Source organism: Pleurodeles waltl, chromosome 2_2, assembly GCF_031143425.1.
Source record: "Pleurodeles waltl isolate 20211129_DDA chromosome 2_2, aPleWal1.hap1.20221129, whole genome shotgun sequence".
In the NCBI taxonomy this organism is placed as follows: Eukaryota; Metazoa; Chordata; class Amphibia; order Caudata; family Salamandridae; genus Pleurodeles; species Pleurodeles waltl.
Genome location: NC_090439.1, coordinates 39,465,527 through 39,537,615, shown reverse-complemented (window position 1 = coordinate 39,537,615; position 72,089 = coordinate 39,465,527).

The window sequence follows — 72,089 nt, the reverse complement described above, 5'->3', positions numbered from 1 at the left end:
GGTGGCTATTGCTGAAACTGAAAACACGCTCACTTTGTTTTCATCTGGTTTAAGGAACTACATCAAGAGAAAACGAAAGGCTTATTTCTAACATTCATTTACCTTTTCATGTTTTTTCCGCTTCGGCATACCAGAAAATTGAAATTTCTCAACAGCAGTCCAGTGGCTATTAGACTACTTTATCTTAATGAAGAAAGCATAATGTTCACAGGTTCTTGACTTTCATTTTCTGAGTTTCACTAATTCATTTACAAAGCAGATGCTGCATGTAAATACTATTTGTGTGAATATAGCAAATATTTGCATTTGAAACAGGAGTACATGTGAAGTGGAACATGCTTAATAAAGATGTGTTTCAAAACTCACTGACAGCATCAATCAAAAGATTTTTTTTGACCATCACAACTTTGTATGTAATGGTTCCAAATCTCTATACATTTTAAAATAAAATCTAGATATTAGGAATGTGAAGTTTAATTAGTTTTAATACAGGTTAGATCTTTTCTTTAGTCAGTAGAAATATCAAATTGAAATCAAAGACACTCAACTGATTTTCTTTTAGGTATTTTTTTCAGGCAGTTGAGTAATAGATAAAACAAACAGACCAGGAAAAATAGGGGCAGATTTGTGGAAAGTGGCAGTGCAGCACCACTTTCCCTGTGCCCCTTAGCACCCCTCTACCGCCACCATGTGTGTGCCGTATTTAACATTTTTCATGACGCTATTGACGTACTCTGTAAAATGTTGGTGCTACTCCTGCAGAGTACATAGGGGCTCATTCTAAAGAATGCAAACCCTCTTTTATTGCCTGCTCTTGAGCAGTAAAAAATGGTGCAAGGAAAACTCACAGATTTCCTTGCGCTATTTTTCTGGCTCACCTAACGGGGGAACGCCCCCTTTGCATACATTACGCCTGGTGCTAGGAACAAAAGTTACAGAGTGGTACAATGCAGACATAGCGCCACTCTGTAAATACGGCGCAGGGATTTCGGTCTCGTTGGGCCACATTAATGTCAAAAATAATTACGTTAATGTGGTGCAAGGTGGCACTAGGGCATTATAAATATGCCCCTTAGTGTCTACTGTGTTTGCATTTTTTCCAGTGATAAAATGTGCCCAGCACTTTAACATGCATTAGGCACATGGTACATAATTTCACATTATGTATAGTAGAATCTGCTGCACACAGATTACTGCTCTATATACCCCACTATGCACTGCAGGAGCAAATATCTCGGCTGTTGCTTTTGTTTTATGGGGCAGAAGAACTGTCCCTTCATTTTCAAGGAGCACACGTTGTCAACAATATGATGGTATAGCAAAAAGAAGCGCTTTTACATCCAAAGTTGTAAAATAAACTGGACATAGCAGAGCCAATAGGTTTGACCCCTACTGTCTTCATTCATGACAATACTGAATGGAATATAAATATTAATCTATAAAAAGGATGTGAATGTTTGTAATATTTGTGGAATTATGGTCAAAGCTATTTTGTTCTCTAAATTGGAGCCTTTGTGACCACAGTGTAGCTTTAGATTATGTAAAAAACCCAAATTGCAATTCAGTAACAGAATTGAAAAACAGTTTTGTGACTACGTACTGAATCACAAATTGAAAGGGGCTTGTTTAGGTTGTCTGTTTCAATTTGTGATTTGTAATAGTTTGTGCCAATGATTTGGGACTGCAATTGCAATGATAGGTTATCAACAACTCAAAGAAAATGGTAACCCACTCGCAAAACAGTAAGGGGCCCCTTTGAAACTCTTATCCTTTGTCAATGTTGGAAAAAAAACATTATTAGTAGTAGGCAGTGGTCCATGGGACCACTGTTTACTGGTAAAAACTTTTTTTTTAAACTTTTATTTTTTTTAAACTCACCCCATTTTGCTTTAAGGAAATCTGGCTGCATTAAAATAAAGATTGCTTTATTTAGAAGCAATCAGTGACGAGGTGGTTTGCTGACCTCAGCAGGCCACCATCCCTCTGTGGTCAGTGATTCATATTGTGTCCCAATTTAAAATATACCTCATGCATATTGACGTGGTTGGTCAAATTGCAATCCCCCTATGATTAGGACTTTTGCAAACCAATATATTTGAACATATTTTGTTTCCCAAGAAAACAATGCATCTGGCAAAACAGTGCACACATTGTGACTACTTTTACTGAATGCTTTGTACAAAATTCTTTAGCTAATTAATGGATTGTATGCACAATTACATGTTTTGTTTTGCACTGCAGCGGGTATTTTTAATTTGCTTTAGTCATTGGCAGACTAGGTGACATGGATACTCTGCACAACCTTAACATGTCAAAAGCCAGTCCTCCCTTTACCTGGAGCACAATGAGGTTGCTACTGGCAAACAAGCTAGTACCAGGAAAACTGCAGTTTTACTATACAGCTAACAGATGTCCTGGAGAGAGAATACAATTGCATGATAGCTGACTTTGCATTATGTAACCAAAAGATGTCCCTTAGAGATTAATACAATGAAGATGGAAGCCTGCAATTGCACTATACTACTGACAGATTTTCTCACAGAAGATGTAGAACTGCAGTTGTTCTAAAGGGAAGACAGGTATGCCTGAATAAATATGTAACGTAGGAGGAAGAGAGAACTGGAGCTGTACTAAACAGTGTTTTGTAAAGATTAATGCTGAAAGAAGGCAGGAGGAGAATACAATTCAGATGATGGAAGCACTTTTTGAGAGTCACAGCTCTTTAAGGATGAGCACTTAATGGTTCATCCAGTTCAATTGTTTTTCAACATTCTGTTATTTCCAATCCCTTACTAATAACTATACAGAGGAATAGAAGCACTAGACCAAAAAGAAAATAAACATGGACTTTTTGCACTATTTATACACTGGCTTCAGAAGAGGGAATTATGCAACCTCTGTATTTATTCAATTTAAATTATATTTTTATTGTCTTTTTTTTGGTGTATGAACATACGCATTTTTACATATGGGAGTTCCAAACTAGTATGCATAAAGCATTTTTAAGATACAATTTGCAGCTCTTATTATGTACTCACTTTCCTACAGACAGCAAAATCAATGTATTCTGCAAAATAGAATTCAACATGTTCCAGCTTGCCCATCAAGCAAACCAAGGAGTCATTATGAGAAGTACTACAACCCACCTGCCCCCTAACATGTCACCACTGAAAGGAAAAAAAACAGGAAAAGCTTGCTACTCGTCATCGATCATTCAATAACATGTGATGTTTCAAAATAGAACCTTATAGTTTGGGTTAGGATGTCATTGTTGGGACATTGAAGTTTGGACCGCAATATACATAATTGATCACCTTCGTAGGTAAAAGAATTAGGATATCACAGTAGTCTGTTGTTAATTTTAGAATGTTCTCTGAAGTCATTGAGGATTGTGTCCCAATCATTTGTTAGGGGTTGCTTGCACATTACACTCTTTTTCTCACTGCAGGGAAGTACTTTACTCCTGTGCCTGTGCAAAGAGCTGATTACTTCACTTCAGAAGCAAAGACTGAAGCAGGACTTCTACCTCATTGTTTTGCTCTTTTGTCCAGCAAGAGACACAGGTCTATGAATCTTGCTCTAGGTCCTCTTATGTTTGTGTCTGAGGAAATGACTCAAACAGACATTGTTTAACAGATGTAACATCAGTTATTCCGTGTAAACATGAAACCATAATATCATTGTGGAAAACAAAGGCATGAATGCATAATGAAAAAGTTGACATCTTGAGAAAATACATACAACACTTCCCTTGAGCTAGGTCTACATTTTCCACAGCCTCAGACAAGAGTTGCAAAGCTGAAGTATCACCAGAGAGTCTAAAGAAGTCCTAATAAGTGAGTACAATAGAGATTGAAAGCTTGTTGCACTGTACTGCACACAGGAGGATACAAACACTCCTAAAAGCTGATGTTGCACCATACTACCAACAGAGGTCCTCACAGAAGAGTGCAATGTAGAGGGAAAGCTGCAGGTGCGCTATCCTACTGACATAGTCCTTCAAAAAGAGTAAAATGTACATGGAGAACTTGTTGTACTCTAAGTCCAACAGAGGTTCTCATTGAAAAGTACAATGGAAATGAAAATGCAAAGTTTCAGTTGCACAGTAGTGTCAACCGTGGTCCTCACAGAGGAGTGCAATGGAGATGGAAAGGTGCAGTTGTGGTTTTGTTATACTATCAACAGAGGCCTTCACACAATAGTGCATTGGAGATAGAAAGCTGCAGTTGCACTATACTACCAACAGCGGTCCCAATAGAAGAGTACAACTAATGGAGAGAAAACATGCTGCACTCTAATATCAAAAGTGATCCTAACAGAGGAGTACACATGGGATGGATATGGGAATTTGCAGCTTCACTACCCTACCAACAGAAGTTCTCACAGAATAGTCCATTTGAGATGGAAATCTGCAGCTATACTGTAATATCAACAGAGGTCCATTATATATGAACAAAATGTAGTGTTGGACTATAAACAGAATTTCTCAAAAGGGGTGCAAAGAGATGTAAAGATGCAGTTGTGATATACTGCCCACAGAGGCCCTCACAGGAGAGTGCAATGGAGATGGAAAAATAAAGTTGTGCCTTAACACTAGCAGATGTCCTCGCAGAAGAGTGTAACAGAGATGAAAGCTGTAGTTGCACTATACAATTGGCAGTAGTCCTCACAATAGAGTGCAAGGAAGATGAAAAACTTTGCAGTATAGTACCAACAGTGGTCCTCACAGAAGAGCAGAATGAGGTCTTAGCTCCTCCTGCGTGTATACTTACAGGAAGAGCAAGTTATTCAAAAGATACACAACATTGATATTTTGAGAAAATGTATACAGCACAGGTTTGCACTTAGGCCCACGTTTTTCTCCAGCAAGTGCACAAACTTGTCAACATCTTTATTATTACATTTGCCATGGACTTACTTACACCATTAAACATTCCCATTCCTTTTAGTAATTAGGACATGCACCACAATAGATGAAGGCAACTGCACTAGTTTTCAGGGATGACTATCACTCTGGAATTTTTGCACACAATAAATACATGTACCTGCAAAAGCATGGCAGATCGAAATGGTATATATGGAATGCAAAGCTGTCATAATTTCTCAGGTTGTTACTACAGGTCCCTCTCAAGTCAGGTACAAATGCATGAAAGTTGAGGGGGGTGTCTTCAACCAAGAAATTTGTATATGCACTCATGCTATTTTAATAGTGTGAAAAAGAAATATACCAAAGCTGGTTGATAGTGATGAGTCAATATTGCAACTTACAATAAATTAATTAAGTGTAATGAAAATATATGAAGGCACTCTATTATATATACGACTGGCAGTCACCTGGTAGTTCAAGTACTTAAAAAGTTAATTTTGGGGGGAATCACTTTTTTATGTGTGCATATGGGTGTGAAAAACAAACTATAGTTACTCAATGTGATTACATAGAATTACTGAATTTGATTGGTCTATTGAGCTAAATTGAGCTATACTTTGCAATGTGATGAGAGGGAGCATTGCTTGTGTGGGATATTTAAACAGATCAATGGTGAAAGAGTGTTCATTAAGAGTCTCTATGAATGTATGTATTTTATTTATGTTTTTTGGGGAAACAGGAAGCTGGCAAAACAGTGGAACCTGTCATTAGGCCAGACTTAAAAAAGTTATGAAACAACAAAATTAATAAACATACATTTGTAAATATAGTATGAAGTATAAAAAAAAGTTTGAAAAAGAATTGAAAAAGTTAAGTCCAAAGGTTTTCGGGTAAGGTTCCAAATAATATTATGTTAGGGACATAGGGGGTCATTACAACTTTGGCGGTAAAAGGCGCTTACCGCCGTGCAGAAGACCACCAATACACCGCCGCGGCATTCCGCCACAACTATTATGACCCACATCTTGGAATCCGCCGAAATTCAGACATCCACGCAACACTGCCACACCAAAGGTCAGTGATAAATTGGCGGAAACAAATCCTCCACCTCCACGCCAACAGAAACACGCCCATGCTATTACGACCCACGAATCCACACGGCGGTCTTTCAACTGCGGTATTCCATTGGCGGTACACACTGCCGCGCTCAAAATACACACACATCTACAAAACACTGCCACATTGGACAATTACTAATACACACACCTGATACACATACAAACAACACTCCAACACACCCAATACAATATAAAACACACACCCACATCACCCACAAACCCCTACGACCAAAAAGTAGACACAAAGGTGACAGAGAGAGAGCACAGAATAGACAACCCCACTACACAGAGGCACACAACACCATCACCCACACAACATCCAAGCACAAAACACCACACACCACTACACTCACCACAACCATCACCACATACACCACCCCACACATCACACACACCACCCCATGTCACGTCAAAGACACCCCCGCTTCTCCGAGGAGGAGCTCAGGGTTATGGTGGAGGAAATCCTACGGGTAGAGCCACAGCTATTTGGCTCACAGGTACAGCACACATCAATAGCCAGGAAGATGGAGTTATGGCGCAGAATAGTGGACAGGGTCAACGCCGTGGGACAACACCCAAGAAATAGGGAGGACATCAGGAAGAGGTGGAAAGACCTACGGGGGAAGGTGCGTTCAACGGTCTCCAGGCACAACATTGCGATACAGCGGACTGGCGGCGGACCCCCACCTCCTCCCCCACAACTAACAACATGGGAGGAGCAAGCCTTGACCATCTTGCATCCTGAGGGCCTCGCAGGAGTCGGTGGAGGATGGGACACTGGTAAGTCAATTCTTAACTATCATATCCCCCACCCTACCTGCATGCTATCACACACCCCCTCCCGCACCCCCGACCCTATCACTACAACTCCTCACTAATGTACCCATGACACAAACCACCCATCCCAACACCAAGCCCTGCATGACACAATTAAGCATGGACACCCCTCACTAAAGCATGCCCACTGCACATACCCAGTACACCCCCCCAACCATCACCACACAAACCCACACACCGGAATGCTTGCACTGGGGTACACAAACACCCACCCATTGCACACCATTACACACACACATGCAATAATCATGCTCTTATGCCCCTGCAGGAACCCGAAGGACCGTCACCACACCAGAGGGTCCAGACAACACCACTCCACCCCCAGAAGAGGCCCACAGTGACAAGAGCAGCTCTGCCCTACTGGATCCTGATGACCAGCCCGGACCATCGTGGGCCTCGGGACAGTCGGTTCCCGTTGCACAGGCACAGACCAACACCAACCTTCCACCCTCTGGTAACACCAGCACAGCACCCACCCAGCGGGCCCAAACCTCCCTACCCAGGACAGGTCAATCAGCGGTGTGTCCACCACTACAGGGCACCCAGGGTAACCCACCACCCCAACAACAACAGGGATCTGGGGGCAGTGGTAGTGGGCACACGGTCCAGGGGACGGAGGCACAGGAACACAGGGGAACTTGGAGGGCTGCTGTGCGACCGGAGGCGGACAGGCCAAGGGAACCCACTCTCCACGAGGCCCTACCCTCCATCATGGGAGCATACCACCACTCCCAGGAGACGATGGCGACGGTCCTGGACAAGTTGAAGGAGACCCTGCGCCTGCAGGACGAACTGTATTTGGGGTTCAGGGAGGAGCTCAGGACCATCTAGGGGTGCTGAAGGACATACAGACGACCTTCAGGGACACCGTGGCACTCCAAGGGGCCCCTCACACTAGCCAGGGCGATGAAATGCCCACCACCTCCGCCGGCGCTAGTGAACAGGACGCCCCACCACAGGACCAACACACCAGCACCCCACCCCCTGCAGACGGACAACCACCACGCAAGCGGTCCCTGAGATCCAGGAACAGGACAGAGCAAGATGGCAAGACCCCGCCAGGAAATGAGACCACCCTGATTGTCCTCCCACTGTCCCACTTTGTTACCCTGTCCATACTTTAACTGCCCAGCTCCACTTCCTATGCCCAGATGGGCAGTGCACCTGTGAGACTAATAGACTGGACTCTGCCATGGACATTCCTCCACCATCACCCATCCTCATTTTACAACCCCCTCCCATTTCTGAGCACTTCAATAAACACCCTTGAAACACAAAACAATCTGGAGTCAGTCTGTGATTTAGTAAAAATGTATTATCAATGACAGTGTCATAATGGGTGTACCATTCTAAAGCTAACATACCTATGTCACACATCACAAGCCCTTGAAGGATGCAAGCAGTTAACACGTAGGTAACCACACCTGTGAAACCGTAATGGAAGGGTACAACTCAGTTACCAAATGTTGACTCAAATCGAAAAACAGGATAGAGGTAGATGTGTGAAAGTTAATGTAATGCTAAAAATGAAAATGTTCTCACCTGTGTCTCATTGGAAATATTGCTGTATGACTGACTCCCTGTTGTCGTTGTCTTCTTCATCAGCTTCATCCTCATCACTGTCCACAGGCTCCACAGGCTCCACAGCTGCTACAACACCGGCATCTGGATCATCCTCCTGCAGAAAAGGCACCTGGCGTCGCAAAGCCAAATTATGGAGCATGGAGCAGGCGATGATGATGTCGCACACCTTCTTAATGAGTAGAATAGGGATCCACCTGTCATATGGAGGCACCTGAACCTGGCCTTCAGGAGGCCGAAGGTGCGTTCAATCACCCTCCTAGTCCGCCCATGGGCCTCATTGTACCTTTCCTCTGCCCTGGTCCTGGGATTCCTCACTGGGGTCAATAGCCAGGAAAGGTTGGGGTAACCAGAGTCCCCCAATAGCCATACACGGTGCCTCTGGAGTTGACCCATCGCATCAGGGATGCTGCTATTCCGCAGGATGTAGGCGTCGTGCACTGAGCCAGGGAACATAGCATTTACCTGCGAGATGTACTTGTCTGCCAAACAGACCATCTGGACATTCATGGAATGATAACTCTTCCTGTTCCTGTACACCTGTTCACTCCTGTGGGGGGGGACCAGAGATACATGGGTACCATCAATAGCACCTATGACGTTGGGGATATGTCCAAGGGCATAGAAGTTACCTTTCACTGTAGGCAAATCCTCCACCTCAGGGAAAATGATGTATCTCCTTACGTGTTTCAGCAGGGCAGACAACACTCTGGACAACACGTTGGAAAACAGAGACTGGGACATCCCTGATGCCATGGCCACAGTTGTCTGAAACGACCCACTTGCAAGGAAATGGAGCACTGACAGCACCTGCACGTCAGGGGGGTTTCCAGTCGGATGGCGGATTGGTGACATCAGGTCTGGCTCCAACTGGGTACATAGTTTCTGGATTGTGGCACGGTCAAACCAGTAGGTTACGATGACATGTCGCTCTTCCATTGTCAACAGGTCCACAACCACCAGCGGTCGGTACACCAGAGGATTCCGCCATCTTCTCATATGTCCCAGCAGACGGTGCCTACGAAGGACAACAGCAAAGAAACAATCATTATTTATCCAGGTATGTACCCACAGTCACACACAAGACTACACCACTCACAAAACCCTTCCTGTATGTGTGTTGAGTGTAGGCCTAGCTATGTGTGACGCAGTAGTAAATGAAGCCATGTGGGCCCCTGAAATGGCGGCTGCCTGACCTCTAAAGTGGGACAACGGGATTGTGGGGTAACAGCGCTGGCGTCACACACCGTTGCGGTAGGCGGTCGTAGACCACAGCGCAATGCTGCATTGGTTAACATTGGACCCTATGGGTCCCAGGAGCCAATGAACAGGTGAGCTGGTGGTGATGATGTGCACCGCCGCGGACGTCACCGCCGCGGACGTCACTGCCATTTTCTATCTGTTCAATCACTAGATACCTGGCCTTCGACAGGAGAGGACCTACACTGCAAGTGCTGCTGTGACCTCGGTCTGGAAGCGACGATGGCTGCTGCGTCTGGGGAAAGGGCCCCTGCCTTCACTGCACAGGAGTTGGAGAAACTGGTAGACGGGGTCCTCCCCCAGTACACGCTACTCTACAGTCCTCCAGACCAACAGGTTAGTACACAGGGAGCACGTTGGATGGGCTAGGCCTGGGTGGAGAGGGCTGGTTGGAAGAGGGAAGGGGGCAGAGTCCATAGAACATTAATGCATGGGAATGAATGGGCCACATGGCCAGAGTAGGGAGGGGGCCACTCACAACAACGGAGCAGTTGGTAATGACTGTTCCTCTTTCCTTGTGCATGTCATGTAGGTCAGCGCCCACCAGAAGAGGGACATTTGGCGTGCCATCGCCAAGGAGGTCCAGACCCTGGGGGCCCACCAGAGACGGGGCACCCACTGCCGTAAGAGATGGGAGGACATTTGCCGCTGCAGCAAGAAGACGGCAGAGGCTCAGCTGGGGATGGCCTCCCAACGTGGGAGGGGTGCCCGTCGCACCATGAGCCCCCTGATGTTTCGGATCCTGGCGGTGGCCTACCTGGAGTTGGATGGGCGCTTGAGGGCATCACAGCAGACACAAGGGGGTGAGTACAACCTCATTCTGTGGACTTCGCGTGCAGTGGAGGTGTCTGGGTGGTGGAGGTAGGCTGTGGGTGTCCCTAGGCCAGGGCGAGTTCGGTAGGCAAGGCCCCTCCGTAATGTAGGCCATGTGGCACTCTACGTCACCTCAGCAGAGTGCCAAGTTGAGGTATAGTTGCCCCTGTGGCATCCATGTGCGCAGATGTCCACCATTGCCATATAGGCCATATCCCAGAAATTGCATGTGCAGAGGGCAGGAGCACGGCGTAATGCAGGGGGCATCTGCGTTTGTCTTGTCCGCCAACGGTAGCGGTATGCCATGCACTAAAACCCTCTTTCTTCTGTCTCCCCCCCTTTGTCTGCTCTCCCTGTCCTTTTGTACATCAGCATCAACAGGCAGAGGTAGAGTGGCACCGGAGCACGAGGGAGCTGCATCCCACATGGCCATGGAGGGCCACACCACGGACTCTGAATGCACCAGTGGGACGGAGGGTGAGGGGAGCTTCACGTCAGCCACCGGATCACCAAGCAGCGACACGGACTCGTTCGACGATGTGGGCTCCCTTGTGGTGGAGGCACCATCTGTGCCCCCCACCTCTACAGGTACAGCCGCCACCGCCACCTCCCCTACCAGCACCGCCCTCCCAGCAGCCCCTCAGCGTTCGCCCCGTGCCCGCTCAGCCAGGAGGGTGGGCATCACCTTCTCCTCAGGCCCTGCTCCAGTCACCCCTGCTGCCCTCAGTGAGGAGGCCATTGACCTCCTCAGGTCACTCACTGTTGGGCAGTCTACCATTGTGAATGCGATCCAGGGTGTAGAACGAGAGTTGCAACACGGTAATGCATTCCTGGAAGGCATTCATTCTGGTCAGGCTGTCCTTCAGCGAACCCTGCAATCTTTGGCCTCAGCACTGATGGCAGCAATTGTCCCTGTGTCTAGCCTCCCCCTCCAACTTCCTCCACCCAGACCCAATCTCCTGTACCCCAGCCCATCCCAACCACACCTACAGACCAGCATGCACACAAGTCAACACACACAAGTAGCTCAAGCAAACATAGGCACCACACACACCACAAGCACTGACGCAAGCCTCATCCTCAGCCACATACAGACACAACAACATCCGCTGCCTTCACTGTGTCCCCCTCCTCCTCTTCTCCCTTCTCCCTCCCAGTGTTGTCTACACACACACCTGCATGCACCCCATCTACTGGCACCATGAATTGCACAAGGACACCCAGCACCCCAAGCCGCTCACCTGCACTCACCACCTCCACTGCCATTTACACGTCCCCTGTGTCCTCTCCCAGTGTGTCTGTGACGCCCCCTCCCAAAGTACACAAACGCCGCCAATCACTCACCCAACATCCATCCACCTCACAACAGCCTCCAGTACCTGCACCCAAAACACCTAAAGTTACACCTCCTACAACCACCTCCTCTTCCTCCACTCCCAGACCCCCTCCAGCTACCCATCCCAGTGTTCGTCAGAAACTGTCCCTCTGTAAAGTTGACCTTTTTGCCCCCACACCCCCCCTCCAATTCATCAGTCCCGTTGTAGCGCCTCAGCCAAAAAGCCTCCAATACCAGTGGTGCCTGTTCAAGGTTTTTGGAGTGCACCGGCCACCAGGGCAGGCAGTAGGACCTGGAGCCAAGGCACTGGCAGCCCACACCCTGTAAAGGCTCCAAAATTGGAGAGTGGACGACGGGACCGTATTAAGACTCCTGGTGGGAAAACAACTGACATGGGTTCCAAGGGGATTGGAGAGTCAGCTGTGACTCCACCAAAGGTGGGGAAGGGCCAGAGGAAGTCTGCCCAGCCTGTTGTGAGTGTCACGGCGGAGAAGTGTGCCATAATTTCCAGGCGGTCGAGACACAACCGCCAGCACCGTTGTTACTGGTCCAGAGACCACCGCCATCGTCACAGCCCAGGAGGGACCCACTATCGTCACTGGTCAGGAGACCACCGCCAGAGTCATTGCCCAGGAGGGCCCAAGTATCATCACTGGTCAGGAGACCACCGCCAGAGTCACAGCCCAGGAGGGCCCCACTATCGTCACTCGTCAGGAGACCACCGCCACCGCGGGAGTCATTGCCCAGGAGGGCCCAAGTATCATCACTGGTCAGGAGACCACCGCCAGAGTCACAGCGCAGTAGGGCCCCACTATCGTCACTGGTCTGGAGACCACGGCCACCGCCGGAGTCAGTGCCCAGGAGGGCCCCACTATCGTCACTGGTCAGGAGACCACCGCCAGAGTCATTGCCCAGGAGGGCCCAAGTATCGTCACTGGTCAGGAGACCACCACCATAGTCACAGCCCAGGAGGGCCCCACTATTGTCACTGGTCAGGAGACCACCGCCGGAGTCATTGCCCAGGAGGGCCCCACTATCGTCACTGGTCAGGAGACCACTGCCAGAATCACAGCCCAGGAGGGCCCGAGTATCGTCACTGGTCAGGAGACCACCACCACCGCCGGAGTCAGTACCCAGGAGGGCCCCACTATCGTCACTGGTCAGGAGACCACCGCCAGAGTCACAGCCCAGGAGGGCCCCACTATCGTCACTGGTCAGGAGATCAACGCCACCGCCGGACTCAGTGCCCAGGAGGGCCCCACTATTGTCACTGGTCAGGAGACCACCACCAGAGTCACAGCCCAGGAGGGCCCGAGTATCGTCACTGGTCAGGAGACCACCGCCACCGGCGGAGTCAGTGCCCAGGAGGGCCCCACTATCGTCACTGGTGAGGAGACCACCGCCAGAGTCACAGCCCAGGAGGCCCCCACTATCGTCACTGGTCAGGAGACCACCGCCGGAGTCAGTGCCCTGGAGGGCCCCAGCTGCCACAGCCCCGCTGGGCAGTGATGAAACGTCATGCCACACACCAATGTCCAGTGTAGAAGACGTCATACCACACACCAATGTCCAGTGTATAGAATGTCATGCCACACACCAATGTCCAGTGTATAGAACGTCATGCCACACACCAATGTCCAGTGTATAGAACGTCATGCCACACACCAATGTCCTTATCAGAACCACCATGGCAAAGCACAGCTGAACAGTCCTGAACCGCCATGTCAAAGCACCGCTGAACAGGGCAAAGACCGCCATGGCAAAGCACCGCTGAACAGTCCTGAACCGCCATGTCAAAGCACCGTTGAACAGGGCAAAGACCGCCATGGCAAAGCACCGCTGAACAGTCCTGAACCGCCATGTCAAAGTACCGATGAACAGGGCAAAGACCGCCATGGCAAAGCACCGCTGAACAGTCCAGAGACCACCATGGCAAAGCACCGCTGAACAGTCCAGAGACCGCCATGGCAAAGCACCGCTGAACAGTCCTGAACCGCCATGTCAAAGCACTGCTGAACAGGGCAAAGACCGCCATGGCAAAGCACCGCTGAACAGGGCAATGCACTGGGTAGGAATGAATGGCCCGCCACATCAGGCATCCTTATCCCATGTGCAGCTGGGACAGTGACAGGACACGATCTTTCACGGGGAGACTCATCCAGTCTGGGCACCAGTACCCCCCAGTACCAGTAGAGACCTGCATCAACTTGAGAGACTGTGGCTTTGCACTCCCCAGTATGGCACAGTGGGCAAACCACCCACTGTAGAGACTTGAGAGACTGTGGTTTTGCACTCCCCAGGATGGCACAGTGGGCAACCCACCCACTGTAGAGACTTGAGAGACTGTGGCTTTGCACTCCCCAGGAGGGCATAAATGGGCATGGAGCCCCGTCGTGGATCTGGCTTTGCAGTCATCCGGCTGAGGTGCCCCCCCTTCCCTTCCCCTGAAGTGCCTGTAGTATTTCTATCTGATGCCCCGGCAGTGTTCTCTCCGATTGTGGTCAGGTATCGTTTGTGGGCCTCGCCCATGTATTTTTGGACTGATGGTGTACGGACATTGTTATGTACATAAATGCACTACTTCTCGTATTGTATATAATTATGACTGATTTTCAAATATATATCTGTATATTTTTGTATGACATGTATATTGGCACATTACATTGTTTGACCAATTGTCGCTTTGTGTATTCATTCTTCCGGGGGGATTGTGGGTTGTTACTGTGATTTTTGTGAATGCATTGGTGTGTGTGTTGTAATATGTGAGGGTGGGGGTGTTTGGTGGGTGTCCCCCTAACTTTTGCCTCCCCCCTCCCCCATGTCGTAGGTGCAGTACTCACTGTTGTCTGCAGCGCCTACGTAGCTGTTGGTCGTAGAAGAGCAGAAACACAAGGGCAGGGAGTATTTGGAGTTCCGGCTCCATGGATTCCTCGTTCCTCGTGGGATATGTTCAGGTGAGCGTTTTCCCATAGCAAAAGCTGTTTCCGCCGTGTTTTTATCCTCGGTGAATCCGCCCCGGAAAAGGTGGCGGATTGGCGGGTTGTAATACTGTGGGCAGTACATTGTCTTCCGCCTGTCTGTTGGCGCTGACCGCCGCGCTGCTTGTCTGTACCGCCGTGGCGGGCGAAGTGTTAAAGTGGCTGTCTTTGTTGGCGGTTTCCGCCAGGGTCATGATTCCTTTTTTTTGTCCGCCGGCCTGTTTGCGGTATTTCCGCTGCTTTAACACCGTCCGCCAGGGATGTAATGACCCCCATAGTTAGTGTAAGATGCCACATTGTGTTATTATATTAGGACCTGAGGTTGAGCGCCCACAAAGTCAAAGAATTTATCAGCTAAACATAAAAAACAGATTTCTGTGAGGAATGTCAAGATTATCCTAGTTAGCTTGGTCCAAGCAGCAAGGCCTACCTTGAAGTAAAGTACATGTTGTACAGCAAAAACCAATTCAACATTTCCAATAAAAATTCCCAAGCCAGGATTAGGTTAAAAGTATAACATGCAATGATAATAAAGTCCCAAAGAGGCAAATTAGCATGCTGAAATAAATAACTCTGAAAATATTAACAAATATTAATAAATCTGTAGATTCTAAACCTTTATGTAAATCTTTGGGGTTGTGTTGACTGGGATACAGGCAAACTCCACAGCCAGCTGACAACTTGAGGGAGACTGAGCAAGGGCAAGCAATTCCTTCAGGAATGAGTGTTTCATAGAACTTAGGTCTTTATTTTTGCGTTTGGGAGACAAGTTACTGGTACTCTGTTACGAACATGATGAACTACTTTTGTGATACGTTTCTTATTGAAAGTAGGACTGCATATTAGGACACCAGAACTTCAGGACATATGGACTGACTCCATCTACACCAACAGGAAATGTTGTCCTAATTCACAGCTAGTTAACAGTGCCTCACCTGAACACTTAACCTTCCCAGGATACCAGATGATTTTGGCAACTTCGAACATGACCACTCTGACTCCCAAGAATGTTGTGGATACAGATCTCACCCTTTTGTTGTTTACTTATGCATTCCCAGGGTAAACACAAGGTAGATGTGAATAAAGTTTTTCAAACATTTATAAAAATAATGGTATTCTTGCAGAGCGAGAATGAGCTGTGATTACTAGGCAGATGAAACAAAGCATTGTAAGCAATATTAATAACATGGTGAATAAGATAAACATCTCAACTGTGGCAACCTGATTTATATAGAGTCCTACTTATCAATAACTACACTCAGAGCATAGTGGGTGTACCCTCTGCCAGATCTTGAAGAGTAGCCTAAGCTCCCCATGCCTGAATGACTGAGCCAGGGGACAGGTCTAGGGTCAGGTTGTCAATCCTTCTCTGCCAGATGAAGTGTCAGCAGCAGCAGAGATGCATATCGAAAACAGGATCAATTCCATGACAATCAAGGTTGAAGAACTCCTCTGAACCCTCTAGAGCAGTACATTGTTTATGTGACCAAAGCACACTGTGTCAGAGGCACAGCTCTGCTTTGATGATATGTCTAGGTTTTAGGAGCTTTCTCCAATAGGCAACACAAGTACTGAGATATCGTGTTCTATGCTCCTCGTCTTGAACAGAGTGTACAGATTACATGACAAGAAAGGCTTATTAAAAACAAGCAGCATGTACAGCATATTCTCAGAATGATGTTGAACAAACTTAAAGTGTGCAAAATATCATTGCTTAAAATGAAGTCAAACTAAAAATGTGTAAAATGTAAAAATAAAGTAGAGAGCCAAAGTAGGCCTACGAAGGCCTCACAACACCCTCCCCTTAGTTGTGGATGGCAAAGTTCAATGATAAATTAGGCTAAAAAGTGACAAACCCTATAATAAAATGTTCACCTTAACAACCAAATCCAATATATACCAATTCAAATATATCATTAAAAGAGAGAAAACTATTTAATAAAAACAAGGGCAAAATTAAAAATCAAAGGAGGTTTCCAAGATGTCAACCATGGTGTAAGTAGGAACCTGAATAGACCCTGCATCCGCAAACAACAGAACCATTATGTCCTTTGTGAGCAAGTTGAAGGAAGAGATGTGGTCATTAACCTCAGCTGACACTGAAGGTGTGGCATCCTGTATTGGGCACACATTAGAAGAGCCAGTATATAAGGATCAGGAACTGTATCATCCATTTCCAATTGAAGAATGACTCACAGAAGGCATTCTGTGGCAATGGAAGTCTCAAGGGACAGCACCGTAAATGAACCCTCAATGGGCACATCTGTAGATTCATGTCCATAGATTGCACCAATTGTGTTGCAAAACAGATGTCGAGGGCACACCCGAAAGGGCATAAAAGACAGTGGGACACAGGCTACACACAGTGTAACCCCACTGGTAGAGAAGACAAGAACCAGTTTTCGCTCAGTTCTTCAATCAATGACAGTCTAAAGTACTGTGTCATGCATTCACAACACAAGTGAACGTGCAGTAGTTTCATCACCATTTGTCCACAAGGTGGGACATCCATGGCAAAGCAGTAAAAATAGGACAATAGAACAGTGGTCAGGAATACAATGAGTGGTATGCCTCCAAATACATTTGAAAACAAAGAGTGTAAAAAGGAACATATCACTTCAAAAACAGGCTGGAACACGCTAACAAAGCCAGATGCAATCGCTTTAAAAAGTATACCAAACCCAGTGTGCTGGAAGTATTAAATATGTGATGCACAAGTTCACCAAAATGGTGAGGAAAGTTAGTGCTTAGTAGCAATTATATTTCAGAGGACAGGCTTGAAACTTATATTTCAAATTATTCAAGGGCAGATGTAAGTGCCACATCTTTCTGAAACAATAAGGCCTTCCATCTCCTCAGTTTGTTAAAGCTAACATTGAAAGTTAGAATTGAAGGCCACAAGCTAACTACTCTAATCATGTGTGCAGGAGGGAAGAGCATGTTATTACAACATATCAGTATTTGAGAGACCAAAACCACATAAGGGACACCTGCTCTCATTCCACAACAGCCTTGATTGTTCAACATCAAATAACTTCCATTTGAAAGTAATCAAAACACTGGATGAATAAAGGAAACTGAAACTCCCTTCAAGTAACATGCCATATTAGCCATGGAGGCATTACACGCCCTGTGCAATGTCAGCTAGTTATTGAGTGGCTGAGTGAAATTTCATAACCATTTCTGCTGAGAAAAACCTCTTTTTTCCCACTCACACATTTATAATCAAAGGGCAAATTCCACAATTTGTGGATGAAAATCTCCCCAAACCTTCATATCTGCCTATTGAAAAATGGTTCTAGTATGATGTGAATTGAGTTATTGAAATAGTCACGGAGATCACCCTAATGTATCAACCACACTGCTGATGGTGGCTCAACTACTGTAAAAGGCAATGTTTCTAATTTTTCAATATTTATCATTGCAGAAGTGGAGTCTTTATTTGCCATTAACTGTTGCCTACAGTTTAAATTAAAAGGTAAACATGCTTCTAGGGCATGCAGTTTGATATTGCAACCTGTAGTGTCCAACTCAACTGCAAAATTGATGTCATCTGACTTTGCGCGTTTTGTAAAAAAGATGTAATTTTGCATAATGTCAATTGCAGATGAAACAATGTAATTCAAAGTGTAAATATGAGTTGACAACATAGCCATTTCATTATTGTCAACAGCCAATGCTTTTTCCAAATTAGCCTGATCCATTTGCCTTAAACAAGCAGCTGCTTTGATCTGTGTAAACTTAATATTTTCATTATAAATTGCATAAAGAAATCTTTTTGAACATGGCAACCTTGGATCCAATAAGAAATCTTTCAAATCCATGTCCAGGAGAGAAAGATGTTCTTTTACTGCAGACAATGTGGAATGTTGTAACCATTGCTGGCATTACCTTCCTACGCTATGGGTAGTAACCCTTGGGTGTTGGTACTTCATGTAGTGAGGATCCAGTCTGCTTGCTTTAAACCCTGTTCGGAGTTTAAAAAAAATGTGCATTACAACCCATTTGTGTGCACTGGCCACAATAACCACTCATATGGACCTGGAAATTTATAGTTGTGTGTACTATTCTGCACACTACTGTTGAGTTATTTTTCTGTGTAATTTACGTGTTGCCAATTATCAAAACATGTAATAGAGGGAATGATACACAAATTTATATCTTTCATTTTAACTAGACCCATGCAAGTAGTTTACTACATTAGTAGTAGAGCTCATATATAAGTCCTTACTATCAAATACAGTATAATATTCAAGGTCAGAGAGAAGATGCTACTATTTTTTAATCCCATTCATCAGAAATGAAGACACAAATCCATGGCGACCTTAAACACATAAGGAATCTGCAGAGTTTCCATAGGGCTAAAAATATCATATTGGACCTTATGCCAGACAATTCCATCAGGGACTGGAAAAGCAGAAATGTTCACAAGGAACAGGTCTCTTTGCACTATATGTGAAGGTGAATGAAAGTTAAACACCTCAGCTACTAATTCTAGAGCAGAGCATTCAGGAAGATAGTGTCCAGTTATGAGCAAGAAGAAAACAGTCACAAATGCAATCTGAACATATAAGAAAAGGATTCATGGCAATCCAAATGTAAGATCATGGAGGGATAAAATAAATGTGCGTCAACCAGCAAACACAATCACATCCACCATTTAGTGAAATATGTGAAGAATCAGAAGAAAAGTCACCAGCATCAGCAAAATAGCGAGAAACAGTCCTTGTGAAAACAGAGATCTCAATTGGTTGTAGACACCTATAAACAGCTTGGAATATTAGTAGAAAACTGTAAGCTTGCATTCAATGTATGTCCTTCATTTGCAGCAGTAACAGGAATCAACAAAATTTCATTATCTGCCCTCCCCAGTAGAGGGAAAACAATATTTGTATTATTCAATACTTGTAGAGGTATTTCCTGTAGGGTAGTGAGAGGAGTCACAGAACTACCCAGGAGTCCTCATGGCATACTGTGTACCATTGGCCCCAAGATGCAGTTTCACTTGATCAATTGAGACACATCGTTTGGCTTTTCAACCAGCAAGCAGTGACAAATTCACATCTCTGGTACCTTGAATGCTGAGGACTGGCACCAGTGCACAGCATCTAGGGCACAATTCCTTCTTCACTGCAATCTTTTCTTGAACTAGATCCCCCATGTTTGGAATTCAGCTGCTGGTTGCTCTTTCACTTCTTCAGTGGCAGAACACTTGAAATGTTCATTAGAGTGCTCATATCAGAAGTCTTGCCATTCCTGTAAGACAGCAAAACATTAATTTATGTCAAAAGCGGTATCTTCTGCCACTGTGCCAGGATTATTGAGATCTGGAATGTATACCTGGGTGCCAAAAAGGACTTTATAGGGGTCTGGCTACCCAAAGTGTATCCTGGCAGATCAGTTTATCCTCTCTGGACTCTTTATAAATGATGGAGAAACCAAAAGCCTAACTCTAATACACTAGCTGTTAAAGACTGCTTTAAGTCATGGTTCTTCTCTCCATAATTGAGTTTCCCTCAGGATGATTTGGAGAAGAATAATACACAACCACACCCAGGTTTCCCATAGTATCCCCGTAAGCCTAAGAAGCCAAAACAGGGCCTCAGTCGAAGTGAAATGCAGCTATTGTATATGTCCCCACAAAGACTTACAAATCCTTAATAACCGATTGAGCATCAGCCGGTGGCTGTGGCCACACCCATAGGAATCTGGAGCAAGAATCTACAGCAAGTAGAATACATTTAAATGTACTATCTTAGTTAAGAAATGCGATGATTGAGATACACACATTGAAGCAGTTTATTGAAAACTAAGAAGGGTGTCTCTTGTGGGCGATCAGCAGTGGAGTCTTTAATTTGTTGGCAATTTTCACAGTTAAAAGCATATCAGTGTCTCTGATTGTATATACGCTGCCACCAATAGTGCTTCTGTAGGGGAGAAACTGTGGCCGCCACACCTGTGGGGGCAGATGCTATACCCTCATGAGTAGCTTTTATTAGTTCTAGCCTAAGGTCCTGGTTGGGTATCATACAATCACCCACCTTAGGGTTGATAGTAAAACAAATGTTTTGGGCACTTAAGTGATTGGAATATTTTTCTGGATTTTGTTTTGAGTAAAAGGGGGCAACTGCATGAAGCGGTGATGGCAGCCATTATATTTCCATCCACCCTTGTATGAGAATGAGTAACCGCAGCTACGGTTGCAATCGTAACTGCAGATTTGGCTGCTTTATTGGCCAATGAATTCCTCCTGATGTGTATTGCAACATGCTGATGACTCAATGTGTGTGTCACATGAGCCTGTGTCAGACTATCTTTTAGCTGTTCCACCATTCCTCAAAGCCGTACATTCTTGATAGTATTCCCTTTTGAGTTTCTGAATCTATTTAGGTACCAATAATGTAAGTGTTCAATAAAAGACTGTACACAAAAATATGAATCACACACAATGAGTGTGAGAAATTTTGGATCCTTATTTTCAAGTGCCAGAATTAAGGTCTTCAATTAGTTGTGCTGTAAGATTCCCTTAGGAGTGTGTAAATGTTTTTTTCTTTTCTGGACGGAATTGTTCATCCTTCATGACACCATGGACTGTGGTGTAGGCTGCTGAATACTGGTGTTTGGTGACTATTGGAGGCTTGACTGAATCATCTGTATCTTTAATGTATTTATAATGTTCAAGAGGCAACATATCACTGGGCATGGGGTATTTAGTACATCACTAGCTGTCAGAAAAGTGGCCCATTGTATCCATCTAGGATTTAAGGCTTTCGTGTTAGAAACACTGGCCTTAGTGACAGCCTCTAGGACTGGCACAGGAGTAACAACAATTTTGCATTTCCCCTGAGCCAAAGGTCTTTCTTTTTTGACAGCCTTCTGAACTGCAGTCAGTGTTTTTTCAGTGGATGCAAAATGCATTTCAACATTAGAACATAAATGTGATTTATATGCAATGGGCACTATGTCACTCTCATTGAATTCGATATGTGTGGAACCTGCAATTATAGGGATCACCAAATTTGTTTTATTCACATGTGTGTATAAGTGTCTAGATGCAAGTCTGTCAGCCTGTAGTGACCTAAGAATTTGTGTATGTTCTGATGTCAAATGTGTACTGGAAAAATCCAGACAAATTAAATCGAACAAGGGTTTTATTCATTGTGCATGTCTGATATGTATGTTCTACTAAAGTTGAGAAAACATACCAAGGATTGCACTTTATAATGGTGTTCAGAGGTTGTAAGAGAGCACAATTCCCTAAGAAATATGGTGCAAGGATTTTGACTTCATTTGACAATTTGTATCCTAAAAACAAGACACTGAGAAAAGCAACTTTTTGTTTAATTAAATGTATAGCCATGCTCGGAGAACCCCATAATAATTTGATCTACTCCTTTTAAGTGACTGTTCATGACATACAGGTCATCAACATAGGACAATGCTTCTAGGTCAATGTCATGTAATATTGATGTTACTTGGGCAGCAAATAGTCAAGGACTGTTCTTCTATGCTCGAAGAAGTCAACGAAAGTGTTGTTGTGAGCCTAACGCTAAAAATGTGGTTAGATCTCTGCTTTTATGATCTATATTTTGGCAGAAAGAAATACTTTGGAACTATCAAAGCTGTTTTATTTTTTTTATAGACAATATTGTTCAATAAAGCCATACAAAGTGAATTTTGAATTGCAATTGTGTGTATATGACTGTTTAAATGTCTGTAGTCTAAATCTATGTGGTAGGAATGATCTGCTTAAGCTACCAGAAACAAGGAAATATTCATAGGAGCTCCTCTGGGTTCAATCACTCCCTGGTTCTCTAGTTGTGAGAGTATTTCCCTCACAGGAACTTTTGCTTTATGTTTTATTGTGTATTGTGGTTGCATTTCTGAGCTAGACCTTATTGGTATAATATGATATGGCAAATCCCTATCCCAGCTTATATGACTGTGGTACGATGCTGGGGCTTGTGCAAGAGCACATTCTTCTGCATACTCTTGTTTAACCACTTTAGGGACAACAACAGATAAAGATGGCAATATTACATATTCTCCTTGTGTTACTGTCCTAACAAACTCTGGTAGTCAATTGACATCTACCAAGAGAATGTCACAGCTAAATGTCAAATTGTTTTAGAATGTTACTTTAATAGTACACATTATGTCACCCTCAATCTGTATATTTAATTTATCGAGTCTGTCTGGAGGGCTTACTAGCTGATCTTGGGTTTCACTTTCAACTTCCATGAAATCATTAGTTGCTTTCTCATCCAGAAACGATTGAGGATTCTGGAAAACTATTGTGACCTCTCCTGAGCTGTCTAGCATGGTCAATGCCCTCGTCTTCTTTTGAAGGAACATTCTCAAAATGTGTGGCATATGTAGCTGCAATGCCTGTCACTTTCTTATTTTTAGATTGGAATTTTTGTTGTGGAAGGTTCTCTTCCTTTTTTGATGATGTCAGACAAGCATTGTGAGTCCTTTTTCTGTATCACATACTCTTCATGTCTGTGCTCCTATCGCCCCCTCTCTCTGATAATGTATTCAATGAGTTCTGAAAAGAATGATAAAGGATATTTATCAGCGTATTGATACCTATCAGGCTGCTTAATTATATCATAGTTAAGAAAATTGTAAAGTTTATCACAGGATTCCGGTTGTGAAGATCCACCCGGTGATTTAACATTTTCTTTATTTTTCTGTTTGTCTGCTCATTTTAAAAGAAAACTCAGCTGCTTGTTTGGTATTATCCTTTTCAAAACTACCTTTAAGCTGTGGCTTATTTGGTCTGGCTCCTAAATTATTGCAACCTATAGATGTTTAGGTGTTAGCAAAATTCATTGGTAGTTTGCACTCATGATCTGCAACTGTGACCTTTTTGAGGCATTGGCATATTGCCAGTGCTTCTTATTCTCCTCTAATATTACTTTATATAGTTGTAGAGACTGCAGCAAAATTGCTAATTCATTTCATTCCCAAGTCCAAGATAGTGGCGTTTTGAATCTATTTTAGCACTTCAAGAAAACAGCAAGTGATGGTGTACCATGTATTATGGTATCTATTGAAGCAAAAACTGTACCCCAAGTGACGCAGTCATCAGCAAGGGAAACCAGTCCAAGTGGTAAGCATATAGTGAGAAGTCTATGTTTGTCTTGGGGTTCCATGTGGGAAAACACGGCTTCAAGCTGATTTGTATTTTTTAACCATCCAGAAAAGAATTTCCTCTCGTCTGGTGGTAATCTTCCCCATAATACCATGGTAGTCACTGGACAAATCACAGAAGAGCTAACTGTAGCTGGACAGCTTGAACAGCCTTATCCAGGGCAAGTGTATTTGTGTACATAACAAACTGTTAAACATCTGTATAGCCTACCTAGACCATTGTATAAAGTACATAACTAACCCGCATTCAGCAGTGCTAAGTTTGGACATGGTGTTGCAATACATGTGGAAGGGTGCCTTGGAACTACTTTTTATGTTCTTGAAATGTTAGTGCTATTTCTAAATCATTGTAAGCTGCATATTGGCCTGGTACGACTGCTTCAGTGTATGTGTGAAATGTTTGTGTATTAGCATTGACTGCAGTAAAACTGACCCATGAGTAAAATACTTCCGTTTTATAAACGTCACCACGAACGTAACATCTCCATCCCCAAAAAGTAGCCCATGTAATGTTGAAAGTGCTGTAACAACTGCATGTCTTCAATTAGCAGGTTATTAATTACATTTGTCATTTTAATGAATGGAATTCAGAGAGGAAAATACAAAAGCGAGGATTCCTTTTAAATATTCAAGCTTTAACAATCTACAGACAATGTAGGTGCTTCCTACAATACTGAGGAGGATTAAACCCTAACACCACTGACGTCTCCATTTTATAGGTGAATATGAGAGCTTGGGCACATACAAGATCTATTCAGGAGACCCGTTAAATAACTACCTGATGTATAAATGTTAGAGGCACACTGTTCCCACTATAAGTATGACTGCGTATTAGGATGACAGGATTTCAGGACATAGGGACTGAGTCCATCTACAGCCTAAGGAAATGTTGGCCCAAATCCTAGCTAGCTCAGAGTACCTCAGCCAAACCCCTATCTTCCCAGGGTAACAGATGATTTTGCCAACCTCGAACATGACCACTATGACTCCCAAGGAAGTCATAAAAAAGATCTCATTCTTTTGTTATTTACTTATGCATGCCCATATGCAATTAAGGGATTTCAAACATGTATTGAAATAATCATATTCTTGCATAGAGAGAATGAGATGTGATTATTAGGCAGATAAAACAAAGCACTTTAACAACATTAATAACTTGGTGAATAATATAAACAGTCCAATCATGGCAACCTGATTTCTATATATTTCTACCTATCACTACCTACACTCTGAGAGCTTAGTGGGTGTCCCCTCTACCACATTTTTAAGGATAGTCTAAGCCCCCCCATAACTGAATGACTGAGCCAGGTAGTCAGTCTATGATAAAGTTAGCAGTCCTTCTCTGTAAGATGAAGAGTCTGCAACACCAGAAATGCCTATCAAACACAGGATCTATTCCAGGACAATCAAGGCCGGAGTGCTCCTCTGACCCTGTAGGTCAGGGCGTAATTTATACAATCAAAACCACACTGTGTCAAAGGCACAGCTCTAATGCAATGATATGTCTAGGTTTCAGGAGCTGTCTCCAATCGGCAACACATGCACTAAGATATCTTGTTCTATACTCCTAGACTTGAACAGGCTATACCTATTACATGACAAGAAAGGCTTATTAAAAACAAGCAGCGTGTACAGTGTACTCTCTGAATATTATTGTGCAATAATAAAGTATGTATTATATCTTTGCTAAAAAAGAGTCAACCTAAAAACCAAAAAGGAAGAACCAAAGTGGGTTATCTAAGAAGGCCTCAAAACACCCTGTTCCCCAAACTCTCAGTCTGCTCACCTTTTTAAAGAAAGGTAAACAATAAACTAACTGAACTTTGAAATAGGATTTGTGGTCCTGCTAAACGGCTTTTGTATGATCTGGAAAGATGAGCAAAGACATTTTCCTATAGTTCATGAGACCCAACTGCCAGGCTTTTCTAGGATGAGGTCCTGCCCCCCATATTGGAGGAGTCAGGCAATATTCAGTCTGGGTCAGACTACCTTGCGCAGAAGAGGATCAGAGGCTCTGCGTGCCTGTTTAACGGAGAAGAAAATGGAAACGCTTTTAGGTGTCACTGCCTTAATGAGCCAGTCCTCCAGAAAATGCTTCGTACGGGAGCCATCAATTTTTTCTGGAAGGCCCAAAATTCTAAAACATCATTCGCATCTTCTGCTCAGTATTCCAGAAATCTGATGCTCTCCTCCAATTTATAATTTATTCATGTAGATCAGCAAATCTTCGTTGCAGTGTCACTACTTTTCTTTCATTCTCACCTACTCAGTCACTCAGTTTACTTTGGTCTCTTCTCAACAGTATAACTGCTACTCCAGTCCTGAGCTGCATCACTACTCTGGACTCCAGGACGGCTAAAAGTTTGGGATCAAATTTAGCTTCCCCATACAGTGTACTAGTGGTTTTTGTAGGGAAGTATTTGCAAATACATAGGGTCCAGTCACTGACCAATAGCTAGGTCATCAAAGTAGTGACAATTGCTCTTGCCTTCAAAGGGTTTCAATATACCCATTCCACATCAGGGGAGAAGACATAGCAAGCAGTGGAAAGAAGAGTTTTGCACTAATCAGCAGTTTATACTCACAGCGGCAGTTCATAATAGGGCCATTGTGCCATTCACCTGCATTCAGAAACTTCCAGGCCACTTCCTTTAAGTTTGTTGGCACACAATTGGATAACTTCTTTGAAAAAAATGTGCAGCAGGGTATGGGATGAGGGTTAACTGAAATCTCAGAAGGTAGTGCCCCATTCTGGATCTTAGTGAGAAGAGCTGCAGAGTTAAGGACTGACCAGCAGTCATCTGGCGCATCTCCGTGATGTCAGCTGCTCATTGATCATCTTGGTAAGAGGCAAGTAATTGGGGCTGCCAATTCAACTCTAAACCCCTCTCCACATTACCAAACAGTTTGATCCTTCATCAGTACCAGACTCACTTGGGTCCATTGGACCTGATCTGCATCTATGGTTGCTGTCGACCTATCCCCCTTCTGCAACACTGTCTCCTTCGGCAGGCATCTAAGCAAAGGAACAAGTGAACCACAGCAAGCAGTTCAATACACCTGTCCTTCACTTCAGCACGTATCAATGCCAGGCCTCCTCCAGAACTTATACATAGGTCTGTATGACCAGACCTTGGTAAAATGGCTACTTAAGACCAAAGGCCCTAAGGATGGAAGAGCAACCCTTAGGACATTTTTATTTATTCAGCACAATGCTCCAGGAAACCCCAAGAGATACAGAAGTCGTTTTATTGTTTTCTTGCACAGTGCAATCTACAATGTTGCTAGTCTGCATTGTGACAGAGGGCAAAGCAGCACAGCTCCATTTTTGCTAGACCTTTTCTACAGCTGCTTTCAACTGCTGTGCTGGCATAAAAACAGGCTCTCAGGCACCTTGTGCACATCTTTGTATTGAGCGGGGGTATTTGAACCTCAATCTCTTGGTAAAATCATCAAATAGAATTCCCCACTGGTGATATAAACCTTGGGTTGTCCACTTGAAGCGTTAGGAGGGAGCTAACATCATAAGTTCATTTGAAGTCTAGTGAACCCAAAAGGCTTCACAGTGATGACAAAGATGATGGTATTCCAATCATAAAGGTTTATTAATTATTAGTCAATCATCAATCTACAAATTTTGAAATGGTTCGGGAAATGTAATAAAATAGCCTTAATATTCAGGTGCAAATATATTCTAAATGTAAATATTGCAAATTACTTGTGCGTAGCAAACAAAATGTAAACAATATGTAAAGAATGCAAAATATCCAAATAACGTGTTTCATAAAGAAACCCACTCTGTCAAAGTATAGAATAAAGAGGGTTGGGTATTTCTAAAGAGGAAAGGAAGAAGGTGTCAAGGTCACGTGAACCTCAGTAGAAGTTCAGATGAAATTGAGAGTGTCTAGGATAAAGCTTTCAACTTTGGAAAACCCAACAGAAAAGTACTGCTCTATTCTATGTCAGGTTGAAGTCTGCCTGAAACTAACTATGGAACACCAGTTAAAAGTACAGTCAAGAGTTCTGAACATCCATATCTCTGTACCACAGTTCAAGACTAATGCCTGTGGTGGCATTTGCCACAAACTGATACCCTCCCCATAATTCCCACACTCAAATAATCAGGTAAACATCTACTCATCCTTGAGAGTTACATCTTCCTATCACACCAGGTACAGGAGGCTCCTTTCACTAACATATCTTCATGTGTGCTGCCAGCTTTCTCCTCTCTGGCCTCAATATCAGTCAAATACATAACAATTAAACCTTCTGCAAGCCAATGAGGAACACGATAACACACCTGCAGAGGAGAGAGAAACAGCACACTGGCAAATTTTAAAATGTGAAATACTCAGTTAAGGCCCTGAATCAGGCTATGTTAACTTCAGAATTAAAATGAATATACATTACAGTATTATTAATCCTAAGCAATCAGACAAATGTAATTAACTACAAATACATTCAGAAAATACAATCCTTTGACTATCATTCAGTGTAGTATAGATACTCATGTTCTTCTTACCAGCTAAAGTAATGACCTACTACAGTTCTTATCAAACTGAACACTGATTATTACATTAAGCATTAAGCACACATGAATCACATATAAATGTACATATAGAATTTGGAGCCTAGATTTAAGCTGCTCTAGTACCATGCTGAAAAGTATGTGTGTGATGTCTAGTTTTGTGCTGGAAGTATACCCTACTAGTATAAAATCCAACTCCTTGGCAATTTCAATAACATTTCATACAGTGTATGTGTATTGCACAGTGCATTTAATGTTCAGAGAATTTAAAACATGTCTCTTATTTTATGCCTGCTTTAATGAGACATTAGATTTTGATACAGGCCTGGCCTGACTATCTTAGTAGCATTTCATCAAAAGCTATTGGTACTTGCGCTGTCCAAAGTACCACCCATGTAAAACTGTCTTGAAACAAAATGGCACACAGCAGGGCAATGCAGAGCAAAGCAGTGAAATTTGCTGGGAAAAAGCTCACAAAATACCTTTTGCACTGGAAAGTAAATACTTTTGTGTTACTTTGCATGACTTTGGACATTATGGGGCAGGTTTACCAGCCAGCACATTCAAATAGCAAACTCAGGGGCACGAAAATGCAGATGTCTCACCCTCACAGCAGGATTCCGCTGGACTGGAGGATCTGAGCCAGGGTAGGAGCAATTAGCAAAGATGACTCCTCACCATAGGAGTTAGCTCTTTTTCCACTCTCCAGCTAAATGTGGATATCCCTGGAATTTTGGGTGCCCCATCCACTATGACATCTTGAATTTGAACAATGGTTTCCGAGGCACTGGCCCTTCAAATGACCATCACCTGACAAGGGGTGACCAGGGTGTAATAGCATCCTAACCAGCCATTCATCTAAACATTTAGTTCAGTGGCTGCTAGACTTTTATAACCCAGCAGACTGTGTCCCTCACTCTGGGCACAAGGGACTTCATAATGACTTCACCGGTCTTTGTCAAAGACCGCCAAAGCTGCTGCAGTCAACAGACCGCAAGTGTGCTGACAGCCATATCAGGAGACCTGAAAGGACTTCTGCCCATTTACAGGCGGAAATCTGACTCCGTCAGCCTGGCCGATGGAGTTCAAGAGGTGGTTCCACCATCAGCACCACCAAGGCAACAAGGCACCACCTGCCATATTATGATAGGTAATACGGCGTGGTGGAGTCCTGTCTGCGTGCGGTGCTGGTGGTGAAAAACGACAGGACCCATCCCCTCCAGGATGACCACCTCGCCGGAAAAGCTAAGTTGATCGTCCGAAAAGAGGAGGTGGGGGGTGCTGGGTGCATGTGTGTGGTGTGTGATTGTATGTGTGCCTGAATGGGTGTGCATGTGTGTAGGTATACGTGCATGGAGGCTGTGTGTGTCTGCATGTATTCTGAGGGGGTGTCAGTGTGCGAGAGCTTGAGTGTTTATATAAAGAGCAGTGGGGTATCTGTCTGAGTGTGTGTATGTGTGTGAATGGGGGTGTCTCAGTGTGTGCTTGTGAGCGAGCGAGTGGGGGTGGCTGGATGTATGTATGCGGTTGGGGGCGTGTCTGCATGTAGTACGCATGGGAGAGGGGTGTCGGGATGTGAGTGAGTAGGTGTGTGTATTGGGATACATGTGAGTGGGGGTGCATTTGTGCAAGTCTGCGAGTGAGTGGGGGTGACTGTGTGCAGGTGTGCGGATGAGGGGGTTGTATGCAAGTGTGCAGGTGAGGGGGTTGTGTGCAAGTGTGTGGATGGTGGTGTGTGCAAGTGTGCGTATGAGGGGGGTGTGTGCAAGTATGCGGAGGGGGAGTGTGTGAATGTATGCATGCATGGATGGGGTAGGAGTGTGCATGATTGCGGAGGGGTCGGGTGTGAATGATTGCAGAGGCACTGCGTATGTGTGAGTGCAAGTTGGAGGTGTGTGTATGTCAGTGTGAGAGCAGGTGGGGTGTTTGTATGAATGTGTGCGTTTGGGTGGGGGATGTTTGCAAGTGTGTGGATGGGTGAGGGGTGTTTGCAAGTGTGTGGATGGATGTGGGGGTGCATGGAGGTGTGTGGATGGGTGGGGGTGCATGGAGGTGTGTGGATGTGTGGGGGGGTGCCGGCGATAGGAATGGAGATTCCTATCCCCGGATGTGTTTCCACCAGGGTTTTCATGACGGGGCAACTGCCACGGAAATCCAGGCACTTTGCTGCCTCATAATATAGGCAGCGGCCTGAGGCCTGCTGCCGACCTGTAGGTGCCCACCGCCAGCCACGTCACTGTGACCGCACCAGCAGGCCAAGATGTGCTTCGGCTAAATCCCTCAACTTGTAATATGTCGGTCATTACCTCCGGGTCCACTGCGGTAAGACTGCTGCCGCGGGGCTGGTGGTCTGATGACTGCCAGACTCATAATGAGGGCCCAGGTGTTTAACACCAGACATTACACAAGTTACCTGAAAGGATTATTCATGTTTGCCAAGTGTTTTGTGAGCACTTTGTTCCTCTGAGTGGTAAGTTCCTGAGTGGTACATATGGTTCGGAAAAGTTTCATGTCATGTGCAGTAAAAATGTTTTGAACATTTCTGTAACTGAACTGTTATTTGCACTGAAGTGTAGCGTGTTATAGCATTTGCAAAACTATATTTCAAGGTACCTGTGTTCAGTGCTTATTTTGTAAATTAAATAATCCCCGTTTGCTCTGAAGCACGCGGCAGGCACAATTAAATGTGCTTTTACGAATTCCAAGGCTGTGTGTTGCCAAATCCATCTCATTCATCTTTAATTTTCTAAAAGACACCCCATTTGCCTTCATCTTACTTCTGCAGGTTCCTGCTTTCTCACTTTGTGTCTGCTTTTATGTATTTCTCTTCCTCAGTTTTTTCGCTTTTTAAAAATGTTTCCATCTCTTGCTCTGGTAAGCGTCTAATGCAGATAAATAAGAGCTGGTCCCCCAAAAAAGGTGCTGGTATCCCCACAGGCAACCACCAGTTAACTTTTAGCACTGCGTGTGTTCCATTACACAATCCTTTAGCCATAATTACTAGTTTTAGTTTTGTTACATTTGAGAATATCTTGGATTAGCCTTGATTATAGGCCTTAAAGGTAGTTGGAAATATAACATTTATTACTTAGGAGCCATAATCACGTTTGGAGGTCTCTTCAGTATCTATGAAGCAGCTAGAGACTTTTGGTTTTCATTGTTTATCTTGCTTATCCTCATTTTATTTGTAGTAGTTTATCTCTGTGCAACATGATGTAATTTCCTTTACAAAAATAAAGATCTGGCTGGATTGATAACCTTCTTGACTGGTATAACTTTGTTAACTTTACTCTGGGGCCTGCAATACGAGTTTCCTGCACATATGAGCAGATATAGGGATGCATGGAAATCTTGTTGAAACTTGTAGTTTCCTGTAGCTTTACCCCCCTGGGAATAATACTTCAGACAACTTGTAATGAAGGTCTGTGTGTCTAAACCTACATGACCTCCTTGAGTAATCCTTGGACAACACAAACATATTCCTTTTTCAGAGTTGAATGTTAACACATAGTACTTGGCCAATCACTTGTGTTAACGCAAATGTCTTAATTAGAAAATGACTAATGAATGTCTATGTATTCTGCGTAATGAATTTGGTAGAAAATAAATAACGTAGAAAAATAATGAGCACGTTTGAAATTGTGACCCCGAAGAATGGCCGCCAGTGTTCATGAAATGTACTAATTGAATGAATCATATATATGAAATATTGAAAATGTATTAGATTAATGTAGTGATATGTCATAATAAGAGTTATAAACTATGTTCTTTACTTATTAACGTAGGCCTTAACTTAGCGAGTGTCTTGGCCTAGTCTTACAAAGCCTAATGCAGAAGCTGTATTTCTTAAAGTTCAAGGGAAAATGCTGACAAAATGAATTAACCATGAACTGCTCATTGTTTATTTAAATGCTTAGTCAAAGCTTTCTATGGGAACCGATGGACAGGAGAAGAGGACTCTAAAAGATGTATCGACTTTTGTATAACATGTATGAGATGTACTTACCCAGGACGTGAACAATGAAGACACTGACTGGAGAAGAAGAGGCAACATTTTTGAAACCTGATGAGCCGGATGATGAGAACATCGTAAAGCAAACCAATCGAAGACATATGAACTGTGAATATTAGAATTCATAGATTTGGTATATGGACACTCTTGGGTAGGGTAATAAACATATGATTAGTTGACCAATTAGAAATTGGGGGATAGTCTGGGTGACTTTGATATAACAACGTGACAGAGGGAAAGGACTTCAGTTGTTAGGGGAGAAGAATTGCGAGACTGCAGAGGTGACTCGAGATTTTGTCATTGGGCTCATACTCTCTGACCAAGAGCCTGATGTGATGCTGATTGACTGATGACCTGAGGACGAAGACTGACCCTGTTGCTGACCCATACCGTGGATAGGTAGATATGACAATATGAATTATATTTGTGTGCCTTTTCTTTCTAGGTACCAACTGCGCTGACTTAAATTGTATTCTTTAGCTAGATGTTTTCGAAATTTTTGTTTCTAAATTGTTTTGCATGAAGTCCCACATGCTGATGCTAATCTGGGTTAGACAAGGGTTCCTTACATGACGATTGACAGATAAGAGACAAATGGTTGACGGACTATTTTCTGAACTTTATGTACGGGGTTGAATTATTAAAGTTGATGCTTTATTGACCTGTGCTAATGCCCTAGAGTGTACTATGATGCCGCTTTGATTAGACATAGCTAGGACATTCCATGCGAATAAAAAGGTTCATCGATCTACACGCGTCACCCTATAAGTTTACTTTATTAAGGAACGACACGCTAACAGTTTTTGGTAGCAGCTTGGTGGTTAGTTCCCTCGGATGAGTAGTTATGTGGTGACTGGTAGTTATGGTGGTAGTTTAAGGATTGGTCAAGTTATTCATCATTCTTGTAATTTGGATTTTGTTTTTCGAAATGGCAATTATAGCAAGAATGATGTCCTCTTAAGCCCAGAAGTGACTTTCCCAGATCCTGGATCCTGCTAGAAATTTTGGGTATGTTCTTGGTGTCTTAAATAGTGTGAGAGAGATAGGTTGCGCTTGCACAGCTTATGCAAATCGCAGGTGAATTGTGACGTATGTGAGGGAATTTAGGGAGTCTACGAACTCCAGATGAAGTTGTAGTAGGAGTGTGCGTACCCCGTAGTATGAGAGTAGGTAAGTCGTCAAACTTCACATGTGTGTGGTGCTTTGTGCTTAAAAATTATCCACGTGGTTGTTGATGTGCGGACCCTGCATGGTCTAAGACTCTGGAGTATATTGAAAAAGTGTAGGAGACACTTGGTTGTATGTTGTAATCTCTCTGGTTTGGTAGGATGATCGGGCGTGGTCAACAAGTCGGTTTGTGAGTTAAAAGTGAGCAAGGGAATTTCAACTGAGATTTGGTGAGTCCTATGTGCACGAGGATGGACCCATTGCTCAGTTGAGAGTAAAATTTGTGGGTCAAATTTTGTTTGCAAAACTGAGAAACCGAGAAAGAGGAGTAGCTGCATGAGCGAAAGGGGCATCAGTGAAAATCCGTAAGGTTTCTGAAGCGATTGGGTTACCTTTCCTGTAGCAAACCAGCAGATTTGTTTTGGGTTTTTTGGTTTTTGATTAGTGCTCCCAATATTTTGTATTAGTTTGGTGAAATTCAGAGTTTAGGAGGATGAGCCGCAAGACTTTGTCAGCCGTAGTACGTGTGAGTGTGACGTCATTGGAGCCGTGCTGGGGTAGGTTGGTTAATGAGAAGGGTTGCCCACCGATTGGCAGCTGTCCATGAGTGGCAATTGGCTGAGAGCGTGGGTGAAGGGAATCTTGGTAGTAAAAGTCATTTCCTGATTTGATTTGAATACAAAAAAAAGAAGAAAAGATTGTTTTTCAAAACATTTAGGAGCGCCCTAAAGGGAGATACATACATTAAAGCGAGTGTAGGGGAGCCTACACCGCCGGAAAGTACTCCAGCTTACATTGTGATGGAGGGGCAAGGTGTCATGCCATGTCTTTGTTTAAACCAATGGTGCAAGTTGACAGGGAAAAATGGGAGATTAGCATTTCCTGAGCTTGGGTCATTTAATTTGAGAATTTTGGAACAATTGCGGATGGCACTAAATGAAATAAGGCTCCTTCCGAGACCAGCACAGTTTTAGCCATCAGCAGTTTGGGAGCTGGTAGCTAGACAGCAGCAGCAAATGAAATTTGAAAGGAGAGTAAGAAAAGTAGAGAAGTCTCTAGCGGAAGCGAGATGAGATTGGGAACAGAAGAAATGGAGAGCAGTGACATTGCAGGGTGTTAAATTATGAGACAGAAGGAAAGAAAGCGACTAGCAAAAGTGATAAAGGTTTGTCTGGGAGTAAGGAAGCTAAAAGGGCTTCCAGAATGGAAGAAGAATCAGATGACGAGGATCTTATTATACAGATATTGAGAGACCGATCTCCACCATATGCGGTGCACGAGGGGGGTCCGAGTACTAGTTCTGATCCAACAGCCCCAGCACAGGCAATGGGGATGGTGAGTCCAGTACAGGTTAATGAGGGTCAGGTACCAGGTGTGGTGCAGGGTAAACCTAATGTGTTGACTGCTTCAGTAGTCCAGACACAGATGCAACCGCCACCGCCACCGATACAGAGAATTTATCCTGAAGTACCAAATCTTGAGACAACTTCGAACTTAGTGGTACCTATGGAGCAAGTGGTTCCAAGACTGCTGCTGGTTCAAACTGAGCCGTCTCTGATTTTGTTGCCCCAGGCACAGCCACAAGGCATGCCGAGATTTACACCAATGACAGGGACACAGTCAGATTTGACTCTGGTAATGAATCAGAGTATGGGAGTTACTCTTCCACAAAATGCAGGTGCTAGAGCAGCCCCAGATGTGATATCAGTGCCAATTACTGTTGGTCCAGCGGTACCATTATTTGCGCAGAAATAAATCATGGAAGAACAGGGAGAGATGTCCTAGAGTTTAGTGAGAAGGAGACCAAATGAACAAGTGCAGATAGTCTCTTCCATGGGTCAGACCTTTGATGGATCGAGGTCATTGTTAGCTCTCAGTCCACTTGTTGCACTTCTTGATGCTGTAAATGGTCCAAGTGCAAGTCAAAGTTTAAAACTACTGACTCCGCAGACTTCAAGTGCAGTGGTACAACAGGTGCCATCACTAAACGTGAGTAACATTTCATTACAGGGATTGATAGCAAAGCACTTGACCGATTGGTTAGATAAACTGAATACTCCACAGAATGTTTCCAAGAGTGAGGAGCAGATTAATTGTGTTAGGTTGGGCATGGAAGCAAATGAATTAATTGAGGGAACCATGGGGATGAATAGGTTGGAGTCCTATACAGAAGCAGAGCTGAGATTCCTATGTCTGAGAATTACAAGAGAGGTGGGCAAGGTACACCAGAAATTTGCAGACTTGGCAGAGAAGCATGGTATATAAACTGAGAAAACAAAGCATTTATAGAGGTGCTACAGGTTAGATTTTGAGGCAAAAGACTTTGAACGCATGAGGTCAGCCGGAATGAAGGCACACCTTAAGGAACTATTGCAGAGTGCTCAAGTTTGGGGAGCATTGGAGAATGGGAAGGCAGATGGGTAAAGAAACGAGATAAAAGGAAATGAGATTCTCAAGAAGGGTCTGAAAATGTACAAAAGGACAAAGATCCAGTAAAAAATGTACCAATGAGAGAAATTCCAGGGGGACTGTTTGTTCATCTTCCTTTAGATAGGACTGACATTTTGTCATTCACAAATGATTATTCAAAACGGAGGGAGAAACCAGTTGATTGGTATCAGCAGACAGACAGGTTCGTGAAGCTTTCAAAATGCCTATGGGAAGACCTGAATACCTTATTGGAAATAGTGGTTCCAGCGGAATTATGGGTTGAGTGTAAGAGAGCAGTAGATTGGCTGTCAAGTGAGCCAGAAAGGGATAGAAGCACAGATGCACCATCTCCTGAAGTCAGGAAGCATTACTATAAAGTGATTGAGTTCTTGAAGATGAGAATTTCACCTAAGAATATTGATTGGCAAAGAATTGATAAGACAGTGCAGGAGGTAAAGGAGTCGATACATGCGTACTATAAGAGATTGGAGTACAGTGGCAAGGAAGCAATTGAGCCGAAAGACATGTTGCATTTTGTGTTTAGGTTCGTGGAAGGACTGAGACCTAAAATAGGTCAGATGATTAAGAGCCATTTGATTTGCTGGCAAGCAAAGCCGATTGATGAGTTGCTGCAGTATGCAAAATACTGTAGAGATGAGATTGAGTTGAAGAAGCAAAAGTTGAAAGAGAAAGCGATGGTGATTCAGATTAAGGCAGCTCAAACAGGAGTGCAGAAAACGTTTGTGCAACAGATACCGCAGCACCAGGGAACTGTTATGTTCCTGCCTGAGGTGAGAGGTAGGGGCCGTGGAGTTAGTATGAGTTGAGGACCATATTTGAATACTGTAGTGGTTTAGAATGATGTGCAAGAGATGAAGAAGATGTTACTGTGTCACATTTGCGGAGCCGTGGGACATTGGAAGCGGGAGTGCCTGATGGTGGTGCAGGAGGGTTTTGTCCAGCAAAATAATGATGTCAATACATTACAAAATATAAGAGTGCCAAGAATGAGAGCTCTTAATCCAGATTTTCAGAATAACATAAATCAGATGCAAAATGTTCATTTCAACCCATGCAGCAGGTGGAAATGCCTTGTGCACAGTTGACACAGTTGCAACCAATGCAGCAGCAGGTTCCTATGGTACCTAGACAGCAAATGCAGATACCGCAAGCCCTGATTGAGCAGCAACAGATGATGCTTACTCAACAGGTCACAGGTCAGAGACAAGACAGAAGTAGTAACACAGTGCACCAATGCCCCTTATACAGTGAGAATGAAATAAATGGTGAATGGATGAATGATAGTTCAGATGAGGGGCTATGTGTGCTCGCAGCTTCCTTAGAAGTGGGTCAGAGAGGACCCTATGTGAGAGGGAAGGTAATGGGTCACAAGGTCTCATTTTTGGTAGACACAAGAGCTACATTCTCGATGGTGAGGAGTGCAGAAGTCCAGAAGGTACCCGTTTCAGGAAGAACGGTTCAGGCTGTGGGTGTGGCGAATAAGCATTTCACAAATCCGATCACTGATCCAGTACAAGTTGAGACTGGCAATTTCCAGGGACTGCATAAGTTTGTAGTCTGTGATTTGAGTCCGGTATCCCTACTGGGAAGGGGCTTGTTGTGTAAAACAAAGTGCTTGATCACTTGTTCGAGAGATGGAGTTGAGATTCAGACAAATAGTGATGACAAAGAAGACCCAGCTCCAGAGACTGAGTGTGAGACTACCAATGAGGAGTACCCATTGATTGAGTTTTTCTCGATGTTCATTGTGAAAGAGCTTCATTCTGATTTGCAGGGACCAGTGCAAGAAAACGTGTGGGATCTGACAGGGAAAGAAGTGGGTTTGATCAAGGGAGTGGAGCCGATTAATGTTACATTAAAGCCAAATGCAGTGTTTCTACAGCTTCCACAGTATAATATGACACAAGATGTCTTGATGAAAGTGGCACAGATAATTGGAGATCCTGTGACGTAGGGAGTTCTGAAAGAAGTGCTGAGCAGTCCATGTAATTCACCAATAATGGGGTTGAAGAAGCAATGTGGGAAGGTGCGAATTGTTCAGGATTTGAGAAATGTGAACGACATGGTGTTTAAGTGTTGTTCCATAGTGCCTAATCCAGCAGTAATAATATTTCAGATTCCATGTGATGCAGAATGGTTCACAGTGGTTGACTTGTCACAAGCGTTGTTTTCTGTGCCTCCTCATATGGATACTCAGTTTCTCTTTACTTTCAAATTCCTTGGCAGAATCTACAGCTGGTAAAGACTTTCACAAGGGAACACTGAGTCACCATCCGTGTTTAATCAGATCTTGAAAAATAATTTGGTGTCATTGGAATTGCCTTTTCAATCGACTCTGTTGCAGTACATTGATGATTTGTTGACTGCATCCAAGACAAGGGACAAGTGTAAGTACGACTTGATTGCCCTATTGAATAATTTGGGAAAATTTGGTCATAAAGTATCACCACTGAAATTGCAATACTATCAGAAGGTAGTGAAGTATTTGGGTCACCAGAATGAGAAAGGGTCGAGAGAATATCCCAAATTTTGCTGAGATTTCAAAGCTATTGCAGAAACTGAGACATAAGCATGTCATTGATCCCATAACGTTAGACCAGGAACAGATGAAAGTGTTCACTGAATTGAGAGAGAGTTTGTGCCTAGCTCCAGCGTTGGGTATGCCTGATTACACAAAACCTTTCACATTGTTTTGTCACGAGCATGATGTATGTTCATTGTCTGTCTTGACTCAGGTCCATGGAGGTGCTCATCGCCCAGTAGCATATTTTTCAGCTACCTTGGACCCAGTTGCAGCAGCCTTACCAGGTTGTTTGTGTGCAGTTGCCACAGTTGGTCAGAGTTTTTTACAGTGTGAAGGAGTAGTGATGGGATATCCCCTGACTGTAATGGTCCCTCACTCGGTTGAGATTTTACTGACAAGGACGAAAACGCAATGCTTGACTGGTGCCAGATTGACAAGGTATGAGACGAGTATTTTGGGAGCACCTAATATGACACTGAAAAGATGTACAGTGCTGAACCCGGCAACTTATGGTAGCAGAGAGGTTTCCTGACCTCTACTGGTTCACGAGTGAGAAATGGTGAATGAATAAAGGAGTTACTCTACGCAATATAGTTGCCTGAAGAAATTGCCATGGTTAAATGCAGTGCACATCTATAATCACAGGACTACATGTCACTGGGGAATGGATATGCGGATCTAGTAGCAAGGTTTTGCGCATTGAACTGTATATCATTCAAAGGCAAGTGGGAATTGTAATCTGAAGAACATACTACATGTACGAGTTTTGCATTAAGAGTAATCAACACATTAGAAGTGTTGAAAACTTTGCAAAGTAATGCTGACAAAGAAGAGAAACGTTCATGGAGCAAAATGTAATGTGTCAAAGGCAAGATGAGCTACGGGTATCTGAAGAGGGTCAGATGGTTTTGCTGAATAGTCTGCTGTCACGAATGGCGAGGTACTATCATGGTCAGGCATACATTGGGAGGAATGCCATGGTTTGTCTGTTCAAAATTTATTGGTTTAACCCCAAGTTTAGGCAGGCAGCTGAAGCAGTTTTCCATCGTTGTGTCATTTGTCAGCAATTAAATGCGGGGAAAGGGACTGTGATGAATTTGAGCCACATTGGAAGAGCAGGAGGTCCAGTCAGCAGAATGCAATTGGAGTTCATTGAGATGCCTGCGTATGGAGGTTTGAAATACATGTTGGTGATTGTGTGCATTTTTAGTCACTGGATTGAAGTGTACCCTACCAGAAGAAATGATAGCCTCACAGTAGCAAAGGTGTTTCTTAGAGAGGTGATACCACGTTTTGGAGTTCCGATCTCTTTAGAATCAGATAGGGGAACGCACTTCAATAATGAGGTGATTAAACTTTTGTGTGCAGCACTGAACATTGAGCAGAAGTTGCATTGTAGTTATCGCCCTGAAGCCTCAGGACTAGTGGAGCAGATGAATGGTACCTTGAAGTCAAGAACTGCAAAGATGTGGACAGCTACGAATTTGAAATGGCCAGATGCATTGACTTTGGTATTGATGTCAATGAAAAATACACCTGACAGGAAGACAAGATTGTCCCCCAATGAGATCCTCATGGGCAGAGCAATGAGTTTACCAGCATTTCCAGCTAATGCACTTGTCAATATTACAGATGATATGGTGTTGGATTACTGCAAGGGTCTGGCTGATGTGGTTTGTTCTTTCTCTCAGCAGGTGGAGGCCACCACAATACCACCAATTCATGATCCAGGGCATATTTGAGAGCCGACGACTGGGTTGTTGTCAGATAACATGTGCACAAGACGTGTTTGGAGCCTAGTTGGAGAGGGCTGTATCAGGTGATCTTAACGACTAAGAAAGCTGCGAAGTGTGCAGGGATCCCGAACTGGATTCACGCAAGTCACACAAAGAAAGTTGCATGTCCACCGGATCATGAAGAAGTGTTGTTGAGAGCACCAACAACGGCAAAACAGATTGCAGCACCGGAACCAGAAAAAGAACAAAGAGATCCTGAAGCTGAACCAGAACTTGTGGAAGATGGTTCTATGACCCCTGTAAGTGACAAAAGTGAAGACCTTCAGGAGGGTTCTGGAGAACCTATCCCAGCAGAAGCAGCTGGAGAGCCTAGCATAGCAGGGGTTCTCCCTGAAGCAGACGATTCTGAAAAACAAATAGAGCAAGAGCTAGACCCAGAAGGGGAGGGAGTTGAGGTAGACCAAAGTCAAAGTGATCCGACTCCTCCTGAGTCTGTTGCAGCTCAGTCAAGAGAAAACACCACAGAGAAAGAAAGGGAGACAAGTCTAATCCTGAAGAGACTATTGACAGAAGGTACAAGAAAAGTAGATAATTGTCCTGAATCGCAAGTAGAGAAAAGGAAAGAGGTGGTTGTTGACCAAACAATAGAGGAAGAAGTAGATACTACGAGAAAAGAAGAATTAAGCGAAGGAGAGTTGAGTGGTGATTGAAAGTTAAAGAGAAAGAGAATAGCAAGTCGAAGATATGCAGGTCCTGAATGGGCGTATGCAACTACAAACGAATGGCAACACGAGTTTAAGTCTTTTTGTTTTGATAGGAATGTTCCAAATCAATATTTTGAGGTGACTTGAAGAAGATTAAGGAGCTGAACTGTTGAAACAATCTGAGAAATCTTTTTTGAAAAAGAGATTGATAACCTGATTTGACATTTGAGAACAGGATGTTTCAAGCTGCTAATCGATTTTGACAAGGAGAAGGGTTCCTGGAAGTGAGACTGAGCTGCTGAATGAAGAATCGTCTATTTATGATTTTTGCTGCAAGTTTTTCTTAAGATACTTCTGCTTTCTGATTCTTTACAGATCATTTCTGATTTTGATAAGCAGGTTAGAGATGCTAAGTGCTGTACATATATGACTATTGGTTTGGCACTTCTGTGTGGGATTTTGTTTATAGTGTTGATTGTTGGTATGTCTGTTCTTGATGTGAAAGGAGCCAACCATACTTCTGCTTCTAAGACTACCACACGAACGGCTTTGGAGAAGTTTAAGTGAAATGAGAAGTATTTGTATGATTATACTAATGCTCAAGGAGAGCTTTCTTCTAATGTCTTCTATCTCTTGTTGAGAGAGTATATTGACACAATGGATGCAAAGGATTGTCTTGTGTGTGCACAGATTCCTTCCTCAGTCGAAGAAGGAGTTACATACCATAGTATTCCTTTAACCTACGGGATAAATTGTAGTCTGTTACTAACAAGGTTTTATGACCACGAGTATATTCAGTATTTTTACTCCAATCACGACGTAGTGTTTTTGTTTGTTTCTATTATAAGGTATTTGAGTAGAGTAGCTAAGGATAATGACCTAGTATTAGTTAGAGGATTCTTTGAACCTACACTAACGTTTGGGACAGCTTACACTCACAAGAACAACTTAACATGCTTGCTTACACCTTAAGAGAAGAGCTTCTTAGGTCATACTGACGATAGGAGAAAAGCACTGAAGGAGAAATTAGAAAAAGGCTTAGAGAAGAGGACTTACAAGAATGATTATGCTTACACTGCAATGAAGACGCAAGGGAAATTTGCTTTAGATGCATGTAAATTGTGTCAAAGAATTAAAATGAAAAGGTCTAAAAATAATCAGAGGAGGAAAGAACGAAACAGGGAAATAATTTATAGGGAAGATTTGAGAAGAAAGCAAAATGCTAAAGAGACAGAATTGTGAAAATTATTGATGGGAAAGTAGTGTGATGACATATTTATTCATCAGAGGAGGGATTTCTGAAGCAAATATGTTAATTAAAAAATGAATGTTTGTGTATGTATTTTGAATAAACAAAAGTGTAGAAATCGAATTAATGTAGAAAAATAATGTAATGTGCCCACGAAGAGTGGCTGCCATAATTCACAAATGATATTAAAAAGTGACTAAAACATGTGGAATATTGAAAATGTGTAAAAATATTGTAGTAATATGTCATATTAAGAGAAATAATATATGTTTGCATTATATTGTAGAGCTTAACTTAGCCAAAGTCGTGGCCTAGTTTTTGCAAGGCCTTGTGCAGAAGCTGAATTTAAACGCTCAGAGTAGAAAATGCTGATGTGCTGAACTGACCATGAACCACTCATTGTTTAGTCAAATCTGCTCAGCTAAGATTCTCTGCGATGAACCGACGGACAGGAGAAGATGGAACCAAATTTGTAACAAGGACTGTGTAAGGCAGTCAGAGTGTACTTTCCCAGGACTTGAACAATGGAGACACTGACTGGAGAAGTAGACACAACATTTTCTATACCTAACGACCCGATGATCAGAACATTGAACAGTGAACCAATGGACATCCTGAGAACTGTGTAATATTAGAATTCGTAGATTTGGAGAAATACAACTATTGGGTAGAGTAATAACTGGTGATTAATTGACCAATTAGGAATTGGGGGATAGTCTGAGTGAGATTAATGTAACAACGTGACAGAGGGGAAATCTCTCAGACCTTGGTCCGAAATTAGTGCAATATTGGGGAGAAGAGATTTGAGATTCTGTTATTGGGATCATCCTCTCTAAGAGGAGAGGGCCTGATGTGATGCTGATCAATTGATGACCTGAAGATGAAGACTGACTTTGATGCTGATCCATACCGTGGATAGGTCATGACAAGGTGACTGATTGACCCTTTGTGCCTTTCCTTTCAAGGTACCGACTGCGCCGTCTAAATACATTTTCTCTCAGCTAGATGTTTTCCAAATTCGTGTCCTAAACTGTTTTCGCATGAAGTCCAACATGCTAATGCTAATATGGGTTAGATGAGGTTACTATTCAAAAGACATTGACACATACAGTGACAAATGATTGATGGACTGATTTGTTGAACTTTGCTACTTATGTTAACATATTCACCTTTGATTCATATGTTGGCTTATGCTGAAGTGTTAGAATGTATTTTGTTTCAAGTTTTGATTAGATTATGTTATTGGTGGTCACTAATGAATTAATCTTGATTTGCCTTGAATAAAGTTTGAATGGATCCCATGACCTTGTATTATAACTAATAGGAAAATAAAATTGATAAAACTTATATTGAGTTGTGGTTATTCATGACTGAAATGTCTTGGTGTGATGCTATTAACTGCTGATTAATGATTTGTTTAATGATTATTGATTTGTGTATTGATTGTTGATGAACATTGGTTACTTTGTAGCTAGGATACTCCATGCGAATCAAAAGATTAATCAACCTATATGCGTCTCCTTATAAGTTAACTTATTAAGGACAAGGCGCGCTAGCACATCCATAGATGCTTTTGTCAATCAGAACCTATATGTCCCTTGCCTCCTTTGATGCATCAAATTACAAGTCATGAACCCCCTATTTAGTTTCACATGCGTTTGGGTTTAATTATAACTTGGTTTCAGCCTACATTCAACGATAGGCAATCATTTATTAACCATGGCAAGTTAACTTATAGAAATAGCTGTAGACAGCTAGAAAAAGGAATTTACACTAGTGAAGACACTTCCTCAAAAGTGCGAATTTATGATTCCCCTTAAACAGAAACACAGCACTATTTCACCGGAAAGCAGTGGCATGTGCAGTTTTCCTGGCAAACTGCTACTACTAACTAAATCGTGTGACTTTTTAAAAGGCTGCTAAAGGCTGATATTTGCCTAATATGTAGTTCCATATATTGTTTAATTATACACTTTTGAAAGTCAAAATGTACATGAATTATCTTTATTTCCCCCCAATGGGAAAACATTTTTGAAATAGAGAACCCCTAAATATTTCACTCTTTTCCTGGGACCAAAGTGTATAAGGAAGGAATGTCTTCAACTTATAGGCAAAGCGTTACGACAATGTTGAACTGTTCCAGATTTTCAAGTGACAAAAGAACTAAGGGTCTCTCAAATGGGAGAGTTGTTCTTTCTTTGCCACCCAAATCTTCATACGGTGGCATCATTCTGGTTTCAGAGAACTAATGATTTACTACAGCTTCAAAAGTAGCCATGGCATGATTGACATAAAATTACAATGGTCTCCTGAGCTCAAGTGATGTCAAGAATATGTTGTGCTATAGGAATATCATGGTTTTCAGTTTCTAAACTTCAGCATTGGTTTAGATCAGTCATTGCTTTCAGGGAGCATTGCTCTATCAGAAGGTAAATGTTGTGAGAACTTTTTTGGGGGGCCCATGGCAGTCAGTGATACTGTCTCTCAAATGTAATAATATTGGTTGCACAGCTCTGGAGTGAGGAAGCTAAACTATTGTATTAATAAGTGCACTTACAAGGTGACGTGTATAGGTCGATTAACTTTTTGATTCGCATGGAATGTCCTAGCTATGTTGTGACCAATTTTCTTGGTAATCAATTCACAAATGCAATAACTACCAGACACGTCATTAATCAATAATCCATTAAAGCAATAGGCATTTCAACATGACCTTTCAACAATGAATAACCACACCTCAGTATACATTTAAGTAATTTTAATTTCCATTTTTGTTACAATACTTAGTCATGAGAGATTAATTCAACTTCAATTCAAACTCATGTGAGAACAGCATTAATTATTTAGAAGGTGTCAAAAACATGACCTAATCAAAGCTTGCATCGTAGTACAATCTAGAGCATTAGCACAGGTAAATAAAACATCAACTTCAAATTCAACCCCGTCCATAAAGTTCAGCAAAATGGTCCGTCAACCATTTGTCTCTTATTTGTCAATCATCATTTAAGGAACCCTCGTCTAACCCAGATTAGCATCAGCATGTGACACATCATGCAAAACAATTTAGGAACAAGAATTTAGAAAACATCTAGCTAAAGAATACAATTTAAGTCAGCGCAGTTGGTACTTAGAAAGAAAAGGCACAAAAATATAATTCAGTCATATTGTCATATCTACCTATCCACGAGAAAGGTCAGCAGCAGTGTAAGTCTTCATCCTCAGGTCATCAGTTGATCAGCATCACATCAGGCTCTCGGTCAGAGAGTATGAGCCCAGTGACAAAATCTTGAGTCACCTCTGCAGTCTCGCAATTCTTCTCGCCTAACATCTGAAGTCTTTTCCCTCCGTCACGTTGTTATATCAAAGTCACCCAGACTATCCCCCAATTTCTAATTGGTCAATTATTCATACGTTTATTACTCTACCCAATAGAGTCCATATACCAAATCTATGAATTCTAATATTTCACATGTCGTTGATTGGTTCGCTTTACGATGTTCTCATCATCCGGCTCATCAGGTATAAAAAATGTTGCATCTTCTTCTCCAGTCAGTGTCTTCATTGTTCATGTCCTGGGAAAATACATCTCATACATGTTATACAAAAGTCAATTCATCTTTTAGAGTCCTCATCTCCTGTCCGTCGGTTCCCATAGAAAGCTTTGACTAAGCATTTTATAAAAAAATGAGCAGTTCACGGTTAGTTCATTTTGTCAGCATTTTCCATTGAATGTTAAAAAATACAGCTTCTGCATGAGGCCTGGCAAGACTAGGCCAAGACACTCGCTAAGTTAAGGCCTACATTAATAAGTAAATAACTTAGTTTATAATTGTTATTAGGACATATTACTACATTAATCTAATACATTTTCAATATTTCATATATAGTAATCATTCAATTAGTACATTTTGTGAACACTGGCTGCCATTCTTCGAGGTCACAATTTCTTTTTAGACCTTTTCAATTTAATTCTTTTGCATAAATTACATAATCTCCATATTCCTAAAAGGCAACCTATCTCAATTAATATTCCTTGTAAGATTTCTAATAGTACCGCATTCCAAATGTTATTAAGCAAATTTCCCACTGAAGCAAACCCTTTCCCAACCTTTTCCCAAACACCTGGTTTTGTCAAGTCCCTCAAATCAATACTTAAGTTAGTCAGATTAGTAAGTAAGTCTGTTATCTCTTTGATATTGTTAGGGATAAACGAAAAGCAATGCATAGAGTTAATCATTTTACAGACTCTGCCGTCCTTCGCTAGAAGGATGTATAAAGCAAGACGATTTTGAAGAGTCATAGCTCTATCCGTAGTCAATTCAGTATCTATCAGGAGTATTGCCCCTGTAAAAGTTGTCAGCATGTAATCCACAATAGTAGATAACTTGCTAATCTTGATTGAATTCAGGATGACTCCCAATGAAGGAATCACCGCCCCAAATATATCTCGCACTACCGCAGAAGAGGACTCCCTCCTCTGTCTCTTATGATGTAGTTCACTCAATTTCGGAAACTTCTTCAAATCCTCTATCTGATAAATCTCTGGGAATACTATCCCCAAATAACATGTCCGATACCATCCTCTTGGAAGACAGTAATAAGCATTATGTCCACAAATATAATAGGTACCTGGAATTGCAGGGTCCTGACCATTCAACATAAAAGTCCACTTACTTTGAAACAAAAACACATGCCTACATTTACTCGTGCCCACAAATAAAGTGTTAGTGCGTGATGTTGGCCTATGTATACAAAGCTTCCCTACATGTAATGCATCTAATGCTAACTTCCCTTGCGTTTTAATTACAGTATAAGCCTAATCATTCTTAGAAGTTCTTTTCTCTAAGCCTTTGTCTAATTTCTCTTTTAATGCTTTTCTCCTATCACCTGTATGCCCTATGAATCTTTTCTCTAAAGGTCTAAGCAAGCATGTAAGATTATTCTTATGCGCATATGCAGTTCCAAATGTTAGTGTAAGCTCAAAGAATACTCTAACCAATACTATATCATGATCCTTAGCTACTCTACTCAAATACCTAATAATAGGAACAAACCAAAACACAATATCATAGTTAGAGTAAAAATACTGTATATACTCTGGATCATAAAACCTTGTTAGTAGCAAACTACAGCTTATTCCGTATGTTAATGGAAGACTGTAGTACGTAACTCCCTCCTTTACTGGTGAAGGAATTCGCATACACACAAGACAATCCCATGCATCCATTGTCTCAACATACTTACTCAGCAAACAATAGAATACATTAGAAGAAAGCTCTCCTTGAGCATTAGTATAGTCATGCAAATATTTCTCATCTAACTCAAACTTCTCCAAAGCTGTTTGTGTAGTAGTCTCAGAAGCAGGAGTACGTTTGTCTCCCTTCACATCAAGAACAGACACTCCCACAATCACTACTATAAACAAAATCCCACACATAATCGCCAATCCAAAGTGCCTATTATTCCTAACTTGGTTATTCAACTCAGCCATGATCTGTAAAGAATCAGAAAGCAGAACTAATTCTTAAAAAGTGCAGCAAAATCAAAAATAAAGAAAAAATTATTCTCTCGTAGTTCAGTCTCACATCCAGAAACCCTTTTCCTTGTCAAAACTGATTAGAAGCTTGTCACATCCGGTGGTTTTAAAGTCAAATCAGGCTATCAATGTCTCTTCCAGTTTATTTTTCAACAGTCTCTCTTCTCAAGATATTTTTGATTGTTTCAACAATTCAGCTCCTTGTTCACCTTCAAGTTACATCAAAATACTGACGTGGAACTTCTCTATCAAAACAAAAGGACATAAACACATGTTGCCATTCATTAGTAGTTGTTTACGCCTATTCAGGACCTGCATATTGCCGACTTGCTATTCTCTTCCTTTTCAACTTTCGATCACCACTTAGTTCTCCATCACTCAATTCTTTATTTCTCGTAGTATCTACTTCTTCCTCTATTGTCTCATTTATGACCACTTCCTTTCTTTTCTCTATTTGCGACTCAGGTTAATTATCTGCTTTTCTCAATCTTTCTATCAATATCCTTTTCAGAACTGGACTCTTCTCCTTCTTCTTTTCTATGGTGTTTTCTCTTGATGGACCACCAACAGGTTTAGGAAGAGTCGGATCACCTTGACTTTGATCCGTCTCAACTCCTTCCCCTTCTTGGTCTGGCACTTGCTCTGTTGCTTCTCAGCACAGTCTGCTTCTGGGAGAACCCCTGTTGTGCTAGACTTTCCTGCTGTATCCGTTGATTTTGACTCTTCTTCCCCCTCCTGTAATTCTTCACTTTTGTCTCTTACTGGGTTAATAGAACCATCTTCCACAAGCTCTTGTTCAATTTCAGGCTCTCTTTGTTCTTTCTCTGGTTCAGGTGTGGCAACCTGTTTTACTGTTGTTGGTGCTCTCAACAATGCTTCTTCATGATCCAGTGGACATGTCACTTTCTTCGTATGACTTGCGTGGATCCAGTTCAGGAGTCCTGCACATTTCACAGCTGTCATAGTTGTTAGAACCACCTGGTACGGCCCTCTCCAGCGTGGCTCCGAACATGTTTTCTGACAATGACCCTGTCGCCGGCTCTCAGGTTGTGCCCTGGATCGTGAATTGATGGCAGGGTAGTAGCCTCCACCTGTTGAGAGAAAGAGTGAACCACATCAGCTAGTCCCTTGCAGTAGTCCAACACCATATAATCTGCAATATTTACAAGTGCATTGGCTGGGACTGCTGGCAGTCTCATTGCTCTGCCCATAAGGATCTCGTTGTGCGACAGCCCTGTCTTTCTGCCAGCTGTATTTCTCATCGACATCAACACCAAAGGCAATGCATCTGACCATTTCAGATTTGTAGCTGCACACATCTTAGCAATTCTTGATTTCAAGGTACGATTCATTTGTTCCACTAGTCCTGATGCTTCAGGGCGATAGCTACAATGCAACTTCTGCTCAATTTTTAGTGCTGCACACAAGAGTTTAATCACCTCGTTATTGAAGTGAGTTTCCCTACCAGATTCTAAAGAGATCGGAAACCCAAAACATGGTATCAACTCTCTAAGCAACAACTTTGCTACTGTGATACTATCATTCCTTCTTGTGGGGCTTGCTTCAATCCAGTGACTAAAAACGCATGCAATCACCAACACATACTTCAAACCTCCACACGCAGGCATCTCAATGGAATCCAGTTGCATTCTGCTAAATGGACCTCCTTCCAGTGTGGCTCAAATTCACCACTGTCCCTTTTCCCACATTTAGTTGTTGAGAAATTATACAGCGATGACATACTGCTTCTGCTGCCTGCCTAAATTTGGGATGAAACCAGTCAATTTTGAACGAATCATGGCATCCCTCCCAATGTGTGCTTGGCCATGGAAATACCTAGCCATTTGTGCCATTTGAGCCATCAAACTATTTGGAAAGACCATCTGACCTTCTTCGGAAACCCATATCTCATCAGGCCTTTGAACACATTTGATTTGGGCCAAAGTCGTTTCTCTTCTTTGTCAACATTACTCTGTAAGGTTTTCAACTCTTATAGAGTATCGATCACTCTCAAAGCAAAATTTGTACATGTATTATCTTCCTCCGACATCAGTTCCCACTTGTCTTTGAATGATATACAGTTCAATGCGCAAAAATGTGGTCTGCATATCCATTTCCTAATGATACATAATCCTGGGACTTTAGATGTGCACTACATTTCACCACGGCAATTTCTTCAGGTAACTGTATTGCATACAGCTACTCTTATATTGTGCACACAGCATACCCTGCTCTCAATGTTCCTGTAGCATATCTGAGTCATGAACCATCAACAAAGCCAATTTGGTCACTTTCTTCCAATCGTGTATCTCTGATATCAGGTCTTGGTTTTGTGCACAACTCTGTCACCTCAAGACAACCACGCTCAATGTCTTCTTCTTTTTTCATTTCAACAGTATCACTTGGAAGTAATGTTGCCAGCTTCAGCATCTTTTCAATGTTACATTTGGAGTACCTAGAATGCTCGTCTCATACCTTGTCAGTTTGCCACCAGTCAAATACTGTGTTTTCGTCATTGTCAGTAAACTCTCAACTGAGTGAGGTACCATTGCCGTCAGTGAGTATCCCATCACTACTCCCTTGCATTGTGAAAAGCTTTGACCAACTGAGGCAACTGCACGCAAACACCCTGTTAAGGCTGCTGCTACTGGCTCCAAGGTAGCTGAAAAGTAGGCTACTGGACGATAAGCACCGCCATGGACCTGTGTCAAGACAGACAAAGAACAAGCATCACGTTCGTGGCAAAACAATGTGATTGGCTTCGTGTAATCAGGCATTCCTAACGCTGGAGCTCTGCACAAACTCTCCCTAAACTCAGTAAATTATTTCATCTGATCCTGGTCTAGTGTAATGGGATCTGTAACATCCTTATTTGTCAGCTGCTGCAATGGTTTGACAATCTCTGCAAAATTTCAAATCCATTGACAACAATAGCCTACCATTCCCAGGCACATTCTGACATCTCTCTGTGAGGTCATGGGACTTCTCTGTAATATCATGGTAATCCTTTCTCTGGAATTCTCCTTGATCCATTCTCAATTTGGTGTCCCAAATATTTCACTGATTTCTGACAATACTGCAATTTTAAAGGTAACACCTTATGTCTGAATTTTACCAAATGATTCAACAGGGCAATCGAGTTATACTTACACTCATCCCTCGTTTTGGATGTAATCAGTAAGTCATCAATGTACTTCACCAGAGTCGATTGGTATGGCAGTTCCAATGACTCCAAATTCTTTTACAAAACCTGATTGAACAAAGACGGTGACTCTGTATACCCTTGAGGAAGCCTGCACCAGCTGTAGACCCTGCCTAGAAATTTGAAAATAAACAGAAACTGACTATCCTCATGAAGAAGCACAGAAAAGAATGCTTGTGACAAATCAACCACTGTGAACCATTCTGCATCACATGGAATTTGAAAAAATATTACTGCTGGGTTTGGCACCATGGACAACACTTGACTACCATGTCATTTACTTTTTGCAAATCCTGCACAATTCACACTTTCCCACGAGGTTTCTTCAAGCCCATTATCGGTGAATTACATGGACTACTCAGCACTTCTTTCAAATCCCCTTGTTTCAGGAAATCTCCAATTATTTGTGCCACTTTCATCAGCACATCTTGTCACGGTTTTCAATGGACTTACCGTCGAAGCTGAGAGGCGTAGGGGAACGGCCCCGGTTCCGGCAGGTTCTGCTCTGGCCGAGGTAGGGGCGACCCCTTCCGGTAGCCACGGTGCTGTTTGGTAAGAGCAAACCACTACAGTCCGTGCCCTCCAGAAGGAGTCCCAGAGGAAAAACCCCAGTAGGGTAAAAAACCTCCACAGGAACTCCCTGAAACGAAAGGAGGACACCAAGGCGTTAGGACTGAAGATCAGGAAGACTGGAGAACAACGACAGGTTAGGAAACACTGGATACGCAGGAAGAAATCAATCAGAGCGTGACTACCACCAAGGAGTGTTGCAACGCAATGAACAAGCAGCTGAATTCCCCTTATATACCCCTAGACAGGAAGTAGGAAACAGGAAGTAGAAATACCACCATCTTGGATTGGGGAAAAGAAAGCAATAGTGAATCAGGTACGTGCGTCTAATAAAGAGAAAACAATGCATGCTGGGCAGAGAGGAAGTGGTCAGCATGCTGGGAAGGAAAAGGCAGGTATAAAGTATCACCATGTGCAAGGGTTCAGTTTTGTTTTGGAGATATCGGTAAGTGGTGAGCAGAGGTAATGAAAAATGCAGGAAACTAAATGTAAAAGCACGTAATGCGCTATATGCGGTCAGGCCTGAAACCCCCTCGGGGTTTCAAGTCCTGCTGCGTCTGCCTTTATGGCAGAACTGAAAGAAAGGGGCGCGGCGAATGCCGCGACCCCTAATCAGGCCCCTAGCACTACCCGCGGCCCGCGCGCCCGCCGCGGCGTCCCCCACGGCCCGCGCGCCAGCCGCGGTATGAATGAAACGCCGCGCCGCGGCGACCTGAGTCTGCGGCCGCGGCATGACACATCTTGTGCCATGTTGTACTGTGGAAGCTGTGGGAACACTACATTCGACTTCAAAGTAATCCTAATCGGCTCCACTCCCTTGATCAAACCCACTTCTTTACCTGTCAGGTCCCACACATTTTCCTGCACTGTTCCCTGCAAATCCGCATGCAATTCTTTCACTGCAAACATCGGGAAAAACTCAATCAACAGGTACTCTTCATTAGTGATTTAATTCTCAATTCCTGGAGTTTGTTCTTACTCATCATCGCTAATTGTCTGAACTGCTATTCCAGCAGTTGAACAATTAATTGAACATTTGGTCTTGCACAATAAGGCCCTTCCCAACAGGGATACTGGACTTGAGTCACAAACCACAAACATGTGTACTCACTGAAAGTTGCCAATCTCAACCTGAACTGGATCTGTGATCGGGTTTATCAACTGCTTATTCGCTACCCCTACAACTTGAACTGTTCTGCCTGAAAGGGGTACCTTCAGAACTTCTGCACCACTCACTGTAGAGCGTGTAGCTCCTGTGTCCACCAGAAATGAGACCCTGTGACCCATCACCTTTCCTCTCACAAAAGGTCCTCGTTGATCTACTTCTAGGGAGGCTGTAAGCATACATGGCCCCTCATTCAGATTATCAAAGATCCATTCATCATTTATTTCATTCTATTAGTGCACTGTGTCACTATTTCTGTCTTGTCTCTGACCTGTGACCTGCTGAGTACGCATCATCTGTTGCTGTTCCATCGGGGCAACTGTGTCATTTGTGCACAAGACATTTGCACCCGCTGCATAGGTTGAAAATTCTGCACTTGATTCATGTTATTCTGAAAATTTGGATTAAGTCCTCTCATTCTTGGGACTTTCACAGTCTGAAATGTATTGACAGTACCACTTTGCTGAACCACACTATCCTGCACCATCATCGGACACTCCCGTTTTCAGTGTCCCACGTTTCTGCAAAGATGACACTGTAGCATCTTTTTCATTCCCTGCACATCATTCTGAACCACTACAGTACTCAAATCTGCTCTGTGATTCATACTGATTCCACATTCTCTACCTCTCACCTAAGGTTGGAACATAACTGTTCCCTGCTGCTGCTGTATCTGCTGCAGAAAGGCTCCCTGCACTCCTGTTTGAGCTGCTTTAATCTGCATCACCATCGCTTTTTCCTTCAAATGTTTCTGCTTCAACTCAATCTTGTCACTACAGTATTTCACATTCTGTAACAACTCATTAATCGGCTTTGCTTGCCAACAAATCAAATGACTTTTAATCATCTGACCTATTTCAGGTCTCAGTCCTTCCGCAAACCTGAACACAAAGGGCAACATATCTTTCGGCTTGATTGCTTCCTTGCCACTGTACTCCTTGAATGCCTTCAGCAATCTCTCATAGTATGTATGTATGGACTCCTTTACCTCCTGTACCGTCCTGTCAATTCTCTGCCAATCAATATTTTTAGGCGAAATTCTTGTCTTCAGGAACTCAATCACCTTATAATAATGTTTTATCACTTCCGGTGATGGTGCACCTGTAACTCTATCCCTTTCTGGTTCACTCGTTGGCCAATCTACGGCTCTCTTGCATTCAACCCACAAATCAGCTGGCACCACTATCTCCATCAGAGTATTCAGGTCTTCCCACAGACATTTTGAAAGCTTCACAAATCTATCTGTTTGCTGATACCATTCAACTGGTTTCTCCCTCAGCTTTAGATAATCATTTGTGAATGACAGAATATCACTCCTGTGCCAAGGAACATGAACAAACTGCCCTCCTGGAATTTCCCTCATTGGCAACATTTTTACTGGATCCTTTTCTTTCTACACACTTTCAGACCCTTCTTGTGAATCTCGTTTTCATTTATCCTTCTTCTTTGCCCATCTGCCTTCCCACTTTTCTAATGCTCCCCAAATCTGAGCACTCTGCAATAGTTCTTTAAGATGTGATTTTATCCCAGCTGATCTCATGTATTCAAAATCCTTGGCTTCAAAATCTAACCTGTAACTCCTTTTCAAATGCTTAATTTTCTCGATTTCTATGTCATGCTTTTCTTCCAAATCTGCCAACTTCTGAAGCATTTTGCCGACTTCTCTCGTAATTCTCTGACACAAGTATCTCAGTTCTTCTTCAGTATAGGACTCTAATCTATTCACTCCTATTGATCCTTTGACTAGTTCAGTTATTTCTGTAGCTAGCCTCATGCGATCAATCTGCTCTTCACCCGTGGATGTATTCCATGAAGTATTTAGACTGTTTACCCACTCATTTAACTGCTGTGCTGTCAATCCCTGTAATGAAACATTACTTGCGTTTGGCAATGGCACCTGTTGTACCACTGCACCTGGTTTGCAGCGTCAAAAGCTTCAAGCTCTGACTTACACTCAGGCCATATATGGCATCTGGAAGTGCAACAAGTGGAATAAGGTCCATTAATGGCCTAGATCCATCAAAGGTCTGTCCCATAGACAAAACCACCTGCACATGCTCTCTCATCCCCTTCCTCACTAGGCTCTGTGACATTTCACTATGTTCTTCTGCAATCGGTTTCTTCTGTGCAAACAATGGTACCGCTGGACCAACAGTAACTGGCAACGATATTGCATCTGGTGCTGCTTGGACACCCGCATTCTGTGGAAGGGCTACTCCCATGCTTTGATTAATCACTGGAGTCACATCTGACTGTGTCCCTGTCATTGATTTGAACTTCGGCAAACCCTGTGGTTGTGCCTGAGGCAACAACATTGGGGTCGGCTCAGTCTGAACTAACATTGGCCTCAGAACCACTTGCTCCGTAGGAACCACTAAGTTTGAGGTTGTCTCATGAATTGGTACATCTGGATAAATTCTCTGTACCGGTGGTGAATGCATCTGCGCTTGGACTACCTAAGTAGTTTCTGCATAAGGAGTACTCTGCACTATCCCTTGAACCTGTCCATTATCTGTTTGCATTGGTCCCACTGTCCACGACAGTTGGGCCTGGGCAGTTGGAGCAGAACTAGTACTTGGACCCTTTTCATGCACCGCATATGGTGGAGGTTGATCCCTCAGCACCTGAGTATTAAGATCCTCAACATCAGAACCTTCTTCTTCTACGTAAGCTTTTTTCTTCTTTTTACTCCCTGATGAACTCTTGTCACTTTTGCTAGTCTCTTCTTTCCCTTCTTACTCATTGTGGTGTCTTATGCTTGTTATGGAATCTGCCCGGATTCCAGAAAGCAATGTTTGAGAGGGAGTGAAGAGAATGAACCGGTGGTAGTAGAGAGAGGGGTTGTCGGTTGAAAGTGTCAGTGGTTGGGGTCTTTGTTGAATGGAAACAAATAAACCTTATCAATAAACACTAATGGACTTCGAATTGTGATCCTTGTACTCACCTACCACACTCGTCTTCCTCTGTGATATCAGGAAACAACTTAACATCCTGCAATGTCTCTGTTCTCCACCTCTTCTATTCCCAATCCTATCTTGCTTCTGCTAGAGACTTCTCTACCTTCCTTATTCTCCTCTGAAATTTTATTTCTTGCTGCTGTCTTGCTATGAGCTCCCAAATTGCCAATTCCTCAAACTGTGCTGGTCTTGGAAGAGGCTTTGTCTCATACAACGTCATCCGTAACTGATCAAAAATTCTCAAATTAAACGTTTTATGCTCTGGAACCGCTAAAGCTCCCTGTTTCTCTGTCAATTTGCACCACTGCTTTAACCAAAGGCATGGCGCAACACCTCGCTCCTCCATCACAATATGAGCCGGAGAATTTTCCGGTGGGGTAGGCTCTCTTAAACGCCTTGAAAAACTTCATCTTTCTTCTGTTGTTTTTATTTGATTCAAATAAGGAAATTACTTGTACTCCCAGGATTCCCTTCACCTGCTTTCTCAACCTATTGCCTCTCACGGACGGCTGCCAATCCGCTTGTGACTCTTCTTACTACCCAGCCTAACCCAGCACGGCTCACTCTGACGTCACACTCACACAATGAGGCTGACAAAGTCTTGTGGCTCGTCCTCCTAATCTTCAACAAAACTTTGACACGCAAATTTTACTCTCAACTCATCAATGGGTCTGTCCTGGTGCACATAGGACTCGCTAAATCTCAGTCAAAAATTTATCTTACTCACTTAACTTATACACAGACTTGTTGACCACACCCGATCAACCTACTAAACCATACAGATTACAACATATAGCCAAGTGTCTCCTACACTTGTCAATTTACTCTGGAGTCTTAGACCTCGCAGGGTCCATACATCACCAACAACCACGTGGACAATTTTTGAGCACAAAGTGCCACACACATGTGAAGTTCAACAAATTCTCTACTCTCATTGTATGGAATACGCACACTCCTACTAAACTTAACTGGAGTACGCTAACTCCCTACTTTCCCTCACAAACGTCACAATTCACCTGTGATTCGCATAAGCCTTTGAAAGCGCAACCTACCACTCTCATATTATCACTAGAATGCCGACAACATACACAACTTTACTAGCTGGACCCAGGACCTGGGAAAGATATTTCTAGGCTTAAGGAGACATCATTCTTGCTACAATTGCCATTATGAAAAACAAAATCCAAATCTCAATAATAATGAACAACTAACTTAACTCAAACTACCACCATAAACTTTAGTCACCACATAACTAGTTCTCCAAGGAAACTAACCATCAAGCTGCTACCAAAAACTGCTAGCTTGCCTAATCAATGTTCATCAATAATCAATACACAAATCAATAACCGTTAAGCGAATCAATAACCAGCAGTTAATAGCATCACACCAAGACATTTCAGTCATGAATAACCACAACTCAATATACGTTTTATCAATTTTATTTCCCTATTAGTTACAATACTAAGTCATGGGATTAATTAATTCTTTAATCAAAGCAAATCAAGATTAATTCATTAGTGACCACCAATAACATAATCTAATCAAAACTTGAAACAAAATACATTCTAACACTTCAGCATAAGCCAACACATGAATCAAAAACGAATACGTTAACATAAGTAGCAAAGTTCAGCAAGTCAGTCCATCAATCATTTGTCACTGTATGTGTCAATGTCTTTTGAATGGTGACCTCATCTAACCCAGATTAGCATTAGCATGTGGGACTTCATGCAAAAACAGTTTAGGACACAAATTTGAAAAACATCTAGCTAAGATAAAAAACCATTTAGACAGCACAGTTGGTAACTAGAAAGGAAAGGCACAAAAGGTCAATCAGTCACCTTGTCATAGCTACCTATCCACGGTATGGATCAGCAACAAAGTCAGTCTTCATCTTCAGGTCATCAATCGATCAGCATCACATCAGGGCCTCTCCTCTTAGAGAGGATGAGCCCAATAACAGAATCTCGAATCTCTTCTCCCCAATATCGCATCATTTTCGGAACACGGTCTGAGAGATTTCCCCCTGTCACTTTGTTATATTAATGTCACTCACAATATTGCCCCAATTCCTAATAGGTCAATTAATCACCAGTTATGACTCTACCCAATACTTGTATTTCTCCAAGTCTACAAATTCTAATATTACACAGTTCTCAGGATGTCGATTGGGTCACTCGATGATGTTCTTATCATCTGGCTTGTCAGGTATCGAAAATGTTGCATCTTCTTCTCCAGTCAGTGTCGCTATATTTCAAGTCCTGAGACAGCATACACTGACTGCCTTACACAGTCATTGTTACAAATTTGATTCCATCATCTCCTGTCCGTCGGTTCATCGCAGGGAATCTTAGCTGAACAGATTTTATGAAACAACGAGCGGTTCATGGTCAGTTTAGCACATCAGCATTTTCTACATTGAGCGTTTAAATTCAGCTTCTGCATGTGGTCTGGCAAAAACTAGGCCACGACTCTGGCTAAGTTAAGCTCTACAATACAATGCAAACATATGTTACTTCTCTTAATATGATATACTACTACATTATTTTTACACATTTGCAATAGCCCACATGTTTTAATCACTTTTTAATATAATTCATGAACTATGTCAGCCAGTCTTCGTTGGCATATTTTCAAACGTACACGTTATTTTTCTACGTTAATTTGATTTCTACACTTTTCTTTATTCAAAATAAACATTCATTAATAATTTTTAATTAATATATTTGCTTCAGCAAATGCATGAATTAGCATTCTTGTCCTACTGTTTTAATAATCTTACATGCCTTTGAATAGATGCTGAACGTCCAACTCTGTATTAGTAAAAGTGAAAAGATGGGACAGTCCTTTTTATTTCTATTCACAGGAGACGAAAACTTGTCAACCACTCCTACAAATGTGTGATCTTTGCATAGGAGTGGTCAATTGCGCCATTCAAAACAGAGAAAAGCCCAGAGTTATTGTGGCCTAGCGCTATTCCAAAGCCACATTAGTGTCATTTTTTTAAACCCTTTGCTGCCAGGCCTCTTCCCCCTCCTGTGCCGAGCCTTTTTTTGGCTTTTTAGGGCAGTTCGCGCTTGGGCACTCATAACTTTTTGTTCACATAAGTTACCCACGCCAAATTTGCATCCTTTTTTTCCAACATTCTAGGGATTTTAGAGGTACCCAGACATTGTGGGTTCCCCTGAAGGAGACCAAGAAATTAGCCAAAATAAAGTGAAAATGTTTTTTTTTTTTTTTAAATGGAAAAAAAGGGCTGCAGAAGGAAGCTTGTGTTTTTTTCCCCTGAAAATGGCATCAACAAAGGGTTTGCGGTGGCATGATCACCACCTTCCCAGCTTTCAGGAACAGGCAGACTTGAATTGGAAAACCCAGTTTTTCAATACAATTTTGACATTTTACTGGGACATACCCCATTTTTACTATTTTTTGTGCTTTCAGCCTCCTTCCAGTTAGTGACACAAATGGGTGAGAAACCTATGCTGGATGCCAGAAAGCTAAGCATTTCTGAAAAGTAGACAAAATTCTGAATTCAGCAAGGGGTCATTTGTGTAGATCCTACAAGTTTTTCCTACAGAAAATAACTGCTGAAATAAAAACATATTGAAATTGAGGTAAAAAACAGCAATTTTTCTCCACGTTTTACTCTGTAACTTTTTCCTGCGATGTCAGATTTTTGAAAGCAATATACCGTTACGTCAGGTGGACTCTTCTGGTTGCGGGGATATAGGGCTTGTAGGTTCATCAAGAACTCTAGGTAACCAGAGCCAATAAATGAGCTGCACCTTGCAATGGGTTTTTATTCTATACCAGGTATACAGCAATTCATTTGCTGAAATATAAAATGTGAAAAATAGGTATCAAGAAAACCTTTGTATTTCCAAAATGGCCACAAGATAAGGTGTTGAGAAGCAGTGGTTATTTGCACACCTCTGAATTCCGCGGTGCCCATACTAGCATGTGAATTACAGGGCATTTCTCAAATATATGTCTTTTTTACACACTGCCTTACATTTGGAAGGACAAAATGTAGAGAAAGACAAGGGGCAATAACACTTGTTTTGCTATTCTGTATTCCCCAAAGTCTCCTGATAACAATGGTACCTCACTTGTGTGGGTAGGCCTAGCCCCCAGAAAAGAAATTGCTCAAAACACAACGTGGACACATCAAAATGATCAAATACAAAACTACCTATTTTTGCAGGGAGGCGCCTGCGTTTTTGGTCCTGGGCTCAGCAGCCTTCTAGGGAAACCTACCAAACCCAGACTTTTCTGAACACTAGACACCCGAGGGAGTCCAGTGAGGTGTGACTTGCGTGGATCCCCCAAAGTTTTCTTACCCAGAATCCTCATCAAACCTCAAATGTAGCTAAACAAATCAAATTTTTCCCACATTTCTGTGTGGGATCACCGCACTGGGACACATTTCATACCAGCCAATGTTCCCCTCAGTCTCCCGGTAAAAATGATACCTCATTTGTGTAGGTGGGCCAAGTGCTTGTGAAAGGGAAGAGCAAAAACATTTCGATATTGAGGGGGAACAAAGGGGGTCCAAAAGGGCAGTTTCCCCCAAAACATTTTTAGGCTGACAAGTGCAGCAGAAATGTTATCGGTATAGATGAGACAATGCTGGGTGGTAGGAATTTTGTGGATTTCTGCAGATTCCGGAAGGTTCTATCACAAAAACGTGGGAAAAATGTGTGATTTCCAGCAAAGTTGGACGTTTGCAGGGGATTGTGGGTACAAAAATGGTGCGGGGTGCATGTGAAACACACCGGTCTGGAATCACCCAGATGTTTAGTTTTCAGATGTGTCTAGGTCTTGTGGATTTTTCTACATGGCAGTGTCCCAAAGTCCATTAAGTGCAGTCCTCACCATTCCAAGTGGGACGATTTTGAGAGTAAGCCAAGTTCTCATGGCCCAAATGTAAAACTAAAACCAAAAATAATCAAATGCCTTCTTGCTTGCTGTGGGATAAGATGTTTTAGAGTGTGGGGGAGAGCTGAAAGACTGTTACCCCCTTCAGTTGAGGTGGGGGCATAACCAGGCCCATACTGGTTGATAGCCAGCACCCCAATATTTTTTGTTTTTCACAACTTTGGCCCCATTTATTCCAAAAATAGGCCCATCTGCCCCCAATGGGCAGATGGCCCATGCCTAGGGTATCGCTCCCCTTGCGTGACATTGGCGCAAAAAAAAAGATCCCTGGTGCCTAGTGGTTTCTGCCCCCTTTGGGGGCAGACTGACCTAAAATTGGCCGATCTGCCCCCAAAGGCGGCAGCAATGGCCTAAATACAATTTGCCTCTCCAGGGGAGTGACCCTTGCCTAAGGGGTCGCTCACCATCTGTAAAACAACAACAACAAAAAATCCCCGTGCCTAGTGGTTTCTCCCCCCCTTGGGGGCAGATCGGCCTAATTAAAATAGGCTGATCTGCCATCCAGGGGGGCAGAAATGGCCTAACATAAATTTGCCCCCCAGGGAAATGACCCTTGCCTAAGGGGTTGCTCCCCTTGTGTGAAATTCACGAAGAAATAAAAAACTCCCTGATGTCTAGTGGTTTTTGTCCCCCTTGGGGGCAGATTGGTCTCATACAAATAAGCTAATCTGCCCCCAAGGGGGGCAGAAATGGCCTAAATATAATTTGCCCCCTAGGGGAGCGACCCTTGCCTAAGGGGTTGCTCCCCACCTCTAAAAAAAAAAAAAAAAAAAAAAAAAAGATCCCTGGTGCCTAGAGGTTTCTGCCCCCAGGGGGGGCAGAAAAGGCCTTAAAAAAATGCCCCCCCGGGAGCGACCCTTGCCCAAGGGGTCGCTCCCTTATCCCAATTTCTAAATAGAAACTAAATCTCTGGTATCTAGTGGGCATTTCAAAAGCCGGATTGCTTTACAATCCGGCTTTTAAAATGCTCAGAGAGACTTCAAAGGGAAGGAAATTCATTTCCTTCCCTTTGAAGCCTCTCCGGCCGTCTCCACGTGATCGGGGAGCTTCCAGCGCGATGGAGGAGGCCTCTGTGATTGTCAGCGCGCGATGTGCGCTGACGTCACAGGGGCAGGGGGGTCAGGGGTGGAACTGTAAGGGATTCCCCTTCCATCCACGACCGGGGGGTGTGGGTCGGGGGCCCATGGGGGGAGCGCTAGCACTCCCCACGGTTCCCGGGTGCAGGACGAGGTGATCTCGTCCAAGGCATCCGGGAACCGGTGCCTTGGACGAGATCACCTCGTCCAAGGCACCCAAGCAGTTAAGGTAATGTTGCATTCGAAGGGAAAAAACGCTGCTCCATATTTACAAAGTACCACAATACTTGCATTGCACCGCTTTGTAACCCCTTGTGTCACATTATGCCTGTGCCAGGTAATATATATGTAAGGGGGCCTTCCGGCGTTAGTGGGGACATAAAAATGGCACAATAGAATCTATGATATTCCATTGTGCCGTTTTTATCTGCATTTTGTAATGCCTGCTAAATGCAGGCATTAAAAAGAGGCTCACACTGTGTTCAATGGGCCTCTGGGTGCTTTGCAAGGTTAGTGTCAACATTTTTGACACTAGTCCTGTAAAGCGCTGGACTAGCATAAAACTTTACGGTGCTAGTCCCCCTGACTACCGCCATGGTGCGCCGTATTTTAAATATACATGGTGGCATTACGGACCTCCCCTGGTCATGCTAAATTCACATCCGGGCCAGAGTTAGGGAGTGTAAGGAGAGGCACAGAGAGACGCGGAATAGAGATCACTCAATTTTCCCAGAGAGCATCTGTTTGCGTAAAGAGTCAGGTGGAACAATGGGGGGGCCTGCCTGATCGGGCAGCGGTTGGCACATGAACACCGGCACACTTGCACCAAGCGAGGGATCTTGGTGGCTGGAGACATTGGCTACGACAACCGCAGGGCCACCTGTTTTCAGCTGGGAGTAAAACACCAGTCTTGCGAGGACGCCGTTGCTGAATAATCTGGAGACAATGGTAGATACAGCTCCTATGGACCTTTGAAGTAAGCAATGAGTGTGCACTGGTTTTCCCCTTACTGTCTTTTAACCCTCAGAAGGGAAAAGAGTGGCTTCATGTGATCAAAACTTTTGAAAAACAAAAAACAATTCTAATTAGGAGCATAAAATTGCTGCTTGCTGCTATTCCCCCAGTGAACAGCTCGTGTCTGGCTTCCAGCCCCATTGTCTATGGCAGGTCCACCTCAACTGCCCTGTTCCTTTGATTAGCAGGACACAGTCACAGTAGTAGACTTACATCTTGGTTCATTGTCCTGCAGCTCACTCGCAAGATTCTCACGGTTGCATTCATGGATTGATCAGCAACATATTCTTACTGATTGGCAGGCTGGGTTCGAAAAAGGGGTCAGCACTGTGGATCAAATTTTCAGCTTCAAATCCCTTTGCCGGAAATTCCTAAATTTAAAACGCGATAATTTATATGTTGCCTTTATTGACCTGAGGGCAGCTTTTGATCTGATCCCACGTGAGTCCCTTTGGGGAGTCTTAAATACCTACGGGATGGATGGTGATTTCCTGGGGCTAATACTATATCTGCATGAGGGTACCTATGCTAGGGTGAGGTGGATGATGGGAAGCGACCTCACTGACCCAATTCCAATTGTAAGTGGGGTGAGACAGGGATGTGTATTGGCCCCTACTTTGTTTAGTCTCTATATTAATGGGGAAGTGGATCACTTGATTAGGTGTAATCATGACGCCCCTAAAATAGAGGGAATGCCAGTACGTATCCATATGTTTGCTGACGACACATTGCTTATATTAAGAACCCCGATGGTCTCCAAATTGAACTGGATTCGTTTGCAGCACTCTGTGAAGAAAAGGGGCTAGAAATCAATTCTGAGGAATCAAAATGCATGGACCCAAACCCGCATAAATCCTTTAGGAGAAAAATGGCCATAGGGGGCACCCCGAATGAGCAGGTTAGCCATTTTGACTAATTGGGAATTAGAATGTCAGATAATCTTGCCTGGACTCCTCAAATCTTGGAGGACCACCTGCTGTGGTGTTACAGCAGCGTGCAATGGTTATTTGTAGAAGGATAACAAACTCAGTTGGAGGGTCTCTTTCTTTCCTGGCCCTCGCGTTATATACGGCTGCTGCAGTAACAGCTGCATCTTATGGTGCAGAACTCTGGGGGCATTGTAACTTGCACAAACTGACTTTGATTGAAAATCAATTTTTGCACTCTATGTTCCATCTTCCAGTTAGTACACCACTTACTCCCCTTAGATTTGATGTGGTATTAAATCCAATAATCTGTGTAATAGGTTTGAAACCTCTTTTATATTGGGTGCGTTTGTGGACTTCTGCATATTTGGGGCCGTATAGGATGGCAATGATGGAACTATTATCCTTTGATAAAGTGGAATCAATCCTGTAGCTTAAGTATATAAAGGCTCTGTGCTATCAGATTAAAATGGAGGAGGTATGGAGATGCCCGTTGAATATTAAAAAAAATATGGCATACCGTGTAATAAAGTTATATTGGGAAGCTATTCTTATTAGAACTTGGCAAGCACAGCACACGGGCAGTAGAATGGATCTCTTCCTTAACCACAAATGTTTGTCTAAGTTTGAACATTATATGGATAATATATACCCGGTACAAGCAAAGAACTTGTATATAAAATTCAGACTGGGGATTTTGCCATTGAACTCCGTGACTTCTAGATGGGAAAAAAGGAAAAGTAGTGGTGTGACTAACTACTGCCCCTTCTGTCCAGTTGAAGTTGAATCTTTAGCTAATTTTTTCTTTTTCTGCCCAAGATATTTCAAGCTAAGGAAGAAATGGATTGACCCGCTGTGTAGTAATTTTGGATTAAAAAATCATAAGGAGTCACTACGTGTGTTGCTAAGCGACACTAGCGGAAAGGTAGTGTTCTCAGTCACTGGTTTTCGGAGAAGTGCCTGGATCGTGCGATAAAAAGAATGGCCATTATAATTTGTAGAATACAATTTGATATTATGGTCATTGGTTAACATGTAGTAATAATAGTGGGAAAGCATGTTTTTTACCTGATGTGGCCCTATTCCATATAGAAATAGTACAATTAGAAAGGATGGCCCTGTAGGATTTCATCTGTGGGCAAATGATTGAAACAATTACAAACCAAATATGAATTGTAGTGATATATTTTATCTAAATGAGTATTTATTTTTTTGATTTTATCATTTTAACGTGTTAATGATCTTAATAATTGCAAAGTATTTTAATAGATTGTCTATATTTTTTATTTTTTGTACTTGTTGTTATTGATAGGATGTTGCTTTTATGGCCTACGGCCAAAATACAGCTGCTGATGATGATGATGGAGATGATGAAGAAACACGTAGTGCAAGTTGCTAAAACCAATTGCAGCCCTTGCAAGGAAATCAGGATGTCATCTGACTCTCTGAGTTTAGATGATTTCCTTTAGACGTCATGTCTCTCAGAGATGGGGGAGATGTCTGGAGTTGCTGAGCAGGGGATGGGCTCCCCTGCAGGTTCCCTCATCAGTCCACTTCAGGTTTCTACCATTGCCACTATCTCCGAAGCTTCGGATGCTTCTTCCCTTGTGGTTGGTCAGGAAATGAAGCTTGGTAAAACCAAGGAATATCCTCTGTTCTCTGAAGTTAAAACTGGTCCTGGTGCCTTGGAATCTTCACAGTCATTTTCAAGGGCCTACTATAGATTGCATATGTATTTCAAGTCATGACTCTTCGCAAGTGTCTCTCTCCGGCCCCCAGGATACAACATTCCAGACACTGGAACCTATTGTAATGGGGTGTTGTCAGCAGTCTGTGCAAAAACAAGGTTCCTCCTCATACAAATCGGGAACTAAGCAAATGGATGCCAGAATCCTGCTCAATAAGTTACTCAGGGAGATTAGAATACTTAGGGCATCACAGACGACAGGAAGTAGCAGTTCCTCATCCTAGGCTCACTAGGCTCGCTAAAATTGAGGAGATGATGGTCCAGTTTCCTAAAAGGCTGAAGGAAGCAAAGGAAAGAGTATCACAAATGGAAGACCAAATCACTTTGACCCAAAAGCAAGTCACCCAGCTCAAGAAATATAACTAATATTTCAAGGCTAAGATAGAGGAGCTTGAAAATCACTCCTGGAGTTCCACTCTGTGTATAATGGGTATCCCGGAGAGAAGTGAAGACCAGCAAGTTCTGCAATGGGTGGACTCCTATTAAGTCTCTAGTTCTTCCAGATTACTCTGGTGACTTAATAATAACATGAGCCCATCATGTTCTGGCCCAACATCTTTACAGTTCGAAATTTCCAATCACTAGTTTGGTTGGGGGGTGTAATTTTAGGATAGGTTTAAGGAGAGATGGTTTTAACACATAATTCAAATGAGCAGAGCTGAATATGGTTTTGAATTGGTGGGAGTAAAAGATACACAGGTATCAATGAAGAACCAGGCAATCTGCTTCGATGAAAAGTGTTAAAGAATTATTGGTAAACTGCAATATGCCGTGTCCAATGCAATATGAAATCAGATATATATCTTGTAATGTGAACTTGTATGTTAAATAGACGGAAATATGGGGGATTGTTAAAATGGTGGGGTCTTTTAGGTCAGAATATATTTTTTTACAAGAAAGCCATTCACAAGTTTATTTCCCTTCTGCTGGTTTTTCTGAAAGAGGGATGTGATTTTGTTTGGAAAGGGGCTGGATTGGCAGGGCAGTGATACAATCAGGGACCCACAGGGCAGATGGCTCTGGTTAAAGGCTACAGTTTATGGCATCTACTAAATTTGGTTAATTGCTAAGCTCCAGTGTCTGATGAGACAGAATCACTGTCACAAATGTATGATATTGATGTGGGTGCGGTCAGGTCTCTGAATATGGGAAGGGACTTTAATTTTATTCAGGATTTAGCTCTGGATACCTCAAATAAATTTTAAAAAACAACTTAAACAAAATACTAAGAAGGTTCTTGATACATTTAGCAGCATTTTTCCTTAGTGGATCCCTAGAGGCATGTTCATACAGGCATTTCTCAATGTTCTTGTTTTTCATGGTGGTATCACACCACTTCTTGTAGCGATTTTTTTAAATCTCTTGTTTCATCAAGAGGCTTGATTCAGATATTTGGACTAATTCCTTTTCCGATCATTCACTGGTTTACATCATGATCGAGCTGAAGAAATTAAGGGGAGAAAGGCCTAGATGGCAGCTGGATCAGTCTCTATAATCAGACCATGATTGGCTTGGTAGCCTGAGCCAATTCATTAGGGACCTCTTCTTGTGGAGTAGGGGCATGGCCCTGATTTTTTTTCCATACAGGAGGCTTTCAAGACGGCGGTAAAGGGTCACATAGTTGCTTACCAGCAGTGGAAATATAAGAGTCACCGAATACAAATCACATTGCTTCAATCGGCTTTTGATTTAGCCTTGCTGGCTAGTAGTGGGTACTGAGGTTTGCCACCCCACCCAAAGAGCATAATCTCAAAAAAGGCAAGCAAAATTTGTGGGATTATTGTATACTAGAGGAGATTAAGAGCTCAACGGTTCACCATCACAGACGTTATGACGAGACCCAGCAAATTGGCAAATATTTGGCCTGGTTCACTCTGGTCAAGAAGGAAGTCTCATTTGTCATGGAAATAGAAAGTTCAGTCACAGATAAAATAGTCTCCGGCAAAGCCAAGGTCTCCGAACTATTTTTGCAGCATTATAAAGCTTTGTTTGAGACTAGCTGTGAGACCACACAATCACACCTTTCCAACTATTTTCAATCAATAAGCTTCCTGTGCTTGTCTGGTTGGAACCTTTATTTCTAATGTATCCACAATAGAGGTACAGAAGGCTCTCGCCACTATGCCAATTTTTAAGGCTGCTGACAATGACGGTTTTCAAGCTGAATTTTATAAATCCTTTGCCAGGGATCTGTTACCTTTTCTCATTGACTTGTTTAATTTTGTAAAAGACAAGGGTGAAGTTACCCTCTTTTTAAGGAATCTACAATTGTTAGTTTTCTAAAAAATTGTAAGGATCCAAGGGACGTAAATTCATATCGCCCTTTTTGCTTACTTAACACTGATTATAAGCTGTTGATGAAGATATGTGCTATACAAAACACCGCTCTTTCCCAGGCTTTAATCCATAAGAATCAGACTGGACATGTGGTTGGTCGGTTAATGCCCGCAATTACAGATTTTTCAATACTGGATTATTTTTCAGTTAATCACGTCAGGGCCTCAGTCATAACAGTGAATGCTGAGAAAGCGTTTGATTTGGTTAATCAGCGTATGCTATTTTTTTCTTTCTTTTTTTCTCCTCAATTAATTAAAATGCTCACAGGATCCCATACCTAGGTATATGTGAATGCCCAGCTGGCTGGATCAGTTGTCATCAATAGAGGGACACACCAGGGTCATCCCATTTTATTTACTCTTTTTTTAAAGCCTCTCACAATTAGGATGAGGACCAATCAGGCTAGTGGGGCTCCTATTTCTGTAATGGCAAAATTAAAAATGTTTGTGGGTGATGTCATCCTTTATTTGGAGCCTGACATGGAGAATGTCCAGAAAGCCTTTGATGGATTTGAGTAGTTCAAAAGTATAGGAGGCTCCTTTTTTACTATTCCACTTAATAGTATACCGGTATCCTTCTGGCCAGAAGCTCGATCTCAAGCCCCAATCCACTACTTAAGGATATATATGACAAACAACTATTTAGCTTTCTTGGCATCCAGAAGATATGCAGAAGGAATGCAGTATTGGAGCGGAAGGGCCAGAGTCCACATTGACATTTCTTTTAAGGCAAGTAAGGTTTCCCTGCACATGTGAAGGGGCTAGTCGGATTGCAAGGGGGTGTGGAGTCAGGTCGCCATCCCCTCATGATTTAAAGAAACATTTTATGGTGCTTTAAGAATTTGAGCAACACAAATGTGGCTGGACTAATCAGCCAAGTGCCTTATTGGTGCTTCCTATTACTACTATTAGTCCTGATGATGACCCGCTGGTAATTTATCTACTAATAGGGTCGGAACATTGACACAGAATTTAATGTCGACTTTGACTAAAAATATTGTAGAGGATTAATGACATTTCAGATTTCTGGGAGTTATGATATAGAATCACTATAAACTCTGACAGCCACATGTTATTGTTTGTATATATGTGTAAATATCACTGGTGCACTTGAAGCTCACTTACTCACTTTTCACTGCGCCATTACTTTTGTAGGAGCTCTGCTATGTCTGATTCGTAGTTTTTTTACTGTTTTAATGTACTGTTTTTTTGTATGTTCTAATGGGTACTAGTACATTGGTTTATGAATAAGTTTGTTCTTCAAAAAAGAATAAAGCATTATTACTCTAGTGAAATTAATTACAAATAGACCTTACCTGTTTGAGAGGAAGGTTTCTCTTTGCTCTGGGAGTCAAGGCGTATACTTCCCCCGCACTTACCAATTTTTAGGAATTCTCACTCAAAGAACTATTGCCAGCTTTACCAACTAAATTATGTTTCATTGCCTCATAAGAAACAGGGCATTCTTGAGAGATGGACTCTTCTCCCATTGACTCTTATTGGAAGGTGGCCCCTTATCAAAATGTCCATTCTCCCTCTATTTTTGTTTCTATTTTTGAAAACTCCCAGTAAAATCAATGAGTTACTTTAGTGATCTTGATACAATATTTCAACAGTTTGTCTGGAATCCGAAAGCACCTAGGTTAAGGTATTCAGCACTTCAACTCAATATTGCATAGGGTGGGCTGGCCTTCCCCCATATTCAGACTTACTACGAGGCAGCTCTCCTAGATATTCTGGTGAGACCATTTGCTAAGGAAGGGAGAAAGTATTTGTTCTTTTTAGATGCAATGATGCAGTATGCCGAAACTCAGCTCCCAGTTTTTATCAAGGTCCCAAAACTATTGAAAAAAACAGATATACGTTTTACAGGATTTGAGCACCAGATTGCCAACATTATTATTCGTTCAAATTGTATCTCATTGGGCTATGTATTTTTGAAACTTCAAGAGGCTGGATATGTGGGCTTATCAATTCCTTGAATCCAAGAAAGAAGATTCGGATGGGAAAGACGAGAATCTAAAAGATCTGCGACATTAGTCACCTAACATTAAAAAGGAACTGCCCTGATGAAGGCGGCTTTACAAATCAGAGGTTTACCGCCGAAACGCGCATAGGCTTAGTTCCTACAGTTGTTAGAATGGAATATGAACTCCAGGGTCCAAGTAATTTTTCTTTATGAATTAGGTGGAGACGTGATCTTGTTCTAAGTTATAATATGTTACAATTGTGAATACTATTAAGGCTTCAAAGTAGTGCCGTAGAGAAAGTATATATTCAATTTGTATTTTATTGTATTTTGGACAGTCTTGGACTTCTTGTTCTTTTTTCAATGTTATGTTTCTATTATCTTTTGTGTCTTGTCTTGTATAACTCTTTGTCTTTGTCTATTCACTATATATAAGTGTGTGTGTCTTTCCCTTTGAACATGTAAATATTCATATTAATTCAATTTTGATTATCGTGTTGTTTTTTGTTGTTGTTGTACATCCATATGTAATAAACATTGGTTATTGTATTTCATTTATCTTGATTTTTTGGTTGTTTTACATTGTAAACAACAGTGAACATTAGCTGTAGCTCATTCTTCTTTCTTGGATTCAAGTATTTCCCTGGATGGGCTACGCATTATACCAGGGACCCTCAATAGTCTTTTCCCCATATCAATTCCTTGCCCTCAGGTTAGATACTGGAATCTTCATGGGTTCAAGGGTTTGGGGCATTTCTTGTTACAGGATAAATGCATGACATGGCAAGAGATCTGGGCCCGGTGTGGCGACTCCTGTGAGTGATTTTTTCAACAGATCGATCATCTCCTGCTCGAAAATACACATTGTTTCCGAGGTGCAATTATTTCTTTAAAGCAAACACATACCACATACATAAGTCCCGTTACTACAAACTGTGGTTGGGGGATTTTTATGACATAAAAACAACAATATCAATTCGGCAGAAATGCTGGGAAAGATTTTTTTAAGAAAAGATCTCAGCATTTGATTGTGATTCCTTACTGCCAGAATCCCTACGGTGAACACTGGTGATAAATGCCTTTTGTTGCCTTTCTGTATCAAACATAGTTAAGTGTCATCTCCCTTGGCTTCAACTTGCTGCAACCAAGGAATAAACATGGATAATTATCAATGGTCTATGCTTGGTAAAATGCTATAGGTAGCACAAATCTTGGACTACAGCTCTGGCCTAAGCTGACGACAAAGAACGGCAAAACTGACAAAGCAACATACAAAGTGTGTAGTGAAAAAGTCTGCAGCAACTAGCCAAAGAGAGCGATTCTGCACACATCCTTCTCCAAAAATATTGTAGCGCCATGGCTTGTGACACCTAAGCAAGAGGAACCACAGTGCATATATGGAACAGGTATCTGCTCACATAGATGCGAGGAATTGGTTCAGGGGGTCCCAGGGCAAATCAGAAGTTATTGAAGGGTATATTTATGATCCCCTTGTGCTGCTGTTGTGTCACTTTTTGTGATGCAACAGCAGAGCCTTCCTTGCAACCATATCCATAATGCCACGCAAAGCCACTTTGCAGGGCTTTGAATGGCCTCATCGATATGGATCAAGGAAACGCAGCCAAATTGCTGTATTGCCTTAATCTCTGCAAGGAAGGTGTTCCGTGGGCATTGCATTGGGAGTTATTACGCAACACCCATGGATTTTGACACATTCCCAGATTTACCAACCTTGGCAAGCCTGAGAATGTGCCAAAACCTTATTCCTCCCCAGGGGAGGCGTAAAGAGGAGAAGTATCTTTATTTTTCCTCGTTCTTTCCTCTTTCTATGTGTGCTGCAATCTGCGGCACACGTAGAAAGAGGAAAAAGCCATCCAAGATTTTTTGGAACAGGAAGGTGGCCCTTCCTGCACAAAAACAATCCTCTATCCAATGCAGACACACCTGCACCAAGGTGCAAGGGTGCCTTCACTGGCACCTATTGTGCGACAGGAGGAAATGATTTATTACTTAATAAGGCACATTTCTGACCTATCCAAGTGATGCAGTGCAGCAAAGTGACTTGCTGTGCTTCACTGCACCACTTTTCCGTAACCTGGCCCTTAGTGTTCTAGGACCTCCACACCACACACTCTAAAACTGGGGATAATGTAACCCTGTTAGAACTTGAATCTTAGGTTTGCAAGGCAGAGTTTTCCAAGGCTGACTCATGAAGATTGACTCATTAACGTATAGGGACATGGGGAGCTATAAAAACAGAGCTCAGCAACACACAAAATAACACATAGTACAACATTGTGCAATCCCTGTTTTTATAGGAAGTGCCATTTAACACC